This window comes from Chelon labrosus, assembly GCF_963514085.1.
Source record: "Chelon labrosus genome assembly, chromosome: 21".
NCBI lineage: Eukaryota > Metazoa > Chordata > Actinopteri > Mugiliformes > Mugilidae > Chelon > Chelon labrosus.
The window spans coordinates 7,311,023-7,371,671 of record NC_140354.1 but is presented as its reverse complement, the minus strand read 5'-3'; the positions used below and the strand labels follow the sequence as shown (position 1 = coordinate 7,371,671).

At 43.8% G+C, this 60,649-nt stretch overlaps 1 protein-coding gene across 2 annotated transcripts; it reads left to right on the top strand.

Moving 5' to 3' along the window:
* Nucleotides 1–36,234: 36,234 nt before the first annotated feature.
* On the top strand, nucleotides 36,235–54,968 carry olfm2a (olfactomedin 2a; the record flags this gene model as incomplete). 2 transcript variants are annotated; one of them, XM_084571348.1, is made up of 6 exons in its annotated part: nucleotides 36,235–36,372; nucleotides 45,584–45,733; nucleotides 49,843–49,998; nucleotides 51,819–52,038; nucleotides 52,636–52,742; nucleotides 54,294–54,968. In XM_084571348.1, the coding sequence occupies 6 exons, from the start codon at nucleotides 36,235–36,237 to the stop codon at nucleotides 54,966–54,968; spliced, it is 1,446 nt and encodes a 481-aa protein (XP_084427474.1). The 2 variants fall into 2 exon arrangements, with proteins under 2 accessions (XP_084427474.1, XP_084427473.1); XM_084571347.1 differs by having other exon boundaries at nucleotides 36,235–36,378.
* Nucleotides 54,969–60,649: the final 5,681 nt, after the last annotated feature.

Below are 60,649 nucleotides of genomic sequence, written 5' to 3'. Positions count from 1 at the left end.
CTGGACTGCGCCCCCTCCCCTCCCCTGCCCTCAGCTCCTCTCCTGTGACATTGATTCTAAGTAAGCCGAACGTGTCACAAAGTCACAGTGAGAAATGAACAAATTAAACAGATGTTGGGATTAATTAGAGAGAGTCAGCGGGAACGTCTACGTGTCTGGGTGAGCGGGGACGTTCCGTTGCTCTCAACATGTCCGCCCAAATCCGGATGTTATGTCACAGTAGATAACAGCAGGCATTATTTTCCAAACCGCTGATGTGTGTACGAGTGCATGCTGCTCTCCTTTTAGCATCTTCGACCGTGCAAGTGGCGGGCAATGGCTTGGTGCAGCCCTAGCTCGTGCTGAACATGCTCCTTGATGCATAAACCTGGTCGTGCGTTTGTGTGTACGGGAAATCATGAGCATTTGCAGCCGAGCAGGGGTTCTCTTATTAGTGTGCATGCAAGCGCCTCTCCTGCCAGGTCCCATCCACTGCTCCTTTATCTCACAAAGGGTGGGGGGAATCATTTCCACCGATGCCTTTTCCATCAAAAGCGCTTATCAACAAAGCTAACATTAGTAAAGCAGTTTGAAAAAAAAGAAAAAAATGACTTGAAGGCGAGGGAGGGAAAAAGAAATCCCTGGGCGAGTGGACAAACAGCTCGGTGATGATTCGGAAGCCCAAGGCCTCGTGTGTCTGAGCAAGTGTCAGATGATTATCTGGCAGACGGAGAGCCCAGATTTAACCATGCAGCTTGAAGAACACCCCCACCGCCTCCAACACACATATCCTACTCGTAATTCGCCGTCTGCTGCAGCTCACAGAATCCACAGCCATGGCCGCAGCCACAGCCGCTAGTACTGCCATGCCATCATCACTTAAACCTTCGTAAAAGGAGGTTGTCTGCAAGCTCCCCTAGACAGCCAAAGTAATCAGCAGTGTCTTATTTACCAGATTGGGAGAGGGACACGGAGAGCAGTGGAGGGATGAGGAGAATCAGAAAGGAGTAGGAGAGAGAAAGGGAGTCGTAGTCATTCACTAGACAGACCTGTGTTGTGAATCACTCAGGCCAATTTAAACATGAACAGCTGTTCATAAATCCATGACAGTGTTAATGAACAAACTTAGCCCTGATCAGAAAAGCAGAAGGGATAATCTCGGGGGACCCGCATTCAGCGTCTCGTGTGCATGTGCGCGAGTGTTTCTGATTTGTTAGTGAGCGAGTGTAAGCGAGAGAGAGAGTGGTGGCCGCGTGACCCCGTCACTCAATAGAAATGATTTTTTCCCCCATAAATCAGACAAGGCAGTGAGGGAAAAGAGCACAAGCAAAAGACAGAGACAGAGTGATTCAGCTGTGGGAGCACACTGGCTGAGACCTCAGTTGAAAAGCCAGGGAAACTAATCATTTCCAGTCACCACAATGAGTCTGGCGGCTCTCATTGGTGGTCCTGAATGCAAAAAACTAAATAAGAAAAAAAAAATCTTCTCTCCACCTCTCTTTCTCTCAACGCCTTTCCTTCACTCTCACTGTCTTCTCCTTTCCTTCTCCCTCCCTCTCTCAGTGATCAATGCACCTTGTCCAGTGTATCAGTAGCGGCACCGACACGGCTGTTGTTCTATCAGCATTTCATGGGCGCCTGAACACTTTTGATAAATCTCGCCAGAAAGGGCTTCACTGCACAGACAAAACACCTTGCCGATCACGTGAGAGAGTGCTGGAAGCCAAATAGTCGTCAGAGACAACAATATGTTCTCTCTCATGCGTGCAACACCGCCAATGTCACCCAGCCTCTGTATTTATACCGGCGAAAATGGACGAGGATTAGCAATCAATACACTTTCCAAGGAGATAAACTGCGCCGCGTTCTCTGCGTTTGTCAATGCAGCTGGCGGCCTTTGAAATATGCTTTCATATGTTTCACGGTAATGAGTACAATTGGGCCTGACTCCGCTGCTCTTCAATAATTCAGAACCAACCTGAGACACGGAGCAATATTCCGAATATGCAATCGGGAATTATCCTTGCAGTCGCTGTCTGTCTTTCTCACTATAGCTGATTCACTCTTTTGGATTTTTTCTATAATTTTTCTTCCACAGAATCCAACGATGTAGCTCAATAGGCCTCATGTGCCCTCTTTCTCTCATTCTGATACATTCCTTCTGCACTTGCATAATTATTATTATTTTTTAATTACAGACACGGTTCTAGTTACTGAGAACTTCACAATCGAAATAAAACTAAGAAGGGTGGCGGGCACGTTCTAGCATGTAAATACAGATTTGTCAGCCTTGAGAAATTAATCTGAGACACAGTAGGCTAGAATAAAGTCAGAGAAAGCAGGACAAAGTTAACACAAACCACTATCTTAGATTCAAGGCTGGTTTCACTTTCTTTTACTGCACAGCACAAACAGAGACCCCTAGTTAAACCCCCAGTTCCATGTCCATTCCTCTAGGACACATCAAACAGCCATTTGTAGTCCCATATGCATGCCTGTTGCAGCATAAGATGAAAGTACAGTGATGTACTGATGGACTGCTTGAATAAACCAGAACCCACTCTGTTTCAACCACAACTCTTCAATTTGAATTCTATTGAAGATCCGCTGATGCCCTGCGCTGCGTGTTTCTCTTTACACATGATCACAAGTATCATGGTCATGTCGCAGAATGAATGTATGCTTGCGAGACCACGCGTTGATATGTGAGCCTATGCTGCAGCGGCGGTAATGAGAGACCGGGGGTCTCAGGGTTTCAGGTGCCGGTGCATTGAGAGAGGAGGTGAGTGACACGGCTCATGAATAGTGATGGTCGACAGCTGCTCATTAACCAAGAGACTGTCTGTCATCCTGCAGACTGAAACAGCAGCTCTTCCTCCGTGTTTACTTACTCACACTCGCGCATAAACACACGCATAAAAACACGCATAAAAACACATACACGTTTGCACAAGCCCGTGCGGGTATATGCCGCAGCCACACGAGCATACATACACACAGTTCGAGTTCATATCCCCTTCATCTGGGTCCCTTGCGCCCGCCGTCGCATGGAGACCAATCATGCCTTCCCCCCTGACAGCATGAGCACAGCGTGCTTATTACATATGTGTGCACACCACTCTCACTCCGGGCAAGACACTGAATGAATATGGAATAACCTGCAGGATGTAAATTCTGAATGAGGCCGAGAGTGCAGGAGGTACAAAAGATTAAGGCAAAGGCAGTACATACAGAAGAAGTATTATTCAGTTTTAAAAGTACTCTGAAACTCTCTCTGTTTGGATCTCTTTCATTTTAACAGCCTTGAAAGAAAGTTAAAATTCTAACACAAAGGCAACTGGAAGCAAGTGATTACTTTTGTGATTCCAACTAAATCAGTTTGAAATTGAACATAGCGACAGTATTGAAATGTCTGCAAGTCAGCGGTGGACGTCTTAAGAATATCATAATGTGAAACTGGTGCTTGTTGATATCCCTTTGGACATACTGACCTGAGTGTCTGTGTTAATTCGAGGGGGACACTGCAAGCATGATGTGACCCACGGTGACAGAGAGATTTATTTTTTATTTCCGAAAGTTGTCAACCCATTTAAACAACGGGAGAAACATATTGTCATCCTTCTTCCTGTCATATGAATTTACAAGAAAAATTAAAGTGGGAGCGTTTGCCGTTGTGCCTGTGAAAAGTGTCAGCACGGTTTCTATCACAATAAATCTGACAGAAGCTTGTTTGCTGAATGGTAATAGAGAGTCGCTGCTCCTGAATTTTCACTCAAAATTGTACAGCAATCTCTGCAAAATTACAAACCATGCATGACACAGAATTCCCCCCACCGCCCACTCATGCCATGCAATGACACCTGAGGTATGAACCAAACACATTAGAATGTAATTACTATAACTTCCATTTCTTAGTCCTCACAACCTTCTGCTCCCCTCAAACCTCTCTCCTCATTTTTACTCATAACAGGAACCACGGGAACCAAAGATAGCTCGCTCCATGAGTTCTTCCACACCTCCGGGCGTTTAATGATCCCAAATCAACTCTCCATTCATGCCCCCACTCGAGATGCCTTCATCCCCTCATCTCTGACTCTAATTCAACCCGCCATTCCAGTGAACTAATTTCTCAACTCATAATGATGTGGAGTTTGAAGTTTAAAGTTTAGATCAGTGGCCGGCTACTGCCCTTTGTAGCGTGGAAGGGATCTGTAGCGGAGGAGAGTTATCAGCCTGTTGTTTACTCAGCCATTGCGTAACACGGTGTGATACAGGGCTTATGTTTGAAGCTTCACTGAGCTGATGCTTGATGTGGGGGGGAAACAAAAACGGTGTGAAATATGCTGATTTCCGTGCACCGGTTCTGGTTTTGAACTTCAAGTGGCACTCTCGGATATATTTTATTCATGGCTGATTTGGCAACACCTGCGGTTGCCGGTGATGACAACAAATTCAAGATCACAGCTTTCTTGGGGCAGTAAAACAAGTACTGTGTTGCTATTCTTTTTTTAAAAATGTTGGATGGTAATAAATCATTCTGAAAGCAACCCTGCTCCGATTTCTGGCTGCACCTGAACAGCAGGGCACAGTGAAAAGAGTTTGTTAAATTGTAGGGAGGTTCAAGGTGTGCAGCCAGCCTTCTGCAGCTAGCCTTCTGCAGCTCTTCAGCTAACAGCTCACTGTGGCTGCACCTTCTTGTTTTATTCCTGTGTCCAATATTTTCAACTGATTCGCTGTCATCTTTTAGCTATATTTTGAAGCTGCTGATAAATGCATTTATTGTGAAGTTGCAACAGTAGGCATTGTTCGGCATTCTCTGAACCCATCGACTATTGTGTGACAATTTATCCACATCTGTAGAGAGCACATGAGCAGCTTAACTTAGCAAAAATTTTCACCAAAGTAGATAAACATTACAAACACTTCATCTGTGAGCCCCTGGATCGGTCATTATCTCTTTGAGAAAGTGTGACTGAGATTCACGTTAACTAATTACTTTATAAATAATACAGGCACTTTTGCCCGAGCATCACAGTTTGCAAAACAATTTGTTATATTGAGACTGTGTTTGGGATTGATGTTTTTACCCCCACCCAGAATGAGAGCAGCCTTCTGAAGAAGCATGAAGTTTTCCAAAAATGATGACCAAACAGCAGAACTCGGAGCTCTGATCGTTTTAATATCAACAGAAAATATAACCTGGCAGCAGATGTTAATGATATCTGGTTCCAAGTCCACACAAAACAAAAAGAGATACTGAATGACTTAACACATGAGCTTAAGTGCATTTGGACTAAACCATCTTTAAAGAAACAAAGGTAGAAATGAAAACAACCAAACCTAGAAACTACAAATGTAAACAGGTTTTTAAATGAAACCCTTTTAAATACATTAACTTCAAAACAAATATTTTAATCTTAAATTAAGGCCTAACAAAAAGAAAATACAAAAGAAAGCAATCCCATTCTCTCCCCCTCTAAATACTAGATGGTGTAGTCTGGATTGGAAGCACCTGGTGACTATGTGGCGTTAAAGTGCGCGCTTCTTGAACTCTACCTCGACAGGAACACATCCAAAAGAGAAAATGGTTAAAATCAAAAACACCAATGAAACAAACCCTGGAGAAAATGTATTAACCTAACTCAATGTATTGAACTAAACGGATCCATATTTAGTTAACACATAAATATACTAAATAAAAGTAAATATTCAAATAAAGAAAGAAAGGGCCGACCTGACAGGTGAGGGAGTGAGTGCAGCTCCCTCAAGGACTGAATCAAAAGAAATCCAGGCCCCGAGCATAAAGAGGAGGCTAGAAATCAGAGCTACAAAACATTTGATCTATTTCAAACATTAGCATTAAAAAGCAAACATGCGACCGGTGAGATTCTCCGGTAAGAGAGTGGTGACTCCTGCAGACCTAGCCAGACATGCCTTTTCACACGCGCCTTTCCCAGTGTGGCTGATTGATACAATCAAGCCCCTGCACCACTCAAAGACACACTTGCGGCCAGAGGGAAGTTACATCAAAACTCAACGCCTCATATGTTACTAGAGAGAAAACTTGGGCGCCTATGTTCTCTCATTTAGATGTCTACGGCTGCCAACAGGACACTCGCTGGTCTCAAACGCTTACAGAGGAATTTAAGAGACAGCCTACCTAGAATAGTAATCAAAAACATATGTTGTAATGTTGGCATACAAACAAGTTTTTGCCAGATGGCAGATGGTAAAAGAAGCCAGCTAGACAATATGTTTACTATCCTTTTTAATTAACTTTTGCATTGTGTTGGTCGAAAATGACTACTTGTAGTTTTAATTATGGATGAAAACTTGCATCTTACTTCAAAACCCAGGTACGTATGATATCGTACATACTCGTGTCATCTTACTTATTTTCCAGTTTACTTGAGACAGTATTCCGACTGCTTTCACTTTTGTGGACTTAACTGCATCACAAAGGTAACTTAGCATTTTCTTATCCACCTATACTCAACAGCCAAATACAACAAAAATCTTTGTTTAGAATCGATGACTGAATTAATTCCAGCTGCCATTGAAGCTTCTAGTCTTCCATCGGGCAATCTATCATCCTCCTGGCAGGATTTTGTCAAGCTTTGTCAGATCAAATGAGTGTGTCTCTGAGCTGCCATCTTTATGTCTCTACAGATACGAAGTTTAAACCGGAGCTTTGAATGAAGGACAGCCAAAGACATGTCCTAGAGGCACTCCAGTGTTGTCTCAGCTTTTTGTTTTTAGGTTATTGTGCTGCTGAAAGGTGAGCCCTTGCCGGGTCAGACGGAGCAGATTTTCTTCACAAACCTCTCTGCATTTGGCCGCATTCATCGAGTCTCTATGTTTCACTGAGAAGCACTTCCACAACGTCTTGCCGCCGCAACCATGTCGCCATCAGAGAGGTATTAACCAGACGATAAGTGGCGTCTAGTGTCCTTCCTCAGACATAATGCTTGAAGCTCAAATATCTCACATTCTGGCTGATCAGAACAGACTATTCAGATTTTTTTCCCATCATGCTCTCATAATCATTTAAATGCCAGGAATTTCCTAGTTTGAGGCCAGTGTGCTCCTTTCCACACTCTGTACCCTGGCACTGATCTATGGCTTGCATCAGTTTTACTGCGGAGGATGTTGGAGAGGCCCTCGGAACTCATGGCTTTTGTCCTTGTGAATTATGTGACTTTGCACAGTCGAGCGTCTTATAAAACTATTTTCAGTCAGTCCAGTTTGCCACAGGCGGACTCCAGTCAGGTCCGACACAAAACAAACTGGATGCATCAATCTACAATGAATAACACCACTTCTCTGAATGATTTCCACTAAAACGTCTAGAAACATGTCTACACTTCTGTATAATGGGTTATTGATTTTAGGTTGACGTGAAGAAGATGAAATGCAGAATATATTCATTTATGATTAATTTACAGTGCAGTAAGATGTGCAAAAGGTGAAGGGTTCTGCATGCATGAAATCACTGTACATTAATTGTAGATAGATGGATCATTGGTACGTTTAGTTATCGATTGTTAAGAATGTTCATAGATTTACTCCCAAAATATATCTGAATGCATATTTGGTGACACATTTGCGTATTAGTAGCTAGTTATTGTACATAGTTGTTGTACTTGCTTGTCTGATCCTCTTTCTTGTCTAAAAAGTCATGATCGTGCTTATTAGGCACAAAATAGCAACGCAACAGAGAGGCATTTATCTAAAATATTCAAAAGCAAACTACAATAATGTCAGCAGTCTGTGTTGGACATTCGATGCTTACTTTCTTTAGAAAACAGTTTGCAATAGACCACTCAGCCTAATTTCACTTTAATGATAAACGACTGCAAAAAAAAAAAGCATCAATCTGAAAATCACTCTCTCACCGTTCTTACAGCCAGCAGATTCAAAGCAAAGGAACAACGAGCCAGCAAGCTATAGAAGACCATGCATGCAGCAGCGGCAGCTCCCCTAGTTAAAAGCCTCTGATGGAATGCTCCTTTTGTTTGTAATCGATTGAGAGAGAAAGGCATCCACCGTGTAATTGTAGCCTCATTTGATCTCAAATAAACCATGCTGTCCTACACAAGGGAGAGAGCAGGGCAAGGATAAGCTGGAAACACCTTCATTACGCCAAACACACACTACAGCACGCTTACTTCCTAGGCCGCAGTTTTGCGTGCGTGCACACCCGCACAAACGCCCATTTTGCGCGCTCCTGTTAAATTATATTGCCCTCCCTCTGCTGGTCTGTCTTTTTCTCCAATCTCGTTCCGTGTCTTGTCTTCAATCATACTCAACACACAACTACACAGGGTTTGTACTCACACACACGCACACACACACACACACGTTCACTCTCTGCCTATCTTGGAATGAGCCTGGGATTGATTCTAGTCACACTAGAGTGGGGCGAAATGAGCAGTCACTCTGAATAGGCAAAGGCGTCAAATAATACAGATATGAACGTCAGTGGAATAATTGAAGAAAGTGTTTTATATGTAAAAGACAGAGGAGGATGGAGTGGAATTGAATCTCGGAGAAAATGAGGAGCGCGCTCCGGTCTCAGGGGGCTGACTCACAATAACTCGGACCATTTTTGAAGAAAATAGAGGATAATTAGAGTGGTCACTGGGTTCCGCGGGGCCCAACACCGTTCAGTCTCACTCTTCCTTTATCTGCCCTTCATTCACTCTCTCTCTCCATTTAAAATCTTCCTTTTTAGGATCTCTTAGTCAATTGTCAGTCTCTGCCCATGTATGCCTGAGCATTTTCTCTCTTTCTTGCTCCCTTTTTTGTTAACGTCCTTTCTTACTTTCTCTTCCTGCCTGCTCTCCTCTCTCTATCCCTCCCCCCCAGCCAGCAGGCGTGGAGCTACATCAGTGTAGTTGATCAGATATTCCAGGCACATATGGACAGCACTGACGGGCATAAATCATGAGTATTTTGAAGTGCCCATGCTGGGTTCTTCAGGCTCCTTGTAGTGAGCAGGAAAAGCTCCACGGCACCAGTGACATCCTTCCCTTCTATCTCCAGTCTCATGCCGTCTGTCTCTGTCTCTTACTTAGCTTTGCAAAGTGTGTAAATTCTGCGTCTACGAGCTTTCCTACGCTCTCGGAGCCTCTCATCCCGAGTCAGCTCACTGTATGTTAATACTAATTCAACCTCTAAACTCTCAAGCGTGAGAGGCGACAGATTTTCAGAGGAACCTGCCACCTCACCACTCTGCAGTACAACTGTGAGAATCTCTACGGGCTGAGCTTCTCATCTTTATGCCTTGTTTTTTTTTTTTTTTTTTTACATTACATTCTGGCTAGCTTGTCGGCATGACAACAACAGGTCTCTATGGCAACAAGCTAGCCAGTAGCTACATTCGTGGATGTTTGGACATGTAGTGCTGCTTGAAGCTTTCCCCTGGGCCCATGGTGGCTGGACAGCAATGAAGACAATCAGTATTTCCATGTGAATGTGAAAGGGTTAAAACGCTCCCCTCCCCCACGCAGAGACAGCACCGCAGTAACATACTGGCATTATGGAGGCATCAAATTAGACATCACATTTAATCATGTTTGAAGACAAAACAAGAAATAAAGCTTCCCAATAACTGTCAACCTTTCATTGCTCTGTTTTCCAATTCCAATCAGCTGTAAGTGTCATCATAAACTAAGATTATCTCTGACTAATTTGCAGCTAGTCAATACCGTGCAGAAATGAAAATCATTACAAAATCAATTGACGTGCTCCATAATCACACAGGAGATTCCTGAAGCTTCCCATAAACATTTGTCTCCCTGTGTGTGGCCACAAACCGACAGACAGCACAAATAAATCTCCACGCTCTGCTCTGTCCTTGCGCTCTCTCTCCCACTCCCTCACTCCAGAGGACTTGTCCTCTGCCTCCCTCTCTCGCTCCAAGTCCCTGGTTATTGATTGGGACCCTACTGGAGTGTGCACGGATAAGATAAATAAAGAGTCAGTGGCCATGAACAGCTCTCTCACTCACCCTAACATGAAGGGAAGGATAATCATCTGCCAGGCCTGAAAAAGTGGCTTGGTATTTCTCATGCCACTTCCATACAAATGACCTCACCTATTACCTTGGCCACAACGGTCCCCAGACTCCAGACTTAAATGCCGTCGGAGCTTTGAGATTCTGTGACAGTTTGGTGGTTTTAGCTGGAACGTGTTGTAGTACTTGCAGGAGAACTTGTCATCCTGGACAAATTTAATTTAATGGATATAGTTCCTTAATGAAACCAGCATCAAAAAAAGGAAGTACAATTAGAGCAGCTGCAAAGATTACAGGTATTAAATGGAAGTCCAGTATGTGGTGCATCCTTAACTGTGAAGCGGAAAACAGTGTAATTTGACTCGGTGTCTGCCTGTCAGTCACTTTGCTGTACACTAATAATTATCTAAGCGGTGCACAAGGCATAAAATTCCTCTACGCAAACCATAACACACCTCATCAAACCGGACCTCTATCAGTCGGGCAGGATTCCTCTGAAGTGCACTAAGCAGTCCAGCTGATTGTTTGTCACACACGACAACTGTCTGCGCACAAATACCCGACACACGATCACATATAAAGTCATCTGTAAACACAAGCACACACAGCGGGGTAAATAACTGTCGGTATCTCTTGCAGCATCGAGAGCAGTGGCGCGAGGCTTCCCCTCAGATTTTGAAAGCCCTATCTGTATCAGGAACAGCAAACTGAAAAAGTAATTTGCTTTGTCACACAGAGACATGCTTGACTACACTGAATAATTGCACTGCAGCTCTGGAAAGAGCTGTTTTCCTTTTATCTAATGAAGGCCTTGAGGGGACGGAGCGCACGTTTGTGTGTTTTGTCTCCGGATGTGTGTTTTATGTGTGAACTCGGTGTGATATATATTTGTTTATGACATGGGACTTCTGTGGAGTATTTAGGATTTCTGTGTGTCAAAATAACTGTGCAATGAAACTACTAGTGACTTATCCGTCTATCTGTTCCAATCTTGCCAGTGTCCCTTTGCAGATTTTTCATTGAATCATCAAATCTGCATGTTGCCTCTCAGCTGTGTCCAGTTCCAGGCTCCAGGCGGTCCCCTGATTCAATAATGCAGAAGCAGACTGGAGAGTTAAAACCCCTGAGCCCTGCTTCAGACACTAACTTCGCAGAAGTGCTGAGTCCACACTCTGCTGTCTGTCAGCACGCCTCTGTGGAGCTCGGTAAAGAAGTGCGGAAGCTACAGGGTCAACTTCAGCCTCCAACCATGACTCAACCAAGAGTTCAAAAGACTGCAAGGGTGTGCATGTGGAGAGTGAGGCCAAAGACAAGCTGGTAAGAGGGAAAAAGAGGGCTCTCTCCCTTCTGTCTTATGGGTCGCAGCAGTGCCAGAGGCAAATGATAGAGCAATGTTTGATGACGAGGTGGAGGGGGCAGAGGACAAGGGCGCGCAAATGAGAAATGTGGGAAGGAAGAGAAGGCTAAAACAAACATTAGCGAGGAAAGAAAGCACCTTGCCTGATGGCGGTGTTCAGGAAAAGGTTTGCGAATTGCCATAATGGCTCTAAAGCATTTGTTCCACCGTGGAACTGTAATTAAGCCATCAGCAACAGTTTGGAGTCTTTGACTTCATAATGAGGCTGAATGTGCGCAGTTCGTGCTCTGTGGATAAGCTGCTGTAATCACTTCTATCTGCTTAATTATGTAAAACCATTCTTTTATCCTGCTAATGTCTAGTTCTTTCTGTTCCTTTTTTTCCCCTCCCTGTCATGGTCTCACATTTTGAATATAACTGGTGCTGCAGAATCACGGGGAAGCGGTAGCATATAAGGCACATGCAGAGAGATGTCAACCTGAGGCAGATTTGCCAGTAATTGTCAGTCCAAATGGCTGCTGAAAGATAAAATACAACATGAAGTGAGTGTTCACACGGTGCTATATAAGAGGAGAGGTGTGTTAGCTGAAGCTACTTTAAGAATAAGGACAAAGCCCTCACCACCCCGAGGAGCTTTTTATTACCTTTCTCTATACTCTCCTCAATACTGGTAAGAGGAACATTAAAGCTCAGAGGTAATGTATAAGTCTTCTCCTTTTCTCTCATTCGGGCTAATTTTAGATTTCACTGTCAGATCTTCACTTGCAAACATTTCCTGAATTACAAAAGGACCCTGCTCCTCTGTTATGGAAGCGAAGATGCGGGCTGGGTGCTGCAGGTTACTTCCAGTGGAAGTAAACATCTATCCTCGTCTTCCTAATGGAGACAACCCGACTGTACTCCTGTTAGATAGACCTACATCAAAGCTCTCCTTCAACGGTGCTTCGGAGATCACTACACCGCCGCGTACACGCTGCACGCGCACCCTTGAGAGTGTGACAGTGAAAAGTGGAATCTTGTGATGCACAGAAAGTTTACGGCACAGATAGGCTGAGAAAGAAAATAACATAAACGCGTGAAGATAAAAAACAAAGCAAAAAAAAAAAAAAGGAAAACAGGAAGCTGCCACAGTTTCAGTGGAGCAGAAAAAAATGTGGAGAAAAATGTCAACAACAAATAGCTGCTGGTTTCTATTGCCGCAGGCGACGTGGACTTTGGTTCCCTCATGTTTCTCTCCTCCCGCATTATACATCATCTTTTCATCCAATTAAACACAAACACAGGCTACAGAGTACAACCGAGGGAGCATCCCAGCACTGCTCGTGCTGGGAGAAATAAAAAGGAGGGAGAAACAGAGGGAGACGTGTCAGTTGAAGCAAAAGCACAAAAAAGGGATGGTTCTAGATGAAACAGTGGCCAGATGTGATCGTGTGTGCATGTGCGAGCTTCGTGGCTTCGCTAAAGATGGACCTCTTGGCAGACCATCCATATCTGTATCTGCCAGTCCGTGTCTCTCCTCATTCTTTCATGTTTCTGTGAGTCTGTGGAGGGTAGCAGTTCGCTGTTTTGATTCGGTGACATGAGCAGACTGCCGTGCAGTTCTTCTAGATGATGATTGATGATGTTTGCCGAATTACAGCGAGGCGCAGATGTGAAACGTGGCAGTGCGTCTTTGCAGGAACCCCAACTTGTAACTTAGTTGTCCTTGCGCTGGTTGCCTTGGTGCAGGTAGCAAAGTGATGCTCCCCAAGTTGGGTGTGAAAAGCTATGTCTAAATCCATCTTCAGGCAGCCTCCGAATGTTTCACACTGTTCCCTCTGGGCACTCGGGTGAGTATTGCTATGGCAACAGAGCTCTCTTAACCTTCTGACCCAACGGCTGGTTGACTGCTAACTTTTGAAATTACATGACATTATTTTACATGTCCAGCTAATATAAATAAATATAGTTGTCCCTCATCTGTGTGAAAGGTGAGAAGATTTGTTTTTAAGTTTAACTTCCAGGTTTGCATTGACTTTCCATTAGTGAAGAGGAAAGGAAAACTTACCTTTTGTGTTAATGTGATCCATGACAGCCTATTTGTCTGTACAAAGACGCTGTACTTTCGAGACTGCTGAATAAGGTATTTCTAGGTGTTTACGGAGGATTAGAGAATCATTAAAAAGCATGAATGTGAGAAACTGGCTTTTGTAGCATTTGTACGAGGCTTTTTTTTTGTTGGCTTAGATATCTGTGTTATGTTCGCAGGAGCGTCAGGGTTAACACTTCTCCATCTGCGTGTTTATTGACGTGTTGATGTTCTGGTGTAGCGGGGTGGTGTCTGAGACAGTGTCTGCGCATCTACTGAGCATGAATTCTAAGCCACAGAGCCATCCCTCGCTTGCCCAGTGGAAAACCTAAAACAGATTCCACATCCTGGATGGTTTCAGGAAACATAAGGTCTTTTAGTTCTGCTGCGTAATAACTCAGCAGCACCAGCAGCAGTAACATTTACGGAGATCAATACTGACCACAAGCTCTGTTGTAGGACACACTCCAACGTTTGCAGGTGGATGGAGCACCTCATGTACTTCAACTTCACAAAATCCAATTAGAATGGTTTTGCATGTCTGAACATAAAACACACACACACACAAAGCTCCTCTTTCTCTAGCACATTTCCGGTTAATTCTCAGGGTATGTTTCTGATTTCTTCTGCTTTTCAATTGTTTGAAAAGAGTCAAGTTGTGGGAAGTGAAAATCTATATAATGACAGGCTTAGCGATGGAGGCTCAATACAAATAGCCTCATCTGGAGAGTTTTCTTTTAATGCTTAAAAACCTCACATTTTTGCCAAGCAAATTGCCTGTAGGCTTTCAGAGACAAACACTCACATACGTACTACAAATACACACACACACACACACACAGAAGCACTGAGACGCTGATGGATGTTAGTCCTCAGGCCACTTCAGAACAGTCGGTTTGTTGCATCGTTTCAAACATTTCAGCAGCGATGAAACACAGTCAAATAACAAGGATTCGATTGCTAACATAAACACTGATGGTAACCATGAGAGAATGAGAAGTGAAAGAGAGACAGAGAGATAATGGTTTAGACAAGAAAAAACAGTTCAAAGTGATGATTTTCGGGCTGCATCTATCTGCCCAACACAGTGATTTGACTTGTGTGGCGACACAAAGAGCGCGAGAGAGATTATACCAGCTCGCCTGAGAGGACTCACAGAGACCCTGAAGGCCTATTTTCTCCTTTCTCTCGGCCTTCTTGGATTGACTTGGCAGTGAAAAGAGATCTGCATCTTTGACAAATGGGTCATGCTTTGTTTGCCTCCATCCTGGATTCATTCCCCCGGTTTCCTCAAAGCACCACATCTCTGAAGTGTTGAAGGGGATGGAGAGGAAGGAAGAGAAGGAGTGACCACCACTATTAGTAAAGTGCATTTCCTCATAACTATTAAACACTGTGGCACATTGCCAACACGGGCAGTCTTGAGCTATATTCTATTATTATTAAAAGCCTCATACTTTGCCATAAACTGATCAGGCATAATATTATGACTGCCTTCCTAATATTGTGTAGGTCTCCCTTGTGCCTCCAAAACAGTTGTGACTCATCAGAGAATGGACATGGGTCTTCTGAGGGTGTCCTGTGGTGTCTGGCAACAGAATGTTGTTAGTGGGGGCCTTTGGGTCCTATGGGTTGAGGGGAGGGGCCTCTGTGGATCATCCCACAGATACTTGATCAGTTTGGGATCTAGTGAATTTGGAGGCCAGGTCAACACCTTGTGCTGTTCTTCAGGTTTGTTGTTCCTAAACGGTTTTTGTGTGTGTGCCTCTGTGCATCCTGCTGGGGATGGCTGCTGCCATCAAGGAGTGTCATTGCTATGGGGTGGGGGTGCCTGGTCTGGTCTAGGTGGGTGGTACATGTCTAAGTAGCATCCACATGAATGCTGGGTCTAAAAGTTTCCCAGCAGAACATTGAATTGTCACAAGATGATATTTATAAGCCAAAGACTAAACAGGGTTATACACCAAAACACAACAACACTGATGGAAAACAACAATCACAGGAGCAAATAACTGTTGTATTCTTTTTTCCATCTTTCTCACATACTACTACTACTACCTCGTACGCCCTCAGCCATTTCACCTCTCATGTTTTTGTTTTTTGTTTTTTTTCCTGCTGGGAAAATAGAAGGGTATACACCATGCCAGTGAGGGCAGCGGCAGGGGTGGAGAAAGTCAACCTTCTGCTCAACTATACAGAGGTAAGGGGCTGGAAGACGCAAGCCATCACACAGTCTGAGCTGAGATCCTTTCAGAATGTGTTATGAACTGATCCCACTGTTCTAGGTGTTAAAAGCTGTGGAAAACTGGAGCCGCTGGGGCTGTGTTTCAGAGAACAACAATTTGTTGAATTACAGTAGTAAGACAACAATGTAGGCGGAGGTTAAGGGGATAAAAAGAAAGTTGAAAATTAAAAATAACAATGTGTTATTTAGTCTTTTGCACAGTAAAAATCACACACACACATTCGATTCGGGCTGTCCCAGATACGACAAGCTTGTCTTATTTATAAAGGACATGGACTGTGATGCTCTTCCTACTCAATTCAGGATCGGCAGAAGCTACAGACGCAGCATGAGAGAGAAACAGGCAGGGAGTCACAGTCCCCTCGCCATCCAGCCGTTGAGACACAGCTCTCATTAACACACAGGAAGGCATACATGCCATGCACAACCTCACCTGGGCTGGAGATTAGGATGCATACCCATTCGATTATCTCAGTTAATGACATTCATTATCTTCATTGTAATTGAGGAAGAAATAATCGTTATCATTTCCCTAAACTCCACAGAAGCCCTGTTTTGGCATAATTTAATTGGGTAAATGTCACAGCTGAATTGATGGAACTAATGTAGATCTGACAGCTACTATCCGGACTATGCACAATCAGCCTTATGAGGAAGGGAGGATTATTAATGCTGCCTATCTATCTATCTATCTATCTATCTATCTATCTATCTATCTATCTATCTATCTATCTGTCTGTCTGTCTGTCTATCTATCTATCTATCTATCTATCTATCTATCTATCTATCTATCTATCTTAGACCAAGAATATTTTCGGTGCACAGTGCAAACATCTTTCTCTCTCTCTCTCTCTGTCTCTCTCTCTCTCTCACACACGCACACGCAGCCAGGCTTGGCTGCATCAAAGAGTGGTACTTCTTTGAGTGTGCTCCCAGCACATAGACGTGCTGCTCCTAGCGTCGGCACCTTGCAAGCACAGCAGTCACCTTCCAACCTCTGCGACTCCCCCTCGCGCTCCTCTCGCTCAGTCGCAGTTATTTTTTTTTGCAGGACGGAGGGGACCGGTGTCCGCCCGCTTCGCCCGATTACAGCATTTGAGGAGTTTTTCTTTTTTCCTGACTGGAGCTTTCTTTCTTTTCTTTTTTCCTCCCCCTTTGCTTCCTCTACCCGCAGAAGAGTCTATGATCCACGAAAAACACGCGGCTGGTCGCTTCGCAGAGCCAGAGGGCTGCCGTGCGTCCTGGTGATGAGGCTGGTGGCGCACAGCCGACACAGCGTTAAAGGAATCCCTCTGTGTCTGAAGAAACCGCCCCAGTAAGGGACAAGAGCTGGGGGAGAGCTGCGGGGACTGGTGTCAGCTAGGACGCTATCATTTCGACAAGAATGCATCTCTTCAGTGCCATGTTCCTACTTGTGATGTTAGCTGTCATGCCCAGTGAGGTAAGGACGTTTGCACGCTAAGTATTGCTTAAAAGTTCCTAATGTTGACCGCCTGGATATTGATTATAAAAATATGGATGATTTAGCTGCAAGAACCATCGACTTGCGATTTCCAAGATAATAATTTTTAAAAGAAGGGGAACTATACGCCGAATATTAAGTCAGAGCGAAGACCTGGTGCAGAAATACATAGGCAAATAGCTATTGTTCTCCACGTATCTCCATTCAGCTTGTAATCCGGTGCACTACTGAAGCGTAGGCAGAAGTTCAGGTGCAATAGAGCTGTACAGCTGCCGCTATATTCACTTGAACTTGGTTCAGTGTATCTCTCACATTTTAAGGATTACACATATTAATTTTCCTGAAGGAAAGTGCGGCCCAACAAGCAATAAAGTAACGCTGTCTCTTGGCACTATACTGATTTAATCTGGTGGCTCTGATGCCTTTGATGCCCCGGAGGTCGTTGTTAATAAATCTACCCCTTTTTACCTTCACATCACAAGACAGAGAAGTGGACTGCCTCCCACCCACCGCAGTAACCGATTAAGATGAAAGAACCGAGAAACGATGTGCGATCTGTGTCCGTGAATTCAAGCCATGAGTAATTAATTAGGGTTCCGGTCCAGCGCCAGTAAATGGCCGTAGATCCCGGAGACGTGTGTCTGTGCGTGTGTGCGTGTGGCGAGCTCTCGTGTCTGACACTCGAGAAAAAGCCGTGTCCGTCTGGTAAAAAAATAAATAAATAAATAAATGACGAGCTTTGATGTGACAGTTGTAAATTGAAGTGAAGGACGGTAAATAATTTGACCCAGAAAAGCTTTCAGTCAAGGCAGGAGCATTTGAACTTGCAAGGGGTTCAGCTGGTCAGCACGCATGGAGTGTTGAGAATAACTTCTGACAGACTAGAAAGTGTAACGGCTCCAGATAAAGCTGCAATTTTGCTGCCATGCACGTTTGCATAAAATGGGCAATTGATCCGTGCCGGGACAGCGCCGTTTCTCACCTTCAGACGCGTGCGTGAGCGCATTCAGCACCAGGGACAGCGCCGTGTCGCGCCTTCGGTTAAAAACAGCAGTCTGAGTCAATTCAGCACCTCAGACAGCGCCTCCTTGCACGTTGGCGGTGAGTATTAACATTTGGCAAAGGCCACAGACGGGCTGCAGGGCCGCACGAATACACCACCACAGAAGCCACTTATAAAGTTCCTATTTAAAAAGCATTATATGTCTGATGATGTATTGCATTTTAAAGAGATAATGGAGATGCAAAATAACAATGATTGAGCTATGGTCCCTTATGAAAAACAGAATCACATTAATTCTCCATTATAATGATTTTTCTGTTGAGATGGTCCCTGCAGATTAAGATAGAACTTCTGCCGCCGCCTGGCAAATGTTAGAGCTTCTTTCTTTTACGCCAAAAATACCCACTGCCGATGATTACATTTTACAGCCAAACTCTGAATGTGCGCCACTAGGCCCATATTTGCTCGAGTAAGACATGAGTATCAGACATGTAGAAGCAGTAAAGGCTGAATGTTCTCGCATACATGATCGGTTCACCCGTCATGTCTACGGGGTGGGTAAGCACTGCAGTTGACCTTTAAAGGGAAGCTAGAGTGTGATTTCATGAGGTGCATTGATGAACAGGTTGCTCTGTGCACATGTGTGCTGGGTTCAAAGTTTATAGTGGCCTGCACAGACGGCCTTGGTAGAAAACCAACTGATGTCACTATGAAAACAGGAGCAGAACGCTCCCAATCACATTGGACGCTTTCCCAGCCTATTTAACCTCTGCTAAAGCAACGGAAAATAATCTAATTTAAACAAATAACAAACTGCAGCACTTCTATCTCGCAAATATAAGGTAACTGATGTGTTTTAGTGGTTTGAAGATGAATAATTGTCAACACTACCAATGTGACACTGAAAATGTAGCCGATGATATCATATCTCAACCTCTTCTTCAGTGGGTGCGTGCAGTAATTGGCCTTGGGGGACAATTTGTTGTAAGTGTTCACATTAAATATTAAAAGGTCTGAAAGAAAATATGACACCGCCCATCTCCCTATGATTGCGCTGCAAACATAAAGAATTGATGAATCCTCGCATAGCTACTGCGATGAGGGCAGCGCTCCCATCCAGCCGGGTTGAGAGATTCACTTATTTTCAGTCACACTTTCAGCGCAGGCCTTTATGAAATATTTAGAGGGCTTTAATGAGACAGATGCACTTGTTCGCTCGCTGCGTGTGTTTGTTAAGTAGCCATGAAGCCCAGGGGTCCTTAGTGCTACTGATACAGATGGGCACCTGCTTGACCTTGGCACAGATGTCTTGCTTTGGTGTGCGCTTCAAGCCATGCGTGACAGGATGCAGTGGCAGGGCATGTGTGTGTGGGCGCGCATGTGTGTGTGTGTGTGCGTTCACATTTGTAGGTATTGCATTTATAATACAAAACCTCCATATTTTATACACTATTCTGCAAATATGTAAAATTTTGCAAGGTAGGGAGAGTAGTGTTTTACAGTTTCTTTATCTCGTAAGAAGAAGATGTTCGTTCCTTTTGTGCAGAGCAGGACTTTAATGTAATGGCTTCAAATCCTATGAGGAGATCAGATATTTTTGGAGTTAAACTCAGACAAAAATTCCGTGTTTGCGAGATCTTCTTTTTATCATGGAGGAGGTAGCTCTGTATTTGGTTGGAGACAGGTGCCCTGGATCTTCATGAACACATATGTCTTGTCTGTTGAGGACAATATCAGCTGCAAATATTTGCACAGAGATGCGTGAAATATTTCTTCCCAGCAATCAAGCTAAATTAAAAAGGATGTCGGAAGACCAACTGAGACGTGAATATTGTTCAAGCGGGGAAATTATTTCTTTGTTTGGTTTATTGTAGCTAAAAAAAAAAAAGAAAATCTGTTTAATTTGATTGGTATGAAGAGTTTCTTATATATACTGTATGTATATATGTACTGCTAGTACATTAAAGATTCACAATCATGTTTGGAGGCAAAAAGAGTGCAAGAGAGTGCCATGGGAGTGCTGTTATGGTTTTAAGATGTCTGCCCCCAAAAAACCCTCGACGCCAGTGTGGTTGGGAGTGATGGAAATCAACACTTGCTTTGTTTTTGTTTTTTCAAACACCAAGAGCGGAGGGGGAGAAAATCTAATTGCTTTTCATTCTCAAACAGGGAGACAGAACCCCGGCGTAAGCAATTGCCCACATGTTTCCCGTAATTTTCTTGATCCCCCTTGCTCACCGGGGATCGGGATGAACAATCAGTCGTTAGGATCTTGTTAAGCTGCGCTTTCACGTTCAGATTTGCGTGATGATTGTGGCAGAAACACGCCCATCCGGGCCCGATTTACAGCGAAAAGGCGAGTACTGTAAAAGGAGGAGTGCTTGTAAATCGTGTCACTGTTTAAAACATCATTTGGCACGAACATTTCTTTCTTTCACAGCAAGTTAATTGTGCACTGGTTTAGTATTGAAAGATAAGTGTCAGTGAGCTTGATGGTTTCATTGACATAAATGCATGGATAGCTATGATAATCCTATACTGAGAAGACTTTTTTGAGATATCCAAACCAGGTCTGCATTAGATCTGACTCCACATAAAAACTGACGGATCAATGCAAAGCAGTAAACTGACTTAACCGACGATGTCTCCATATGTGAGGACAACAAGAACCGACTTCTGCTCAATCAGAATCAGGCAGGACAAACAGCTGGGTTGGCTGGCATCCAATTGAGACAGCTTTAAACAGTCCACCGCCCTGGCAGTGACCCTTTGGCCAAAAAAATCTCTTTTCCTGGTGCCAGCCCAGTGAGAGCAGAAGAGCACGATCACAATAAAAGCCCTTCCCCGGACATGAGTGTGATCGAGCCACTTGTGGTAAATATCTGTCCTTGTATCTGAGCCAAAAGCGTATTACACAGCAGTCTGATCAAAGCGCTGCATGTCACCCCTTGTAAAAACTACTTTTTAAACCCGCTACCCATCGCACCATTATTATGAGAGGGCTTCCTTTTTAAAAGTTTACAAAAAGAAGAAGAAAAAAGAAAAATGAGCTTGCACACCTGGATGCCTGTCAAAGAGCTGAGATTTAAATCTACATTTCCCAGGAGGAAGGATGCTGGACACAGTGTTCTCTGCCAAGAAGCAACCTAACCCCCACCTAGAGAATTAAACAAATGGAAGGCTGCAGCAGCGCGGGGTGTAAATCTGCCAGTGAGAGGCAAAGAAGCAACTGTTAAAATCACCTTGCTGTGCCGGGACCGTTCCAGTGCTTGCCTGAATTATTAACATCGCACACAAGCTCATAATTAGAAGGTCAAGCTTTAACAGAGAAACATCTTTAAATATAATAAGAGAACATCGCGAATGTCGTTTTAACGGCATTACATTTCTCAGTTAATAAAGCGGGTGATTCTTAAAGATGCAAAAACCCCACCGTAAGCCGCAGCTTCCTTATATGTTGCAATAACATGCGAGCTTAGTGTAAATCATGCACGTCCATTAAATCAGACGCTGACCCACATGGCCTAATTTCTGTGTTGCCTGCCAATCAGTAACAATCACGTCTAGCACTATGTGGGTGAGTAAGTGAGGAGGCAGGTTAGATTAACCACTATGCCTGCATCCCCCTCCATGCACTCTCCATCAGTACACAAAGGTGCTGCTGCACAATCAGCCACAGATAATGAGGTTGCATTATGTTTGATTCACCGCGGCTCGGAGAGATTGAATAGTATGTGCTTGTGTCATGACTGATTAGGCTAGAGCTTGAATTAGTGCACGATAATGATACCACTTTGTGTGACTCAGGCACTGTAGAGAGATTTGTTTTATAAAAGAGACGCTGCTTAAGAAAGGGGCCCCCGAAAGCACGGAGAGCTTTCGAGCCTTTGTGCCGTCCGCTGTTCTCTCCCTCCTCTTCCTCCTCTTAGTGTCCGATGTGCTTTCATGTAGCCCGCCGCTTCATCCTCAGAGGCGTCTGTGTGTTTGCGTGTCTTTGAAGTGAGACACAGCCAGTACACACGCTGGCACTTTGGAGAAAAAATAATAAAATTTGGTCCTCTAAAGGTTGACACTTTATTTTAATTCTAAGGCTAAGACGGACAAGTTGAAAGTTAGGGAAATTGCGAAACATGTTGTGGTTAGGAATTAGAGGAAGGTTTTGCATGATGATGCACCTGCTCTGGGTCAGTTTTCTAATTATGGTCTGTACATGAGTCACATGAGGCTTATATTAGTGTGTGATGAAGCCTGTGAGTTTTTATTTATTTATTTATTTATTTATTTTGGTAGTGCATCTCAATGACAAAGTAAAATGGGTGGCTGATTTTACCACTACAGTGCCTAGGATGAGGCTCGTGGGCAGGCAGGCAGGCAGGCAGCGGGCGGTCTGGTTGGTAATTGGTTAACGGGCGCAATGCTCATGGTAGAGAAGCATGTCAGGTCAGTGGCCTGACTCTCGGACTAAAATTGTGTCCCTGTCATGGCTCACCCCCTGAGGTAGAATGGGTGTGTTAGCATGCCCATACCGTTTCAGTTGGGATAACCTTTACCGCACACATACATATGCAAACGCTCATGACCTTCCCACCCGGAACGAACAAAACACAAATCTGTTAGTTCAAGTTACATTAATAAGATGCATGGCATGTACAACATACAGCTGATATAGCCACACTTCCATAGCAGCCCTTTCTAGCACCATAGAGGGAATGTTTCCTAATCTCAAACCCAACCGAACCCATTATACTTCCATACTCAGTTTTCTTTTTCAAGCTCTGAAATATAATAGTTATGTCTTAAACTGTCATCCACATGGGATGGTTGTTCAGATCCTCATTATTTTGCAGACATTTCAGTGATAGGTCACTATCTAACTTTATACTTGTCAAAATCCAACACAAAAAAGTTTTTTATTTTATTTTATTTTTTTTTTGTTTTAAATGGCCGCTTATTTGTTCCGAGACTGTCCGCTACTTAAGCTCCAGGCCTGTGTGGGCTCTAAATGACCTCTGTTGCTGTTTTCTGTCTTGTTGAAAACCCTGTGGCCCGCTGTCCTAAAATGACCATTAGCATTGTCATGGACCAAGCTGTCTGACTCCAGGGCGGCTTGTAATCACCATCAGAAAGGTCTTTAAGGCTTTTTGGGACTGAATACTAATACTGTCGATGCAGCTCTTTCATTTGCACAGACTTGTTTAACCTAGCAGTAACCAGCAGCCGTGCACCTAGGAAGTCAGCGCCTTTTTATACATGCAGGAGAAAAGGAAAAAAGATTTATGTGTCTTTTGAGCCATGTCCTATTTCCACCTGCGTTCTCCCTTCAAGACAGTTTTTACACTAACTGGCAGATGCACCAGTAATTTCACAAAATACTCCAGGTGCTAACGCCGTCTAATGCATAGGATGTTATCTGCATGCTTCCTGTCAACGGTGTATAGAAGGATCGGCTTGACTGGTGGGATGAATATCATCCCTATATCGTATTCTCTCCCCCACTTTCTCTCTTTCCTTCTGCGCGAGTGTGCTGGAGGGTGCAGGACTCCCAGAGGTTTATGTCTGTGACTCTAAGCAAGAGTGACATTTCTCTGACAACACCCAGAACAGGCACACACATGCACGTCCGCACGCGCGCTCCCTTCTACACACAGCCTTTCCCTCTCCCTTTTGCTCTCCAGTTCACAAACATGTCGGCCATGGGATCCACAGACAGACAAAAAAGCAAAACGGTGCATGCCGTTGATTCTAACAAACACAGCTAGAGCCAGTAAATGTGGGTGACGGGCAACAACTGGAGCACAGACCTGCCTGATCGTCTGGTCAGTGCAGAACAAACTTTTTTCCAATAATAAAATTAGCAACACACATCGCCCTTGTAACTACCACCAAGGGACTCACCCATTATTTTTCATTATTGTGTGTGTGGATACCCACCTGCTCTTTTTTGCATTGCAGTAGACACCTCCTGACCAGTTTTCTGTACGACCTTGCTTTCCCCTGCTCGATGAATCTTTTATGAGCTTGGCAATGTGGGTTTCTGTGTAGAAGATTGGAATATAAATATGGCTGTTGCGCCTAGAGCTCCTCTTCCCGCTCTGATACAAAAGCTTTCATAAGACTGAGCAGATTGGGCAAGCTGCTGCTTGAACGGTACTCTTCACAGCTCTCCGCTTTTATCGGAAGAAACACATCAGAGGGTGTTGCGCATTCTCAAACACCAGGCATAGGTTGGGCCTCCACCTGCTCGTTCCCACGGCCGGACGACGTTCCCGGGAAAACTCAAAAAGCGGCTTGGTTTCATGGCGGAGATTGTGCGCGGTTTAGTTGTCTCTTGAAAGCCCAAGCTAATTGCTCACATTCATATAATGGAGTTGAGCACTGCAGAAGCCATTGACAGTGAATGAGAAGTGATAAATGAGAGACGGAGTAAATCTTGGTTGAACTCAGACTGTACCATTCTTCTTTCCCTCTCACCCCAGCAGCTCTCTCTCCTTTTGTTTCTTCGATTCTTTGTCTCCCTCGCCTTCTACTTCATGTAATCCTTGCTACCTTTGTTCCGCTGAATTGTCTCCTCACCACCATGTGCGAGTGTGACAGCACTGCCTCCGATGTTGAAAGCTAACTCAATTGCGTGGCTTTCATTTCGGGGAATGAGGGATGAGAGCTATGCAGCATAGTAGAAACGGAAGCAGAAGGCGAGAGGAACCATTTAATCGATGTGTTTTCCGCGTGGCACTGCCACAGCCACTCAGTAGGGCCATTGATGAGGGAGGCTTTCTCTGACTGCGCCAAGTCTTAAAGGCTCCAGTCAGGGAGGCGTGGGATCCCAGCAGCCACCAGACACTGCTGCATATCAAGCAGGCTGGCAGAGCTGCTCTCTGCAGCCCCACGGTGAGCGAGGTAGAGAGGTCCTTTGATAGAGACACTACATGTAGGAGAGGGGAGATAACAAGTTGCTCCAGTGGAAGGAACACCAGCTTGAGTTACATAGGCTGCCTGATTCAAACCCCTTGGGATTTTCTCCAAGTCTGCAAAACACACATGGGAACAGTAGTGTGTAATTCTGAATGTGAGCATTATATCTGGAAGTAGGGCTCGGGACTAAAAACTCTAATACATTTCTGTGCATCAGATCCCTGTATAGCATATTAAAGAAGTGAAATAGAATGATGATTGATGTGCAACACTGATGACATATCCCGAAATAGACTTAAGCTGTCTTTACAAGATTACACAGATTACACAGACCTTTCCATCAATTTTTGATAGATGAGAAGATTCTGATTTAAAGAACCTCTCTTAAAGCGAGTCTGGCACAAAGAATATCCTTGAAACCGTCGCTACTGGTGTCCTTTGGATTATTAATTAGTATAAAAACAAGAATCAGTCGCCACGTTCTTTTTTCTTTTTTTAAAAAAAAGAAAACGCAACCTCAGACAAACAGTTCTGTTACGAAGGGCAACAAGTGTAATAAAACACCACTTTTGCCAATCTACCTCTTTAGCAACTTTCTTGGCAGTGGGTATGAATACTGCATTTGAATTATGTTAATGGTTACGTGTGCGCGAAGGAACGAGCACGGATGCAAAGTGTTGTAACGTACTTAAAAAGGGGTTATATGCATTTTAAATAGGCATGAGCACACACACACACACACAGCTGTTGTGAACCCAAGATGCTGTGGCGATCAGCATTTGTGGGCAGTGTCAGTACAAAGCAAGAGGATGTGAACTGGGTTTGAATTAGTGCCCGGCAACTGGGAAGTAGGAAAGAGAAAGAAAGGAGAGAGAGAAAAGAGAGAGGGGTGGGTGGGGGGTGGGGGCAGAGTAGATTTGCTGGAAATGAAAACTGGAGATTGCGGGCAGGGATAGAGAGGGAGAAATAGTCAGTCCTGACTGTGCCTGCTGGGTTATTATCTCTCCAATCCCAACCAAGAGGAGAATAATAATTAGAGGCCTATCACTCTGTCAATATGATTTTGTCCCCTTCACTGGCAATGACACTCCTTGCAGATTGCCTTTAATTAGCTCCACATCGCTTAATCAATGCGGCCACGACCATGACAAAACAACGGCATGTGCATCCTGTCGCTTGGACGAGGCAGACAGAGGAAGCAGCAGGAAGAAAGGAAGGGTGCTGACAGGCAAGATGTGAGAAGAAAAAAAAATGATGTAGAGTGGCATTTCTGAGGGAGGAAGAGGAGGAGGAGGTGGGGGGAGGGAAGGGTGTGGGGGGGTGGGGGGTTTGGCAAAGAAACGTCATGCTCTGATAAAAACCTGCTCTCGTGATGATTAGAGTCTGCGCTTGTTTATCTACTGTTGAGCTTGTGTGCTTGTGGATGAGTAGCAGGATATATGCCTGCATCTTGTTGCATGACAAGGTGAGAAAAGGAGGACGGCTGAAGTCTTGGCTGTATATCAGGCAGCAGTGGAAAGTCCTATTATGTCAAACTATGCAATGGGACACAGTAATCCTTGTTATATATTTGAGCAGTAGAGCTGAGTGGTTCAGCCACACTAATAGTGGTTTGATGAATAGGTATTCAGGAGAGGTCTCTCTCTTTATGCCTTAGTGCCTCAGGCTACTGGCCCTCTCAGGCCTACCTCTCATCTCTTACTCTTTTCAGGGAGACTAACAGCTTGCAATGTGCTGGTGCAGGGATCTTCAGAGAAGAGCAGCCAAGCTACTTCTCATTTGTCAGGCACCTTGTTCTACTTGGTATGTTCTGGATCAATACCTGCATCTGCCATGCTTAAATCCACGCTGTTTTTATCCAAACAAGTCCGGGACGATGCTATTGAATGCCAGCTGAGGGACTCGCCCCAAAGCTGAAACTGACTGATTTGTGCCTGTGCATAAAATGAGAAACTTTGGGTGGCATTTGCTGTGCGAGAAAGTGCACACAGATAATCTGTTGATTCAGGAAAATGCCGCTAAATAGAAAATGTCAACCGGGAAAAAGATTCTCTGATTCTGCACGATTCTGCAAGTGTCCAGCTCATACATAAACCTCAAATTAACACAAACACATACAATCGTTGTGCATCCATGGAGCCCTTGAATGGATGTCATTAAAATTGTATTTGAGCCTCTCCAGCTCATTATTATGGGCTGTTTCTGTGGTTCTAATCTTCCACTCATAGAGGCTGAATCTTACTTTAAATACATCCATTTCACCTGTGGAAATTTGGCAAAAATCTTCTACTATATGTCCCAGATAGAATGAGCAATGCCTTTTTACACTGCCATGTATCAAATACAACAAATGACAATTAGCAAAGTAAGTGCCTCCTGAGGGGAAAATCATCTCCCATCACTCCGTGTGCTGCACGGAATATTAATGCAAGAAATGGCTTTTCTAATACCATATCACCATTAAACACAGTAAAGCTGCTTTGTGTTCACTGTGAAGAGCAGACTGCATGACGTCTGGCATCAGCTGGAATTCCGCAGACAAATCTCCACAGCTACTGTTTGTCTCTGTGTAGCTCACATATAGCATGGACTCATATATTCCAAAGCATGCTAATCCTGCGATGCAATACACACTCCGCTCCGCTGAGATAGCGATGCTACAAATGCCACTACATTCACAATGTAGTGGCGTTATTATTGCTTTGCACCTGCCCGACCTTATTGCTGTTACATCGAGGGGATCCAGTCTGATTTCTAATGCATCCCCAGTGGTGTAGCACAAGACTCTGTGTCCACTCTCTGCCATTAGGGCCTCTCCACCTTCCTCCCACCAACGCCTTCCCACTCACTTACCTCACGCAACACTTCTCATCTCACACTCGGCTAATTCCGCAGAATATTACCCGTTCATAATGCCGTACAAATCTCTCTCATTTCTTCCCTGTATATTCACTCTCAGCGGCTTGTTGATATTTCCCTGTCTGTTTGTTTGTGTAATCACTGAACGGATCAGTGGCTCCTCATTTTGACAATGCAGCAGAGACTCTGCAGATTATACGGTATGTCTAGAATCGTCAGGGTCTTGGGAGAAGGTAAAAGGAAACAAGGCTAATACAAGATTGTTTATTTACTCTAATAGTCCTTTCTACTTTTTTTTTTTTTTTTTCTAACAGCATGGCAAAAATCCATGAAAGTACACAGTGACAAGCTAATTTGTTTATCTACAAGTTTCTCCAAACCATTTTGCCCATAACTCCATGTGGGCTTTAAATGTAATATTCAGTTAGGGGCTGTTTTGGGAATTCTCTCCACTGCACGCTGTGCCCGTGTTGTACGAATAATGTCTCCCTAATTAAATGTTACAGCTTCTGTGAGCATTAATGACCTGAAGACAGAGGATACAAATGGAGGCATCAGTGTGAGCCCTGACAAAGAGGCTGGACACTGGACTGCAGGCGGGTTCTGTCCCTTCATTACAAATATACGGTGAATAGTTGATGGGTCCTGGTCGCTGTTTGCTCATGACCATGTCAATATAAGAGCACTATAATTTATTAATTTATTTACTTATTTTTGCAACTGGCTGCTGGAGACTAAACCGTAATTGGCAAGATCTCTCCGCTCCTCTCTGTTAAGTTTGGCTGCTGCAGACGTGGCAGAAAACAGACAAGATGTAAATTCATCACCTCAGGGAGTTTGAAATACATCACCCGGCCTTTTCCTTCTTTTTCAGTCTCTCTTTCTCTGCGTCTGTCTCTTATAAACATCACAGTCTCCTTTAAAACCTTTCCTCCTTTCCTCTTGTGATCTAATCTGTCTTATTTTCCTCTTTCGTAACCCACTACAATTATTAGCTAGTAATCACTTCACTCAGTGACTGCGTGACATTTGTAAACAATAAGTCAGGCAGAGACCAAATGAGAAAACACAGACACTCTGTCCATTTTAATCATCTAACAAGATGCAAGTCAGACTACATGGCATCATGCACAACAGGTCTCAAGGCTCCTGGAAACACGGATTTATACATCCTTAATGAAGCAAAGCACTTTGTAAGTACAGCGATAAGACCACGGAATGGCACTCAGCTCATGCAGTGCAAAGTAGATTTGAAAATGCTCTCAGCAGAGCGGTGAAAGCGGGGAGAACCCTACATCAGGTTTGTAAATTCTAGCATGACAGTAAGGTGTGATTTATCTGTTGAAACTGAGCTTTTATTTGAGGGGAAGTCCAGATTGTGTTGAAGACAAGTGCCATCTGGATGAAAGAATAAATAGTTTATTGTTTCTAACAGTGACAGGGCCAGCAACACAAATTCAGTGAAGGGCGTTTTGAAGAGGCTGGAAGCCATAGGGGCCAGTGTCAATTAGCAATTCTTCTTTAAGCCTTCTCTACCTTTCTGCTGGGAAAAAAAGCTTCCAATTTGCTGCCAGTAATTAGTCAATTTACAGGAAGAGTTTTACCTCTGGTTACGTCCAGAAAGGTGTGTGAAAATGATTAATTATGTGTGTGAATCCATAACTGCATCCAGCCCCGTACTGTATGAGAGAGAGCCTCCGTGTGTGGGGGCAACGTAACTGGGCCCTTGCCTCAGGAATGGCGGCTGATTGCTGCATGCAGTTCTTGTCTATTGCTTCGATCAAGGCTTTTCTTTAGCAAGCCTGAAGCAAAAGATGGCGCCCTGCTTGTGTCTGATTGAGCAACCAGGGATTCAAGCATATACTGTATATCATACCAAATTCCCCACAAATAATACTGTATAAGACCCCAGAGACTGTTGAGATTGTAATCAAAGGAGCAATCTGGAGCAATCAACCCTCTATGAATAAAATTTGAATGCGTGTTCTAGCAATGACTTTGTGAAGCTATTCGGTACACTGAAATGGGATATTACCCGGGCCATCAGTTTATAATAATTTTTGCAATTCAGTATTGCATCTGTTCATCTAATATACACTGATCAGCCACAACACTGAAACCACTGACAGGTGAAGTGACCATCTTGTGACAATTCAATGTTCTGCTGGGAAACTTTTGGGCCTGGCATTCGTGTAGATGTTACTTAGACATGTACCACCCACCTGGACCAGACCAGGCACCCCCACCCCATAGCAATGACACTCCTTGATGGCAGCAGCCATCCCCACGATGGAGGATGCAGCCTGACACAGACATACACACAAAAACGGTTTAGGAACAACTAAAAAAAACATGGAGAACAGCACAAGGTGTTGACCTGGCCTCAAAATTCACTAGATCCCAAACTGATCAAGTATCTGTGGGCCCCTCCCATCAACCCATAGGACCCAAAGGCCCCCACTAACAATGTTCTGTTGCCAGACACCACAGGACACTTTCAGAAGGCCCATGTCCATTCTCTGATGAGTGAAAATTGGCACAAGGGAGACCTACACAATAATGGGAAGGTCATAATGTTATGTCTAATCTGTGTATCTTTTTCAAGGTAGACATTTTGATTTACTATTTCAGGAAAAGGAAAGGTGTACCAGCTACAACAATGATCCAACCTGCACACAAGTACAACCTCCCGTGAAGCGGAACCATCATCAATACACTTGTGCTTTCGCTGCTATGACAAGCCAGATATCTGCTGGGAGAAAGGAAGAAAGAAACTATGGCTCATTAAAATGTCAGCTTGAGGCTGTCATAGGTATGAGGCCAGTCTGGCTCGGCACGTAGAGCTAGTTGTCCTTGTTCAATCTCCAGAACATGGACTGCACGGTGTCCTTGAGCAGGACACTGAACCCAGAGCTTCTCCTAGTGCTTGGCATTGGCGCCTGAATGTGTCGATGTGTCACTGTGACTGTAAAATAAGTTTGAGTACCAAGAGGTAGAAAAGCTCCAAATGAACACACAAAAACTTGGTGAAGATATTTGCCACTGAAGTATCTTCCTTTAAAAACTTAATACAAACAGATGAAGAATAATTGATGGTTTATTATGATCATGTCTTGTATTGTGGGTTGATTAGATGGGCTCTGCAGGATGTACTATAAAAGCAGTGGATGAACTCACATTGGGGTATTGTCTGTGTTGTAGTCAATAAAGCTGGGCAGACACACTTACTACATTGATTTTCTTTACCACACGTTCCCACAGGGGGAACAGATTCTCACCTGTTAACAGCCATTATCTGAGTCCAGCACTACAGCACCAAGCTTTTTTATTCCTTGCTTTTGTTTCATATAGTGACGAAGGTGACATCGTATGCATGGCACAGCCCGACCAGGTCTCTCACACAAGACTGTGGCCACCACCTTTAGAGGGTACTGCAGACATTTCACACCTCGGTGGAGAAAAGGCATTGCTCATGCAAGTGGACACAAACATGGACACGCCTTGATACGCACAAAACCAAACTATGCATACTGTGTGTAAACACATCCACACAGAGATATTACATTTTGACACACAGGCTTTAGATGCACATTTGTTATTGTGCCTAACCATGCAAGGTTATCAACTCTCATGCAAATCACATGCAGTCAATCACTTCTGTGGTCAGCGTGTGCGAAAGATATCCCATTTTATTTGAAACGATTGCTCGCCACTTGCATTATTGAACATATTCACCTGAAGAAGCTGTCTTCTACTTTATGCACGCTCTGCTAGATGTGCGTGTTCACCGAGGTCTTCCTGTGGTCTCCACCGTTGCCATAAAACACAAATACCCAGATGGATTTTCCTAATCATGGCCCACAGGAGCCATTAATAGATTAAACACTGAATGGTGAAAACACGCCACTATGTCTGCTGGCTTGTACCTTGGGGTGCAGCCTATTTGTGCCTGTTAAATAGTTGCCATGGTAATGAGGTCACACTTTGTTTAAGCTGATTTTGATCTTGATACATTTGGAAGGCAGTGGGCCTCCATGTCCATCAGCTAATTAATGAATTATGACTCAGAAAAATAGCCAGTATTCTCAAGGCGGGGGCTAGGTTTCTGTGCAGCCTCACTGCCTCAGTCATAACAGTTCTGCATCATTTTGAAGGAGGTCTGTAATTAGCTGAGGTGTAATTTGGTCCTGTGTTTTAGCTGTGAATCTGTAGCCGGTTGTGTGTTTGTGTTCGGTGACAATGTGGCTAGCACTTGGAGCTTTCTGCTCCCCAGTATTGTTATCTCACCCAGAGCTTCTCCCTATAGCCTCGGGGGTTGTGCAGCGCTCTACTGCCATCCATGGGTGTGCACAAATGCTGCCATTTCTGCAGTTGGTGGGCATTCTCGCCATTTGAACTGATTGCAAATGCCCTTTATAGAGCACAGCCACAGGCTTGGAGAAGAGTAGATTTTTTTAGATGTTCGTGGTGAAGGCCACATTGGCGTGACTATCTTGCATCACCAACACAGCACGCATGCGGTATTACGTACAATATATATGTACAGTATAGTGTATATTGCAAGTCTGAGTCCAAACATGCAGCAAGACGGATTGCTGATGAAAGTGTATGAGCTCAGGACAGAAATAGAAGAGGCTAAGACACATGCAGGGTGAAGGAGAAACACATAATATGATGCCATTTTTTCCTCACTGCCAAAGGGGCCAAGAGAAAACAACAGGAAGAGCGAGAAAGAGAAAGAGAGAGAGAGAGAGAGGAAATAAAGGCTAAATAAAATTCACAAAGAAGGAGAACAAAAGAGAGCGACAGAAATTGCCGATAATGACACAGCAGAGAAAATGAGGCTGCCCACTTATTAGAGTGGAAATTATGAAGAATAGAATGGCTGTGAAAATTTATCAAAAAGGATTAAATTAATACAGGTTAAATGGCTGACTTCCTCTCTGGCTAATATTTAATGAAAGCTTGTTCTGCCAACAGACTCTGTGATTAGACAGTTGATTGGCAGAAGCCTGGGATTCTTTGAGGTATGACAGATTGTCCTCATCGCTCTCATTATCCCCATCCTTTATTTGGTCCATCACCTTACAAAAGATGGCATCTGACCTATACTCTACGCGAGAGGAATATCAAATGCCGCGGGAGCACCCCCCACTCTAGACAGCAAATACTTCGGGACTGTGATTAAAAGATGCCTCGGAATAGAAGACAATTGTGCAAGGGTTAAAACATCTGAGAAAACATAAGATGTAGGAGGTTGCAGCAGCTAAGGCATCCAGCGTGTTTTGTCACTGACTCAAAATGCTTTAAGTTCTCTATGAGGGAATAAAAGTTGCAGTATTAAGTGTACGCTGAATAAAACAGAGAATAAAACAAAGGAATAGAATTCATACTGTATAAAACATGATGTAGTCAAGAATTCTTTATGTCTAATATAAAAACCATGGCCTTTGATGAGCATTGATTACCAAAGAGCTTTATTTGAAAAAAAAAAAAAAATGTAGCAGAGATTGCTTTATGTTCACTAACTTTTTTATGTGTGATTATTATATAAGTATACGACACGTGTTTACTTGACGATCACAATATGACAATTTGTGTTTTTTTACTAAGCTCACAGGCTGTTAATGTTAATCATCCTGAAAAAAGTGACACACAACACTCAAGGGTGACATGTTGCTGTTCCAAACACTCTGCAAGGCTAAAGTATTTGTTTTAAGTTAAGGTTTCGCCAAGGCTTGGTAAAAGACCTATAGCTCTGTATGCAAAAGTTGCATGGTGCCAGCTTGCATCACAGACCTCGCATCAAGTGCAGAGTAACGTTGTTTTTTTACTGTCTCTGGGATTTCTCTGTCATCCTGCTCTTGCATTATCGAGCACCTATTCACCAGTCAAACTGTACAGACTGGAGTCACTAAAGGAAGAAAATCAATGTGTTGTAGCGGTGCGTTTCCTCTTCTAATTACAATGAATTATTCAGCTCACGTGACGAAATGGTGCCATCGTGAATAATGTTGTTTTTTTTTTTCACTCACCCTGCTCAGCCTCCTTACCTCAGCACCAGCCTTTATTTGAGAGTAAAGCAGCTTGGACAAATGCAGTTTCAAGGTTAAAAGATGCATGCGAACCATGTTTAAGTCTTTGCTGCCACCTCGTGGAGATTGGGGATATTGCATTCTCTTTAAGCAGGAAAAGATATGAACAGTATGGCACATTACTAAAAGTACTAAAGTCCCTGACCAATGCAAGCAAAGGCCCTCAAAATATTAGTATTTATTGATATAATTGCAAACCTGTACATAAACATCATAACCCATAGATGGATATAGCTACTACTACTGTTCTTTATATAAGTAGAAGTAAAAATGTATTTATACATGGTGAGCAGAAATAAGTGTGTGGCACCCTTTCTTTCCTCACTAATATGTTAGGCATGTCAAAGTCTGACTAATACATATTGCTGCCATATTCACACTTACATCTCCTTGAGGCATTCCTCTAAAGTGGTGGCTACCTGTAATAGATTCTCCCTTGCTCAATAACAGTCACTCAGTCAATCACTCCCTTTGTGTTAGGCAGACTTTGTTTGCAGTTCCACTGATACCCACATGGGGGCAGTCTTGCTGCAAAAATTGAGGAACCGCCACAGGCGAGACTGAAGCTAGCAGGTGAGCTGAGGAGGGCTGACATTTTTTTGGATGGGGCACAGAAAGCTGTCTCTTCTCATATCGCTTCACAGCATGCCCCACACGGAGGAGGAGCCCGTATCACTCTCCCAATGCGACTGGTTGGGGAGGGGGAGCCCATCCGTGGCTGACAAAGTGAATAAGTCAGCAGATCAGGAGGAAAACAAGAAACAGAGATGACCTGGACGTTTTTGTCTGAGCAGGCCGTTCTGTCATCATTACGTCTGGCTGTTTAGGGCATGAAATGACTCCGCAAGTGACCCAAAACATTGTTGCGTGGAAAAGCCTCCAGGAAAAAAAATGTGAAACAGCCTCTGATTTCCATACCACGTCATACCTCATTCCATCTGGGCCGTTTCTGTAGAGGGGAGAGGAAAATTCATGCAGGTGTGGTTTGTAGGCAAAAATACTTCCACGGGGTTGATCTAGACTTCAGAACACAGCTGATGTCTGTCCTGCGATAAGCTCAAATCAGACTGGAGCCCCTGTGGTGAGATGACAAAATAGGCAGGGAAGCTGTCGGTATGATATCTGACACTTCCTTACCTGCTGTGCTGTGTGGAAAGGTGGATTACAGCAACCCAACAATAGAAAGACCTATAACTGTTGAAAGAAAACACATAATCCGCTTTATTCAAGAAAGGCATACTAAAGCATCTGGGTATATTGTATATAAGGTGCCAGATTAATTATATACAGTGAGAATCAAGAGCACATTGTGACAAAATGAAGATTTATTATGAATGTGGCTGGCAAGATTCTGTAGGATATGTCATGACACAGAATGACAGATGAGCTGCCAGCAGCATCCATGGGCAAGAACACCTGGAGCTCTCCAACATTAATTCCTTGCTGATATACCTGTCCATGTCCCCTGCTGAGCCCCTGCCCCCTTAATCCTGCCACCGACTCCTCTATATCCTCGGTCCTCCACTCAATTCAGACACCGGAATGAGACTTCAGGATTGTCGTCTACTGTGCCCATGATGGCACTAAGATGCCCTGGGCATGTCACATAACAAAGAGCTCAAATCAGCCTCTCTCAGATCTCTCCTAGCCTTCAGAAATGAGTCCACGCGCACCTACACACACGCACATACCAAGACGTGAGTCATAAAAAGAACAGGCAAATGTCAGAAAAAGGGAGAAAGGGAAAAGAATGGATACACGCATGCATAACAGGGCTGGCAAGAACAGAGCAGAGGCTGATTGGGAGGGGATGAGCCAGAGAGGCAGCCAATGCGCAGCTCTGCATCTTGAGGAAGCGAGAGGGGAGAGAGAAAGGGAGAGAGGGCGAGAGATAAGGGGGGAGTGAGCAAGTGAGAGAGATGGAAAGAGAGTGAGAGAGCGGGAGGGGGTGAAGCCGAGGCAGTCACTCTTAGAGGGAAGGCTCTAGTGCGATGCTTTTGGATGAGAGCTGCTCCCCTCTAACCGCTCTCTGCCTGTCTCTTTGACTGAGCCAGTAGTGTGTGAGACTGGTAACTGCTTTACCAGCTCTGGGGGCTCTGCTGCTGCTCAGGGAGAAGCTGGTTCCCTGCCTAAGCTGTCTGGAGCAGTGTGGGGTTGAGTGGAGCCGAGGTCCAGGGTAGGGCAGGGTAGGGCTGGCTGTAGGGCCGTTTGCACCGGGGCCCCACGGGAAACAAAGATGACCGTTCCCATGCTTAAGATCGGGGCAGTGCTCAGCACCATGGCCATGGTGACCAACTGGATGTCTCAGACTCTGCCCTCTCTGGTGGGACTCAACGGGACCACCATCTCCAGAGGGGGCACCTCAGAGAGGATTGTCAGCGTGCGTATGATTTCATTTTTTTTTTTTTTTTGCAAGTGTGTGTGAACTGTCTTTTTGTTTGAGCATGCTTTTGTGAACGTAAGAAAGAAAGGTAGAATATGACAGAAGAGAGAGTGTGATACAGCAGAAGACAGCAGGAGAAAGTGATGAAATGGGATTTGACCGGCACCGAGTTAGTCTGTGGTTATATGTTTAAGAGAAACAGCAGAGGGGATCCAGAGAGGGATGTACAGATGGGAGTGGGACTTCCAGAGTCTGTCCCAAGGGCTCTGCTGTAATAATAAGAGGGAGATGATGGAGGTAGATATGCATGTGAGAGCAATGTTTCAACCAAGCATGAATGATGCTGGCATGAGAGTCACATCAAGTATAATAATGCTGAATTATGGGCTTGTGGTGGTGAGTAATAGCGAGCGGTGCAGAATGCAGCGGAGACATCTGAGGTAAATCATATGTTTTTTTGCGAGCGTGACGGACGGTTGAGAGCTGTCCTGAGTGATGTTCAGACTGATCCCATCTGTCAGTCACCTTCAGGGCGGAAGGGATGGTGCTCAGATTCAGTGGTGACGGGGAAGACTGAAAGGCTGAGGCAGTTTTACAGTTAGGATTATGTCTTACTCTTCTCCTGCTCCGTTTGTCTCTCAGTCCTCTCCCATTTGAAACGCTGACCTAAGACTACCCCAGAGAGTTGAGGCTCAGTCATATTTGCGTTCTGTTTTAATGCACTCAAAAATCCGAAAGTTCTCTCTGTGTGTTTCCCTCATTGTAGCAAAATGAATTTTGTGGCTCATCAGCGGTTAATAATTGCTTTAGCTTCGATCCTGAGTGTGTTTTTATGGCACCATATCCATTAGGCAAATGCACTGATTTGTCAAAGTGACAGAATGAAACTGGATGTCCCAAGTGGTCTACGACCATCTGGTGATGTGTGTATGCATGCGTACATGCACATGTTTGCGCATGAGTATGTTTGCGTTCAGACTCTCTCTCGTTTGGGCTTTCTCGTCTCAGGGGAGAAGGTCCGTCTGTTTGAGGAAGCGTTTTCTTATCTATAATGGTTTGTTAAAACATCAATGCACCACTTTAAGTCTCCTTAATGCTGCAGTGTAGTGTCAGGTTGACATGTTTTCTCGGAAGAAAAATAAGTTTTAGCGCAGCGTTATCGGAAAATGTCAAGCACCTGGCTAAACATATTTTCCTCCGCAATGCTTATCTATCCTACAAGTTGCACATACTGGAAGACTGCAAGTCATTTTCAGTGCGACATCAAAGTGAAATCGTCAACAGTGGAGAAGTATAAGTCGTGTTTGGATTATTTACAACATTAAACTCTTCAGCGCTGACTTTTCCCTGGAGGGCATGGCCTGGATAACAAGCCATTTATTTTCTGTACCCGCTTATCCTGCTCAGGGTCAAGGGGAATAGAAAATGCTGCTTTTCCATAAATTCATTCCCATCAAGACTCATGACTGGAAGCTTTATGCATTTGCATTTCAAAAGGCTGGATACAATCAAATATTATATCGTTATGAGTGGATATTTTCTTTGAGGCCAACCTCATTCATTACCAGCGGAGGAAAAATGCTGCGATTGAAGTTCACTTCATCAAAGTTTCATCAAATCCGATGAGCCAGTTTGATGGTGCCAGGAGTTATTATAATGGTATAACAGTCTGTTGTGATGGGAAATGTCTTCGCTTTGAGACAGCCATAATCTCCCCTCATAAACAACGGCGGCGAATAAAACTTTAATGTAGAACCTCGCCTCAAAGTCCCATCAGTATTAATGAGACATTTGCCTGTGATGATCTTAGAAGCAGTCATGACTCACAAACTGTTTAGAGCTCAAATCAAAGACAGTCTAGTTACGGCCCTGTGACAGCCTGGTGCTAGCGTGCCAGCGGCTACTGCATGGCAGCACCCCCCTAACCCCTGGCACCAATGCATGCTGCGTTCCATGTTCTTCCAGCTCAGAGCTGTTTGCAAAGTCTGCTTCACTTGCGTTCTGTGCCTGTCTTCCAACCAGCTGATCCAAGAGCACAGCTGACTGAGTTGATGTGGGCATTTCCGCGATGGCACTGAGCACAACTGTGCCTGGGCGCTTGTACACATCTGGATAGTGCAAAACCGTGTTCCTTAATGAGCAGATGAGACTCAAACACAAGACTTAGATGGAACTAGTGTGGATGGAAAGCATGGTCAAGCAAAGACAAGCTATAGACCTGCAAAACTTGTTATTTATAATATTATGTTATTTCATATCTTATATAAAACCTTCTAAAAAACTGAGAAAAACAGCGAAAAAACAAACGCAATAAATGTGATTAGTTATTTTAGCTGTTAATGAGATATAAAGGCACATATTTAAAATAAAGTTTTACATTTCCATCCTAAATGCTGCAGTCAGAGCCCCGAAGCCCATCCAGTATGGTATAGGGGGCTGTGACGTTGTGAAAGCATAAGACGTTCTGAAATATACTCTACATCAGTGCCACTGTGGATAAGTCCTCCTGAAGACAGGCTCAGGATACTCAGCAGAAGTGAAAAGGAGTTTATTCATAATAGCCGTTAATCTTGCATCCGAGCTCTGATTTTAGCTAAGCACATTTAACACGGTTTTGCACAGGTGGGTATTCTGAGCAGGAGATCGCGAGAGATCGTGAATAATTCTCTCTGTGAGACGGGGAGACAGACAGGTTCAGGGACAGACAAGGTTTTAGAGACAAACCGCAAGTGGGAGAAGCGACATGAAGTTGAAAGCTTAAATCATTATTGAATTATTACTGTAAAATCCTGGACTTAGGTTTAAGATTTAAAATAAAGCAAAACATTAATTATCTAAGACATTAAATGTAATTTAATCTGTGTTTGATGGATGTAAAGCTTCAGCTTCTCAGCGTCTTGGTGTCGTTCAGTGCATGCAAACAGGTCTTGTTGGCAAGATGTGGCGGTGAAATAAGGCATGTCTATGAACTGAGTGTCTGTGTGATAACAAAGGCCACTGATTATCTCTACACATTCAAGGACCACAGCACCATCAAGTCAGCAGGTCACGAAATACTGATGTCTTATAGTTTATATTTTAAAGATGCCCATACATAAATCATAATATTGTGCCGGGGCTTATGCTGCACTGAAAGACTGAATGGGAGCCTCTGTCTGCGTGAGCGCGAGCTGTCTCCCTCTTTGATATCTCAAATAAGAAAGCCGTGAAGCAGAAGAGTAAATCAAATATTCCCACCATCAAAACAGGTGCACGGAACAACAGGTGGGCGCACACAAAGACTCGGAAAATGATTGGGGTCACCGAGCCTCTGGCTGATGGGCTGTGGGACTGTAAACTTTATCACGTCCACCGTGCAATCCAATAAAGTAGATTGTAAATATTGATTCTCGGCTATAAATTAAAGATTAATCTTCTGCAGATTTTTATTCGTACACTTTGTTTTTTATGTTTATCGTGTCGCTTTCAACCTAATTTTATTTGAGTTCAAAGCCTGATAGTTGTCCTCTAAAGCCTGGTCAATGTGAAGCAGAGCAAGAATCTCGGTTTTAAATCGTTTTGATACATTAACTAATCACGTAATACCCCATCTACAAAGCAGTATTGATTGCAGGTGAGCGAATCCGGCTTTTCAAATTCATTTGTCATCATGAGAGTGTAAATCCAACCCCCAGAATTTCAGCTTGAAGCACTGCATCATCCTTCAGAGGCAAATTGACAGTATCACAATTCACACAATTCTGTAATCCATATTTCCACCAATGAAGCTCTGACTGTGTTATAACAGTTTATACAGTGTTTTCTCACACAAGCTACCCTGGCACTCTCTCAACTCCCTCCTCTGCTCAGCACCAGACGTGATAGAGCTGTCTTGTACCCATGTAACAGCAGAGTGGATGCCAAATGCTTTTCACCAGGGCACCCGGCATGGCGCTAGCAGCCTGCTCCAGAAAATATAAAGTTGTGGTTGCTCGTTTGTACTGTAAGTGGTGAGCACTGACGAGTGCCATTTAGTCTCACTTCTCCAATTTCTCCAACTAAGCCCCCAATTAAAAAAAAAAAAAAAAACACTTGATGCATCTGCTCACCCCCACTGTCTCTTCAAGTGTGATCCGGATGGGAACAAGTCAGGTGCAGATGGAAAGTGAGTAGGACTCAACTCAGAGGGGCGGCAGTCATGGGAGTGATGGAGTGGGAGAGAGTGAAACGCAGCAGGGAGGAAAAAAAAGGAGGCAGCAGGGAGAAGGGCATGATGAGTTTATGAGTCACATTATTGACTGGCAACCATGCTGCTCTGATTGTGGTAATCGGTTTTGCTTGGGAGCAGAAGAGACCAAGGGACTTCGCCGGGAGTCTTCATTGAGTTTATTTTAAAGGCCAGCATCTGGCTGGCGCATTGAGGACTGACTGATTGTTCGCCTGAGTAGTGGGGGCGTGTGTTTGCATGTTTATCCGGATGCGGGCAATTATAGCAATAGCCAGCTAATTTGAAAAATGAGATCTGGTTGTTTGGCCATAATATAGATAGAAATGAGGGCTTTGCAGCAGAGACAGATGTTTCTACCTTGCTGGGTGGAAATACTGAGACAAGTTAATACCTGGCATGGAGCATTAGCGGGAGAAGAAAGGAAAGAGAAGCTGTGGAACTTTGATAAACTAACCTGGCACTGTAGGATGAAAATGGAAGACAGAGACAGATTACATAGGTAACACTTCTCTCTTTGTTATCCTGACTTTCAGACTATCTATCCTCGATGCCTCCTACATTATTATAATCCTTCTGCATGTCTCTATCTCGGCTCTCCTGACCTGTCCATCCTCACCGGTGTTGCAGTTTCTCCGGTGTGTTGGCGCGCTCTTCAGAGTGTGGAAGCCAGCTCGCTCTGCCTGCTTCTGCCTGTTCTGTTTGCCCCTTCTCCCTGCTGCTTATGGAAGTTATAATAGACTTCCCGTCATGCTCATAAAGTAGGGAGCTGTAGATTTATGATCTCATTTAACTTTGGCTTTACAGCAGCCAGCTCCAGGGTCGTTATAATGAAACGCCGGAGGAAGTCCATCCGGCAACTCGACAGTGATACCACCAGTTCCAAAGTCTAATTGGATAATCCCTCTGAACTTTGTTAATCACCGAGATCCTCAAAGATCCTGAGATACTTTGAGCCGGAGAAACTTACCCAGGTGAAAAGCACAAGTTTGTTAGTTCTCCTAACAGTCCCCTCCAAACTGCACATACACTTATTAGTTAATGTATGCAAAACTGCTGGGTATCAGACTGTAAAGGAGACAGAATGGAGAAGTTGAAAAACCATCTCTTCTTCACCTTTCTCAGCAGGGATTCACCTGACGCTATCATTCCCTATTGTAACTGGGCAGCATTTGAACTGAGCTAGAGGAAATTAGAGCCATTTGTCTCTTCCTTGTCAGCTTTTCAAACCACAACTCGTCCTTTTCTGTCTACGAGTGTATCAGTATCTTGTATTTTAATCATCTTTTCCCTCGGGAAGATAGGGGGTTGTGGTTGGAAGATATATCCCAGCTGCAGATGGTGGGGCTTCATATGCCCAGGCTGTCAAATGTGATATCACAGTGAAAGGAAGGAACTCTGGGGTGGTACAGAACGGTCAAGTTAGACATCAGTAAAGAGTAATTATCATTTTACTGAGCAAGCCCCAATTGATTTCTCATTTCTCTTGGTCTCTGCGGCTCTCTGTTGTTTATCCTGCCGCTGTCTTCTTCCTTAATGGGCTTTTGCATGGCAGCCATGTGACAGCTTCAAATCTGGCACTTACATATTCTTTTTCATCCCTCACATCAAATGGATGAATTTCTGGGACAGTGAACTGAACGCCTTCTCTCCGCCGAAACAACTGTCTGTGTCTAGGAGGAGAGGATTATCCTCCAAACCCGAAGCGCTCCAGCTAGCCGACCACTGATGGTGCCACGATAATAGCACGGGTTATGTTATCATCTCTGAGCAAACATAGCGCACTAATGCATGACCTGCCTACGGTGTGCAGGCACTATTCATGCTTCATTTCACTCTGCATCTCCCGAACACAATTTTGGATACCTTCTAGATTGAGAAATTCATTTTTGAGACATCTGAAAGGCGAAGATTGACGGTCTTAAAAGAACCAATTTAAATGATCCACTCTTCATTACAGAGAGAATCGTATTTACATAAATAAGCTCACGTCTCAGATGTCTCTCAGACATCACTTGCTTATATATCGATCAGCTTACAGTCACTTACAAAGCATGTAGAGGCAAACCACATTTGCATTTAAGAATTACCTCCTCCCTCCTGCTCTCCAAAGTGCCACTGTGATGAGAATGGAAAAGTTAGCGCAAAATGGATAGGTGGGTGGTAATGAAATTGGAAGTGATTCAAATAAGCTCTTAATTTCAGCCCAGCATTTATGAAACATTAATGAAGTGAGGAGAAGATGTGTCGCTGCGAAAAACCCCCTCGCTTATGAAGAGCGCAGCATGAGGTTAAACATGTTGGAAAATGAAGAAAGGATGATAACGGAGCTCGGGAAGCCTGCAGTACGTTGAATTTTAAACCTGTTCCTTTTCACTGCCCACTATGTAACATCTTGTTTTAAAAAAATAAATAATAAAAATAAAACCAGTGTGACACCGACTGTGGCTGCCTTTGAAGTCGATAGCAGCATGAAAAATTGATGCACACTTCTGCATTCATTCGCAAGAATCTTTCTAAACCAAAAGTGAATATCTGGTGCGTAGGCAGACAACCCCCACATGAATATGAGGTAATTGTATTGAAGGCTGCGCATACCCTCCGAATGAGTAACTTGAGCGGATTCTGCAGTTTGAGTCTCGCTAACCTCCACCTGTTATCACTGCAGGGTACCAGTTGTAATGAGAAGCCACTGCGCTCTGCTGTGACCTCAGAACCAAGTATTACAGCGGTCGTGTTAAACGCACTACAGATCTTCTGCTGTAAGCAAGTGCTACAACTAACTAAACAAACCTTGTTGGAGGTCGATGTGTAGCGCGGCCGCTTTTCCAAAATGCATTCCTAAACATTAAACAACAAGCATTTGTGTAATGTCTGCTGAAGCTTATGCATATATGTGCAGTTCTTGCATGTACTATCCGTACATATAAACAGATACACACGGGCATGCTGACAGAAAAACTTAAACACAGATGAGCGCTCTCACACGCGCACACACACATATGCACACTGCAGCAAATCAGAAAATCCTGACAGTGAGCGATACGCAAACAGCGAAACACACACTAGAAGAGAAGCCCTCACCCCCCCCCCCACCCCCCCCCCCCCCACCCTGGAGGCAGTGACAGAATAAAAATATACTGTCAGATGCAGCTGAAAGAAACTGGAAGAGGTTCTTCTGCCGTGCTCCCGCCCTCCTTAACTCCAACTCTCGCTACTGCAGGCCTCCGCTGTCTCGCCACCTTACAGCCTTCTGATGCTCGATTGCCTCAAAGAATGAAGACTAACGATAAGAAATGTGCTGACTGACAGGAGAGGGAAAAAAAAAAAAGTCCCTGCAGAGACTGGCTGCACAATGATTCACAAATATGCATCGATATTGAAAATACTGGAATGACAATTTAGCCAGAGGGCCAATAATTTTCAACAATGAGTCATTCACATGCAAAGCAGACATTCAGTCACCCTGAAACATTACTAATATATATAACAGTAGGAATAGAATATTTCTCCTTGCTTGGTTTAATTAAAATTTTAAGCATTCATTTAAAAAGGTCACAATTCTACTAACATTGAATGAATGAGCTGAAATATGAAAATAATTACGTGCATAATGTTATTGTTGAGGTTTGGACACCTTAATTAAGTAATCCCTGTAGGTGTAGCACGTTTGCTCATAAATCAGTTTGGAGTTTGACTGCGAGGGAGCAAGAAGGAAAGATTGCGAGACAAGGAGGACAGAAACAAAGCTTGGGAGAGTGGGTGGAGTACCGAGGGATTGGCAGGAGTGACAAGATGTGACAGAGAGCACATTGGCTCGCAGGGTGGTTGCTACTTTACACTCCAATCACACAGCCCTCCCCATCCCCCAAGACATTTTTAATCTGATCCCCCGACCCGAGGAGACGAGAGCACAGCACAACACTGCTCTGAAGAAAGCAAAAAAAAGAGTGACACCGAGTGAGCCGAGCCATTATATTTCCGGACGTTTCCTTCCACTTATGCGGATGGGTCTTTAATTTCATCACTGGAATGGCAGATCCTTCTCTCGTTACTTTTTTTGCTTTCTGTGCTGACTGTGTGAAGATGCAGTGTGAATGGAGCGATAGGCACTGACAAGCCTTTGCGTAAACCGTGCATTGTATACACACGTGCTTGCAAGCGCGCAGCACTACTTTTGATTGGATTAGTCAGAGAAAGACATCCATCCTTTTAGCCTCGTCCCTCCTCCACTGGTAAGGGGCCGCGTTATTGATCCTGAACGGCTCCATTTCCTTTCTGTGTCCAAACTTATTAGATGCTCTGCTTTCACACATCCTGGCCTTCAGTCCCCGTGTTCCTTCTGTTAGTCTTTCTCCACCCTCTATTTAGCTCTTGCTCTATCTCTTTCATCTCATTGTGGTTTCCATCCCTTTGTGTATTTTCCACCAATGTTCTTGTCTTATCTTAATCTAGACCATCATCTGTTTTCATCCCTCTCCTTTATCTTCTGTGTGACTCTTCTATCCTCCATCTCTCTCCTGGTGTTTAACACCACCTTTGTCAATTCGTGACCTCACTTTCTGTCTGTTTCTCTCCAGTTAATGTTGAAATCGCACTAGAAGGGATTCTGAGTCACTGGGGGGCATTAATTGTGTGTGGGGAAGTGCAGCTTTTGACAGAGCTGCAAAGAGAGAAATAATGCAATGGAGCAATCATGACATTGCAGCTAACTTATGGTGACAGAATGAGCACAACTAATCAGGATATGGAATGTATCAAAGAGCCTCTTTTTTCTCCAAACATTTTCTGCAGCGCTTTTAAGTATTAGATAAATTTTATTGGTTTAGAAATGTTTTATAAGGGTGGAACACTTTTCGGATTACTCTTGATGTGTGCTGGCAGAATAAAATATCTTCTCTGCCCTCATGCATTTTGAAAGGCCTCGCCTGGTAGCGGCACAGATAAACAACAGCCGACAGAAAGTTTCCTTACTTGCACGTCTCTGTGTTCCTGCAGGCTCTTTACCCAAGCCCAGAAGAGGGTTGGCAGATCTACAGCTCGGCGCAGGACGCAGATGGGAAGTGTATCTGTACCGTGGTCGCACCAGCCCAGAACATGTGTAACCGCGACCCACGCAGCAGGCAGCTCCGCCAGCTCATGGAGAAGGTGACAGCTGTCTATAACGCACTCACGACTGTGACCCACACAGACACACAAACTCCCACACTGTGTCTGTCACATACAGGCTGCTGAGGGGAACAGTCTCCCTTTACCCACACAGTGTATCAGTCATGCAGATGAACAAGGCGCCAACGGGGAGTCGGAGACTGTTCTTGAGCAACAGAGTTCCCAAAAGTGAACAAAGCATGAATTGCCTTGATATGGTTAATGTCCGGTTAATTCTCCATACTTATGATGTTGAATTAATTGAACCAAAGCCTTACATGTGAAATGTTTTGATATAAATCAATTTGATAAAGAAAAAATAAGACAGCAAATGCTTTGTTTGCTTATTTAAACAGTCCAGTGCTGCAGTCACCTATCTTGTGACTTTCTGACTAACCCTAACCCTATCTTGCTTTGTGAATACTTGTGTCATGTCTGATATGGAAATAAATTCCATTCCATTCAACTCCTGTCCAAACAGAAACATGTGCTTCATTGTTTGAGCTGCCAAACAAATACTAGATGTACTATTTACAAGCAGTAGGGCGTTACTGACCCGCAGGGCAGTGTATGCAAATGCAATTTCCCTTGCCTAGTGTGTGAACACACAAACACAGATCTCAGGTAGGAGGTGATCCACAGCTGCTTGCTGACACCCGTCTTTCCAGATTAAATGATAGAAACCTGAGGAATAATGTTACATAGCTTTCTGTTCCTTGGTGGGCCATGGTTAGCCATAGAGGTGCTGTTCCCTGTTCTGGCCTCTGCAGCTCAATAACAACAACAAAAAAAGTGAGCAGGTGAAAGAGAGCATGGATGCGCAGAGCGAGTTAAAGACTGGGAGCAGAGTAGAATAGTAGGGGTGTAAGACGGGAGGGGGGCCGACATTGATATGGTCTCGCGTGGAGAGGTGGTGGTAAATGGAGATGCTGAATTGGCTCTGAGGCCCCGGTGGATCAATGAGACACCTGAATTCATATATTGCATTCATTCTCATTGAAGTGTGTGTTTTCCCCTGACAGTCCCCTGTCTGCTGCTGTTTCAAGCCTAACAGCACAGCCTGATAGAGAAACAGACAAACTTCTTAAAGCTATTTTGAGGAAGTGACCGTGCATATACAGTACATTCATATGGTGTACTTATCTCTGTGTGGGTGTGTGGGTGGATCTGACTTTCAGGGACACACCTCAGCCTAAGGACCCTTTTAGCTGAAGGGACCTATTTCAAGAACAAAGAACACGCCTTAATTGATGTTTACTGGAAGACGGGACATAAGGGAAATGAATGGAGGGATGAGATGGATCAGGGGATGGATGAAAAGGCTGGAATTGTCTTCACATAAAGAGGAACCAAGGTGGAGACACGTCTCAAGACGCCTCTGCTCCTTGTTTCCCTGGTTTCTGTGATAAATGATGGAAGAGAAAGTAAAATAAAGAGAGAGATGGGGAGGGTGGAGGTGGACGACTGAAATGAACAGAGAGGGGGAGGTTAGCGCAGGAAGTGTTAATGTGGTCTTGTTCCCAAACCTAAGTTATAAAGCTTCAGTGTAATTGTGTTTCATCAAAAACATCATGGGTTTTTAACTTTAACTTTCTGACACTGACAGTATTTTCAGAGTATAGTTAGCATTGCGGTCCAGTGTTGTTTACTGTGGTGGGTTCCTGTAGAAATTAACATAATTCTTACGTGTGAGAGGACATAAAATAGATGCAGCATTTTAAAAAAGTCTACATTACTCTGACTTTTTATTAAATCTGGAACATTCTTTTATATATTCGAGCAGAAAATAAGCCATAACTGTCTTAGTCAAGCATGTTATCTTATCTGTTCGTTAATTCTGTGACAGAGAGATGTAGCGACATCAGTTATAATTCTCGAGGGCTAACACTGTGTTACTTCATTGTTTTGCATGTGATTGCTTACATAAAATACATACAGTATAATACCTACAATTTAGTCTCAACAAAAACAGAAAATTATAAGCTTTGCAGAGATATTATTCATTGTTTTGTTGCATTCTGTTATGAAGAGTGGGTGTGTAAGCGACCGTGTTGGTCCTCTTTGTACCGTATGCACACTGCCTGGAAGACGCCACCAATTAGAGCCAAGCGCTCCTGTCTAATATAGCCCACATCCCAGCCTAATGAGGACACCTGGGGTCAGCACTGTTTGAGTTGCACACAAGTAAAAGCTGCAAGTTAAACAACAATGTACGGGTCTGTGTGTAGGCGCCAGTTCCATACATGGCATTTTGATACACGCGTTTGAGTGGACCAGATCCACTAAAGCTCTCCCTGACACAGAAAGCCAAGGATACGCTAACAATGTCAAAACGGCCCTCTGTTCAAAGAATGTTAAGTAGCCTTGTGCAAAACCTCTATTCAGCTTTCTGTAAAGCCAGACAAAATGTCACCCAAAGCAGAGCTGACCCCTGAAGGATGGTGGTGTGAGAACGCTCACTGCAGACTTTTGAACACCTCATCCCCTTTTGACCTCTCTCTCTGCTCTGCTGCTCTGGTGTATTGAGATAAAATGAGATATGAGGGCTCAGTAAGGCATACACACACGCCTTAAAATTTGCTACTGAGTGAGTCATCACACTGGATATGAAGCAGACACACCTGCAACTGAGTGGAAATCTAGGAAGGTGAAAGTGGGGAGACTCTTATGTGACCACAGGAAAGTGTGAAATGTCAGGTGTTTGTGGATCCGTGAAGACAGCTCAGAGGATGGAGCAGGCCCGTCTGTCACCAGCGCCCTGTAGGATGGTGACACAGCATTTGTTTAGACATCCGGCTCCTGGCACATTTTACCCGTAGACATTCCTCAGACAATATCATTCTATATCAAAATAATTTTGATTGGTGTGGAAAATATTTTGTGACCAAATATTCCCTGACCAGTTTGTAAAGCATCCTCAGCATCATCAGAGTGTAGATGTCTGTGGGCTGGACACAGAGTAATTGAGTGGGTTGACAGAGAGAAGGCATTTGGTGCAAAACAGACTTCATGCCAAACTGTGACCTTTGAGAGTTCGGTGTGTTTTTGTTTCTGTTGAGAGTGATCTGAATAAATGACTTTTGGGTGCTCACAGTTTAGACGGTGCATCTCTGTGCGGGAGGGCATCTGTTTGTGTGGGCGGCTGGGCATATGCACACGTGAGCCGCCTATATGCACAACAGCCCTGCAACATTTGCCAGTGCTGGGGTGATTTCTGGCCGGTTTGGAGCAACGTGCAGGAGATGAGGAGGAGTATGAAGGAGTAGGCTGCTTGTGTAGCAACAGAGTGGGCTGAGAAAGAGTGAGCAAGCAGAGTACTTAGCAAAAATTAAACATAGCGCAAAACTGAGTCCTCTGAGAACGGAGATTCAATAAACGCCTACTTAACGGCATGTTTGCTCCTGAATGAGGTTCATTCTGTTACATAGTACATGTATTCATTATCTCGTGTACACTGTCATAATAAGACTGAGGACTTACTGTCATTATTTTGATAGCTACTCAACATATTGAATTTCAATGCATACTATATAAATGTACTGTCTATTTTCATTCATTATTCCGAAAGACTGGAGACAGCCATGTCTGCTTTAAGCCTGCTTTAAACCTACTCATTTTACTTTTACTTTTTTTTGTCTCACTCATAATTGCAAGTGCAACACAATAAGGCCGCAGGCGACGCTGAGCTAAATCAGTCCACTACAAATCTGGAAAGATGTTACTTTTTTTATGTAAACTGGAATATTGCAAAGAAGAAGTGCAACAGATGAATGTCTTCCGATTCATTCACCAATCAATTTTTTCCGTACACACTTATTCTTATGGCATGGCGACGAATCGCAACAAGCAAGGGAGACTGGGTTTATTAAAGGACAAACCTACAGAGTAACAAACACAACTGAGGGCACAGAGTTTTCTGTACCTTACAAACACTTTGGCAGTAGGTCATCAGTTTTCCTCAGTGGACATGGAAGTGACTATAACTATGATAGAGTGCAAGACAGACTTTGTTACTGAATCAGTGACAAGTACACAAGTATATAAAAAAAGATCCTTTCAGATTAAACATTACTATTAACAATAAAATTGTTGTGTGTTCCACGTCACAGGTGCAGAACATTAGCCAGTCAATGGAGGTGCTGGACCTGCGGACATACAGAGATCTACAGTACGTAAGGAACACCGAGAGCCTAATGAAGGTGGTAGATGGAAAGCTAAAGGTGGCCTCTGAAAATCCACGCAGCCTCAATCCAAAGGGCTTTCAGGTAATTGGCTGCCTGTCACCTCCTCTACCGTGGTGTGGATGTGCGTGTATTACTGCTATTTGAATGCAAAGACGGTTGATGTGCAGCTGCCAAGTTCTTGCCAGATGCATTTCGATCTCTTCTTGCCTTCTTGGCTGTATAAACAAAGGTATACAAATTGAATTTCAGTATTAAATCTGAGTTGTTAAGTCATGCACAGAGGTGTTCTGAGTAAATCTGCGTGCTCCTAAATTATAAAATCCCTGGACCTAGAGGAAGAGTTATCTTTTCTGTATTACTTTCTTTACATGCGTTGCTCTTTCTCTTCACCCAGCCTCTGTTCCTACTCTATATACTTAACATTCTGGTGTCTGCTTTTAGATAACAGACACATATATTCACATTTATCTCTACCTTATCTCCCTACAAGCAAAGGCTCAGCTGCCATTATCAGCAGGCCTTTTTGTCTTCCTGTCACCGGGCTGTCTCGCCAAGGCTTCCTCCACATTTCTCACACTCTTATAGATATTAGATGGACCATAAAATAGTTTGATTAAAAGACGCTGTGATAAATGCTAAGTGTGCTTCACCGCTGGGTCCGTGCGTCAGCACGGGGACAAGCATGAATAGCTGTGTTTTGATTCCACTGTGTTTTATGAAAGCCATTCCGACGAAGGTAATGAAGATGTTCACGGAATTAGCCAGTCCGTCGGCAAAGCACGGGATGACTGAAATACGCATAACGGACAGTATTATGTCACTGCATTTGTCTGAATGCAAATTTGCTATCAAACTAAAAGAAAAAAAAAGTCATTAACAAAAAAAAGAAGCAGGATTTGACCAGAGCAGGTTGGCTGATGAATGCGCGCAGCTTAAAGTTGCCGATGGCGGAGAGTGGGAGATTAACGAGAGCGAATTTTTGCAGCTTGAAAAAGTGAAAATGAGATTTATGATGTGGCGCCACAGGGCTGAGAGCTGCTCCATCACCAGATTTACGATAAACTTTAACAAGGAGGAAACAGCCCCTCCTGTGGCGGGCCACACTTTATTGATACACCTATTTCTCTATCGAGCCTTCTACCTTCCATGCAGGCAGCCTGGTTCTCCTGCTGCTTCCTGCACTCCAACCAGAGGACACATTGTTCTGTTCATTTCTAAACCCGTGATGACGCACAGCCAGTGTTTTTAACTAGCAGTGCGTGCTCAGTATTGTTGGTGAATCTGAATCACCCAAAACAGAAAAGACAGTTTGTCAAATTGAAAGAAATGTCTCAGTTAAGTGATTTCCACTCCACGCAGAGAATAGTAAAGGGAAAGTCTGCGCTTACAAATTGTAAAAAAAAAAAAGAAGCCTACACAAATGAAACAAGTGGGTGCAAGCTTGATCAGCAAAGTAGCAATGCAGATAATAAAAAACAAAGAAGGCAAAACTGACAACTGTTGTTTATTTGTGAAGTGCATTGGAGGCAAAGTGAAGCGCAGAGCAGATAAAAGGAAAGATACATCTGCTTTCAGTGTGTATACCAAAAATGTCAAGGCCACGTTATTAAATCTCATTAGAAATTAAGTGCTAATGGGTTTCAACAATCGAACCAGCAGCAAGCTACGTGATAAGTGGAAAACAAAGGAAAAAACAAAACAAAACAGACATGAACTCCTGGCTGAGACATGGCCTATGAACAAGGACTTGTTTTGGAGAGCTAGCTCGTCTATGCACAATTTCCTGTATTGAGTAGTGTGGTCAGCCTCGTCCCATGTCCTCTGTATTCTAAAGGCTTTATTGTTTCCCACCCCCTTTTTCTTTTCGTCGACTCACTCCTTCTCCGTGATAACTACCATAGGAGCTGAAAGACAAGGTGACCCAGCTGCTACCCCTGTTGCCAGTTCTGGAACAGTACAAGGCTGATGCTAAGATGATCCTCCGTCTTCGGGAGGAGGTGAGGAACCTGTCCTTGGTGCTCATGGCCATCCAAGAGGAGATGGGGGCCTACGATTACGAGGAGCTGCGCCAGAGAGTCCTGCTGCTGGAAACCAGGCTCCACTCCTGCATGCAGAAACTAGGTACAAAATGCAAATATGGGATGTAAATAATATATGCAAATGAGGTTATTTTACTTACTTGGAAAGACATTTGCTAATATCCTTAAGGCATTTAAACACTTTGTGCAGAAAGAACTGAACAATTTCATTGGGATCTTGAATGGTCAAAGCTTTTGCATATTCACTCTGCTCAGAGCTAGAATCTGCACAAGATATCTGCATAGATTGAGAGAAATTGGCCCACAAAAGCCCAAAAGAATAACTGAGTTGGTTTTCATGTAACGTGTTTTGAACTGATGATTAAAAAAAAAACACATATGAAACATATAGAGCTTAGCCTTTAGCTCACTCTTCATTAAAATGCATCTCAAGGTGCTCAGTGAAAACTACACACAAACAATTTATTCGTTTTTATGTAATTGGTAATAATAAACTCACAAATAAAAATGTCTACAGTACATTGATTGATCTTGGGCCTGAATCTATGCCCAAATGAAACCGCCTGTTTCCAAACCACAATCCAAACGGAGCAGCAAACATCTGTGCATGTGTATACGTGTGTCTCCATTGAGGCTTGTCGGGCTTTTATTTCACCCCTTCCGTTTCTTTGACCTCCAGGCTGCGGGAAGCTCACCGGCGTCAGTAATCCCATCACAGTACGTGCATCCGGGTCAAGGTTCGGCTCCTGGATGACAGACACCATGATACCAAGCTCAGACAACAGAGTGAGTTTCCGGCCCCCTACTGTTGACTTTCACATCAACAAACATGATATAAGTGGACAACCAAAGTCAACTAAACTTTATCAGCTGCTCAGTGACAAAAAAAACAAAACAAAAAAAACACTCCCAGCTGTGCTGTCATGGCACTTTGGTGATAGATTGACTGTTTTGCCTGGGTAGGACTTTCATGAGCTCTAGACAGAGAGAGAAATGGGAATGCAAAGCTGAGTCACTGATTGATAGCATCTCTTTCCCTCCTCACCGTCTTCCTCTGTCACTACAACGCCAGCTGATTAATCATCAATGGAGAAATAAATGAGCTGTTTGGGCTAAAGTTTTCTAAATCACCTGGGTAATTACCAGGAGTATGTGCTGAGATGCTCTGGACCCAGACAATATCGCAACGGCTTCAGCTAATTAGAAATGACGTGAGGTTGCGTATGGGCAGGCACGTGGTGAGAAGCAAGAGGAAGATGAAATAGTGTTGGAGAAGTAGAAGAGTGGATTATTAGCCGTCTGTAGAAGATAATGGAATCTGATGAAGTTTAAGAGGAGAGATGAGGTTGGCCTTTTCCTCCTCTACAGTGAATCATAAGAGCCTAAATAGATATTGGGGGCAGAAAAGGTCATTTTCTGTGATTGAATGCCCTGATCTTTGTCTTTAATCACCTGACTTGCTGAGATGATATTGAACTCTTTAGATTGATCTCTCGTTGTATTAATAGCCGGATAAATCAACGGTGCGACACCAGTATCCACAGCAATCATCCAAGTCATACTCTGGAAATGCCCTTGTAACTCATGAGCCAAACGGACAAGAGGAAGAAATCGGGTGTGGATGTGTTAGAGCTTCGACCAAACTTAGCTCCTGTATTCTGCTCAGCTCTAGGGACTAATTTAGTAAGCACAAGAGCCGCAACGCTTAATGCTCCATAATCCCCCCTCCTCCATAATTCAGCGGTGGTACCTCTCCACCCGACTGCTGCTGAAAGTGCCTGTTTTACACCTGAAGAAGGAGGAAAGAATGAGACGTGATGGGACGACAATCAGAATGAGAGCTACGTCTCAGCAAAGCTCTCCTTGGTACGTTGAGGACAAAATAAATATCCAAGCCAACTGCAGTTTAATTAAATCAATTAAAATCTGAACTGGGCCTCAGCGGAAGCACCGAGGGAGTGACATGAGAGATGCAGCCAGAGAGGGGCCGTGTCAGTGGAGAGATCCGCTGAGAGTGCTTGAGGAAAAAGATAGAGTTCCTAAATGGATTGATTTTCTGTAAATGTGGACTGGAAAGGGCAGGGAGCACCAGCAGTGGTTGACTGCAAAGCTCAGGCAACGTCTTCACTCCCACGTGCAGGAGAGATCGATTGTTGTGTGCACACACTGAAGTATATGCACGACCCCGTGAAGACACGCACAGATTGACCACACACACTCAACATTCTCAGTTTGCTTGGGGCATCGCCACCGGTGATAATGAAACGTTATTTACAATGTTGCAGAGATGGCTGCCAGATTTAACGAAATTTATAACTTAGATCTTTCTCTTTCCAGGTGTGGTCTATGGATGGTTACTTCAAGGGGCGCCGTGTCCTGGAATACCGCACCATGAATGATTTCATGAAGGGACAGAACTTTGTGCAGCACTTGCTCCCACACCCGTGGGCTGGCACCGGCCACGTCGTCTACAACGGCTCACTGTACTACAACAAGTACCAGAGCAACATTATCATCAAGTACCACTTCCGCTCTCGAAGTGTGCTGGTGCAGCGCAGCCTGAGCGGGGCTGGCTATAACAACACGTTCCCTTACTCCTGGGGTGGCTCCTCCGACATCGACCTGATGGCGGACGAGAATGGCCTTTGGGCTGTTTACACCACCATCCCCAACGCTGGGAACATTGTCATCAGCCGCCTGGAGCCCCAGAGTCTGGAGGTGCTGCAGACTTGGGACACAGGCTTTCCCAAGCGCAGCGCAGGAGAATCATTTATGATATGCGGCACACTATATGTCACCAACTCCCACCTGGCTGGTGCCAAGATCTACTTTGCCTACTACACCAACACATCAAGCTATGAGTACACAGACATCCCATTCCACAATCAATACTCCCACATCTCCATGATGGACTATAACCCCAGGGAGAGGGTCCTGTATACCTGGAATAACGGACATCAGGTGCTCTACAATGTCACACTTTTCCAGGTTATTAAGACTTCTGGGGACTGAGGGGCCGCAGACGAACGCTGTGGGACAAAGGAGCTGGGTGGATGTGGGTACACGTTATGGGAGGTGTGGGTTGGGGGCTTCTGTGTATGGGTATAGGCTTGGATTTTTTAAAAAGAATTTCAATCTTCATAGAGTGCTATTATTCACATTCTCAAAAAACACACCGACAGTAGGGTCGGTAAAGATACAAAGACTGAGCGCTTCTGTTTTTTTTTTGTTTTTTTTTCTTTCTGTGATGAGCAAGCATGGTTCTTTTATTTGTGATGAAAAATAAATATCCTCTTTACCATTTACGGCTTTGTATCTTACTTCCACTTTTATCGCAAATTGACTTTCGCTGCATCTTGGAGGGGATGAACAACGCACGGCTTCAGGAATGAAAGGCACAGATAGCGGTGACGTTTACTTTGAATGTTGCCATTACATTTGATTTTGCTTCTGCGTCCTTCACTCAAACCTAGCTAATATACATAAAAATATGGAAAACGTGTTTAGAATATATTTGAATCTGTTTTAAACGGGAAATCTAAAATGCGTGAAAAATGAAAATATGCTAAAAAGCACAATTTCAGAGTAATTGTAATCCTGGAATAATTATATCTTTCTTGCTGATAGTGAGTGGCTAGTACTACTACAGCCGCATCATAAAATGATGAGGTGCCAGCTTGTGAATACTGACAAGGCAAGGGCCGCATTAAACTATGAAAACATTTCACACATTTTTTCAAATATTAAAAAGCCTGGGCATAACTGTCTGCGTGTGGTTTTTAAACTTTTATTTTATTATATCGAGGTGAAATGAGTGTGAAAGCAAAATAGCAGGCAAAAGGAGCAGGTGGTGGTGGAAGGGGTCGAGAAGAACATGCAGGGAACCAGAGACAAAAAGGTATTTGCACTTGAGAGGAATAATGAAGATTTTCTGTTTTTGCCGTTTGTCAGGCTCCAAACGGATTTAATCTTGTTAGTCACAGAGCTTTTCTCAGGTTCCATCTGCAGAGAAATGCCCAAACACAATTGATGCAAGGCTCACAATGCATCACTTGCATGGAATTCTTAAGCCTTCGTTGCGTCTTTAGATATTTCTAAAGCCATTCTTTGCACTGGTATTGGTGGACAGAGGACATGCAGTAATGTTCCACCTTTCTCGTCCTTCGTTGCCATGGCGATCCCATTCATCCAGGATGACCTTTCTATCAATAAGGGCCGTATGGAAGAGAACCCTGATGAGTTCTTACGTAGTAGTGGCTGACATTTAAAGCACAATACAAGACACAATGATACGAAGCATCCAATAATGTAAGATAGCGCCGTATTAACTACACCATGCAGGGAAAATACAGGGAATTACAGGTGTAACTGGTCAGCAAAAATCAGATAGCAGTTAACAGCTGAATGTGCTCTTACTGTGAAATAAGATTATCCGCTCTCTGCTCTTGCTGCCAAAACGAAGAATAAAAAGATGATTGTCGGTCAGCTGCTAAGAAATAAAGTTGCAGCTTATTCTGAATCCGCGGGCAAATATAAAGCAGGGCAAAAGGTTGCTCATTGGAAAACAGAAGCGTTTCACGATTATCATACAATAAAGTCACAGTTTCACCAGCACGCAAGGTCAGGCGCAACTGGCTGTGGCCAAGATTGGTCACAGTCTCCCATCGATAAACCTGTGTCTTTAACAGAGAACTGGGAAGGAAATAACGAGTGCACATGGGTAATATAGTCTCTGCAATCAACGACCTGAAAAATAAACCCAGGACAGTGGAAAGATGCACTCATCTGAGAACGGCGAATGGAAAAGCTACGCATTCACATCAATATTCTTCCCGTCGACCATGCAGCCTAAAATAAAATGTAAACCACATTGATATTAAATCATGTGATATAGAAATATTGGTGAGGGATCGCATTTGTCCCGGAGGATGATAACAAGGGTTAAGACCCGCAACTAAATGGACCCCACAAAACAACTCCACTTACAACAAATAAGTTACTGCAACTCTGTGTCCTCACTTTCAATTATTTTCTCTGCTGAGAAACAAATGAAAAATCTTACCGTGGATCCTTGGTGCCTGCAGTACAGCCATTGCACCACACCAGGCAAAATTAGCTTCTTTAACACCAGCGGGCGTGCTGTTGTGCCAACCAGTGTCCAGACCAAGGGCCTGGAAGTGCACCGATAATCACAACACAGATCTTTGACATAAAGAAATCGTAACATGTGACCCCTAAGATCATCAGTTAAGCCCCACTTGTCACAGAGTCTTTCCTGCTGAGCTACAGTACTCGCAAATCTTTTCCTCACAGGATCGTGTCAAGACTGAGATAAGAAATGGATTTAAAATAGTGGTTGTGATTCAGGGGTCCTGAAAATAGTAAGTTAAAGTAAAGCCACTGGAAATGCAAAGGACTTTGTGATGATTAGCAATTGGTTTGTAGCATCCCGTCGTAGCTGGTTATGATCAAATCTACTTGACAAAGCTGATCTAAAGATAGTAAAAAAGTCTGGACTAAAATGTGCTGCATAGATTTTCACACAGTACAAAATAATACATGAAACGTTTAGAGCTAAGGAGTTTGTCGTGTGCGGTGAAACGTGGAAGAGACTGCAACTGTAGAACTCTCGGCCATTTCATCATTTGAATATTTCATTAAAGGGGTCAGCAGTGTCTGTTGGAGAAGATTTCCTTAATGCAGAATTGTACGGGTCCTCGCAGGAAAAAAAAGAGAAAAAATTAAAAGTAAAATTGCTCTGAATAATAAATAAGAATCCTAAATTTGTATTTGGAGAATGTATTAACCCACAGGAACCCCTCAGCATCGGCAGCCCGCATTAATGCAGAGCTGAAATCCAAATGGAACGACAGGCTACGGCGTGGCCTTGCCTGCTTGATTTACTCATTGGCTATGAACATGGATTCGCACATGCACTTGAACTGATTGAGTGCAGGTGGCAGCGATAGAACGGGTTTGATAGAGTGCATAGGGTGAGATTCATAGACAGAGGCAGATATACCTACGACAACTCAAGAATTAAGAAGCAAACCCAGTTCCCACTTTAATCATGCCGCAATCCACGGGAAGAAGGGTTTGTTTTGATGGAAACACAATCATCCGTGTGAGTGCAGCTGGTCCTGAGATACTCCTCTTTGATTAAACCATAGCGAGGAGGCAGAGTACTCACAGTTTCTGTCCCTTCTATTCATCTAGCAGTGCAGCTACTTTTATCCTCTCACAAGGCAGGCTCGCGAATGGCCCCACTCGTGTTCCATACGTCTGCTACTCCACTCCTTTCTTCACTGTATCATTATGCATCACCTTCCTCGTTAATTACACCGTCAGCCACACTTGGAACGACACCTCCTCCTCTTCAGATTCACAATAAACAAACTTTTCCTCAACTCCCTGCCCCTTGAGGTGATGCAGAAGCACCCTGCACAGGGCTTTGAACATTTGTTTCCTCATGATTAAACATAACTTGTACTAAGTTTCTTTATTTTCTCCCCACATTTCGTATTCCGGTTTGAACTTAAAAGGGCTGCAAATGTGGCAAGTTGAGGAGACGGAATAAAGGGTTAGATTTACTCATCTTGGAGAACCTTGCTCATTAATTGGCTCCTTAATTGTCTTTTGAACTTTCACTGATGCAGAACCCAGGACAGTAGGCTCTTTCTGGTTTGCAAACATGGTTGATTCAGTTTTATAACCCTGATGTCCTGACACCGCCGGGCACCAAGGTGTGCAATGAGAAAGCGTTGAAGTGAACGCTCTCTTGGTTCTCTCTTCGGTAATTACACTAAAAGGCTGTCTGGCAAATGAAATGAAGCTGTAGATCCGGTGTGCCTTTAGAGAAAAGGGGGTCAGAATGCAAATACAAATTTTACATTACACCCACGTGCAGAAATGAGCAACAAGAGTCTAATAAGTCAGAATAATGGACAATAACCTTTAGAGAAAGAATATTAACAAATGTGCAAGAAGAGACACCACAGCAATGCGGATTCCATTCAGGGCTTTTTATTTTGTATGTCTTTGTACAGAGGAAATGTTTAGTTAGATAGTTAAATTGCCTTCTGTGCACTGAACGGGACTGCATACAATTTCGTACTTTTTGTACAATTAAGATTCTGATTCCGATTCTACCATATAAGCCTTTTTATTGGTGTCAAAATGCTTATTAAAATAGTTTATGTTGTGTTACTCTACTCAATAAGTGGAGAAACTTTTTTTTTAATCCATGATTGAGATAGAAACTGAACAAACTTCTGCCTGCTGCAAATGCACATACCTATTTTGAACTGCATTCACTTGCAAAAAAAGGCAAGCAAGATTTAAACTGGCATCAGTCACAACACATTACATTTCAGCAATTGCTTCAGAGTTTATCTTGCAATTTGGATACAGTATGTTGAAATGTTAGATTGTTTTTATTTTGTTCCGGGTCCTCTCTGCCCACCGATGCAAGCACAAACAAGAACGGAAACATGCGTAACACTGACTAAAAGATCTAATTTTGGCTAACAGTAGCCTATAGGCTAATTAGCCAGAGGAAACTAATGAGGAGCAGAGAGCGGTCTTATAAAATTTTTCCTTCCCTATGGATTTTGTGCATCAACAGGCTAACACATTAAAATGTGGTGGAAGAATGTGCCACCCTGAACATATACCAAGCAGCCACAGCATTAAAACCACTGACGGGAGAAGGGAATAACACTGACCATCTTGTGACAATTCAATGGTGGGAAATATCTGGGCCTCGCATTCGTGGTAACCCCCCCCCCCCCCCAAAAGAAAACATGAAAAACAGCACAAGGTGTTGACCTGGTCTCCAAATTCACTAGATCCCAAACTGATCAAGTGTCTGTGGGGTGAACTGGAACAAGCCTGATCCACAGAGGTCCCTCCCCTCAATCCATAGGACCCAAAGGCCCCCACTGAAAACATTCTATCAGACACCACAGGACACCCTCAGAAGGCCCATGTCCATTCTCTGATGAGTTTTGGAGGCACAAGGGAAACCTACACAATATTAGGAAGGTGGTCATAATGTTATGCCTGATGGGTGTACATTGTCTGACTTACTGATACGACTGTATGGCGTCATACAACGTGTTCCCTCAAGTTGGTCTCCTGGCAACCAGCCAATACTGTGTCTAACGTGTTTGGTGAGACTCTCTGCGGAATAGTTGCCGTTCTAAGCAACTTGCATGGAACTGATTATTAATGTGAATGTATATTATGTACAGAGATTATATTTAGCATCGAGGCTGTAACATTGCCGCTCCCTGCACATGCCACAATCTTGAAGCGTGACATTGATATAAACACGACAGATATAGACTCCAGAGTTTACAGGTTGGTGCCGTAGCGGAGGTGAAGCTTGTGAACCAAATGTGTTTCACGGCCGATGCAGCACGGGTACTTTCCTATCAAAGCATTACTCTGCAGCATTACGCCACAGTACCTGCAGAGACCAATTCTCAATGTCAGATAGCTGTTTGCATTTCTAACAGTAAAATGAGTTATTTTAAAAAGAGACCAGCACAGACCACAAGCTATTATAAATGAAGAATTATGAACATATGAATCACACGGGCTAAGCACTGCTTAACCTAGTTAAATGTTGAAGGTTTGCAGATTTGGACTATGACTTCAAAGGTTTCTAAATGAGTGTGTTTTGTAGATCA